The 72089-nt window shown below is 41.7% G+C and overlaps 1 protein-coding gene across 3 annotated transcripts; it reads left to right on the top strand.

Annotated features, from left to right (window-relative positions):
* Positions 1–13998: 13998 nt before the first annotated feature.
* LOC118396456 (ceramide kinase-like) lies at positions 13999–48873 on the top strand. 3 transcript variants are annotated; one of them, XM_035790689.2, is made up of 14 exons: positions 13999–14834; positions 33116–33160; positions 36429–36563; positions 36692–36814; positions 36991–37116; positions 37788–37854; positions 38417–38562; positions 40015–40089; positions 40672–40824; positions 40909–41014; positions 41170–41255; positions 41360–41565; positions 41719–41930; positions 43055–48873. In XM_035790689.2, the coding sequence occupies exons 1-14, from the start codon at positions 14684–14686 to the stop codon at positions 43140–43142; spliced, it is 1719 nt and encodes a 572-aa protein (XP_035646582.1). In that variant the 5' UTR covers positions 13999–14683; the 3' UTR covers positions 43143–48873. The 3 variants fall into 3 exon arrangements, with proteins under 3 accessions (XP_035646582.1, XP_035646583.1, XP_052321459.1); XM_035790690.2 differs by lacking the exon at positions 33116–33160 and having other exon boundaries at positions 14002–14834; XM_052465499.1 differs by lacking the exons at positions 13999–14834; positions 33116–33160 and adding an exon at positions 35136–35156.
* Positions 48874–72089: the final 23216 nt, after the last annotated feature.

The following is a 72089-nucleotide window of genomic DNA, read 5'->3' as shown; positions in this document are numbered from 1 at the left end:
AATTCGTAAAAATCCAAATAACTTCACAGATCTTAATTGTAAAGGGTGCACCTGTGGAACAGTCGCTAAGACACTAGCAGCTTACAGACGGTAGTCAATTAAGGTCACAGTTATGAAAACATAGGTCAGTAAAGAGGCCTTTCTACTGACTCTGAAAAACACAAAAAGAAAGATGCCCTGCTCATCTGCGTGAACGTGCCTTAGACATGCTGCAAGGAGGCATGAGGACTGCAGATGTGGCCAGGGCAATAAATTGCAAATACAAATATTTACACATATTAAGTTTGCTGGAAATAAACGCAGTTGACTGTGAGAGGACGTTTCTTTTTTTGGTGAGTTTATATACACTACCGTTCAAAAGTTTGGAGTCACTTAGAAATGTCCTTGTTTTTGAAAGAAAATCACATTTTTTGTCCATTAAAATAACATTAAATTGATCAGAAATACAGTGTAGACATTGTTAATGTTGTAACTGACTATTGCAGCTTTAAACAACAGATTTGTTATGGAATATCTACATAGGCGTACAGAGGCCCATTATCAGCAACCATCACTCCTATGTTCCAATGGCATGTTGTGTTAGATAATCCAAGTTAATTCTTTTAAAAGGCTAATTGATCATTGGAAAACCCTTTTACAATTATGTTAGCACAGCTGAAAACTTTTGTCCTGATTAAAGAAGCAATAAAACTGGCCTTCTTTAGACTTGTTGAGTATCTGGAGCATCAGCATTTGTGGGTTTGATTACAGGCTCAAAGTGGCCAGGAACAAAGACATTTCTTCTGAAACTTGTCAATCTATTTTTGTTCTGAGATATTAAGGCTAACTGAAGATCTCGTACAACGCTGTATCTTGCTCTTTAAGATCTTGCTCACTCAGATGCTTTCTCCTGTGAGATAAATTCTGCCTCTTGTGAATTGAAGGAAAATTATGAAACACAGACAGATGATTGGTACATTTTTTGGGGGAAGCCTGGCTCCCCTTTGCATCCATGAATACACACCCTGCCTAACAACTTGTTTTTTAAAATTATATTAGCAAAAATATTCAATTTTATTTGGAATGGCAAGCCAGTCAAAAATAAACGGTACAATTTATATAATGATTATGAATTCGGAGGGCAGACATTTTTTCCACGGGGTGGGCCATTCTTCCAAAGTTGTGGCAAAATGGCTTGGAGTGGCCATCACAAAGCCCTGACCTCAATCCTACAGAAAATCTGTGGGCAGAACTGAAAAAGCTTGTGAGAGCAAGGAGGCCTAAAAACCTGACTCAGTTACACCAGCTCTGTCAGGAGGAATGGGCCAAAATTCACCCAAATTATTGTGGGAAGCTTGTGGAAGGCTACCCGAAATGTTTGACCCAAGTTAAACAATTTAAAGGCAATGCTACCAAATACTAATTGAGTGTATGTAAACTTCTGACCCACTGGGAATGTGATGAATGAAAGCTGAAATAAATCATTCTCTCTACTATTATTCTGACATTTCACATTCTTAAGATAAAGTGGTGATCCTAACTGACCTAAAACAGGGAACTGGGATTAAATATCAAGATCTGTGAAAAACAGTTTAAATGTATTTGGCTAAGGTGTATGTAAACTTCCGACTTCAACTGTATGTGGGATACAGCTCTGTAGATTTTGCTACGAAGAGACAGAATCAATAGATAATTTGTTTTGGTACTGTCCATACAGTATGTATGTAGCTTGTTTTTGGTCGCAGATTCAGGAATGGCTGAAGAATTGCAACATTTACCTGGAGTTAACTCTGCAAATAACACTTCTGGGTGATCTGAAAAGTAATCGTCAATCAATAAAATAATAATACTCTGAGCTAAAATGTTTCTTTAATTTACAATCTGTAGAATCTTGGAGAATAGAAAGGTTCAGAACTTTTGTGAATCATCACAGCACAGTTGATCAATGTATGGTAAATATAAAAGAAGATGAGTGAGAAAGTGTTCTTGATTTACTAGAATTATAACTTATTGGTGACAATTTTCACATGCTGTCAAACAAGTTCAGCACTCCTCATTCCAACTGACTGAGTTACCTTAGCACGTTGCTGGTTGGTCTGTTTCCTCATCAATCTCAATATCACCTATATTTTCCTCAATCTGACCAGTCCATATCAATGCCCAGGTCATTTCCCTTTGACATTTGCTGCCTGGTCTGTCTAAGTGTCCTGGGTCTTTCCTTCAGCCAGCAAAAACAGAGAAATTTGACAAGAGAAGGGTTTCCTGCAGCGTTCAAATGTAATTCGTTTTTGTTGGCCTTAATATTATCACGACTATTTAATCCTACATCTTTGATAACAAATTGTTAATTGCAGCCTTCCATGCCTTTACTTTTGCTAAATAGCTAACATTAGCTACGTACTTTAATAGGACTTGAAGCTGGATAGTTAGCTAGCTAGCTCATTGCTGGTCTGATGAAAATACTCAGCATTTGATTGAGTTGTTGACACTAGGCCCTCCGTGTAATGAGTTAGATGGATTCCTATCTGGAGGGGAAGGTGACACCCCAATGGGGGAAGACAACATTTGAGAATAAACAAGAAAAAAACACATGGAACGCTATGTTATCTCAATATTTATTGCTGTACATGGCTTATAAAGTTCCCCTTTTCTTTAAGATCAACAACATTTTGTTTATTTCCTTTTTATTGATTTATTTATTTTATTTCACCTTTATTTAACCAGGTAGGCTAGTTGAGAACAAGTTCTCATTTGCAACTGCGACCTGGCCAAGATAAAGCGTAGCAATTCGACACATACAACACAGAGTTACACATGGAATAAACAAAACATACAGTCAATAATACAGTAGAACAAAAGAAAACAAAAAATATATATACAGTGAGTGCAAATGAGGTAAGTTAAGGAAATAAATAGGCCATGGTGGCAAAGTAATTACAATATAGCAAATAAACACTGGAATGGTAGATCGGCAGAAGATGAATGTGCAAGTAGAGATACTGGGGTGCAAAGGAGCAAAATAAAAAATAAAAAAATCAAGGATCGGTAGGATTGTCAGTTTCACAGGGGTATTTTTGGCAGCATGAGTGAAGGAGGCTTTGTTGTGAAATAGGAAGCTGATTCTAGATTTAATTTTGGATTGGAGATGCTTAATGTGAGTCTGGAAGGAGAGTGTATAGTCTAACAAGACACCTAGGTATTTGAAGTTGTACACTAAGTCAGAACCGTCCAGAGCAGTGATGCTAGGCGGGCGGGCAGGTGTGGGCAGCAATCGGTTGAAGAGCATGCATTTAGTTTTACTAGCATTTAAGATCAGTTGGATGGCATGGAAGGAGTGTTGTATGGCATTGGAGCTCGTTTGGAGGTATGTTAACACAACCTCTCTAGGATAGGCGCCAGCGGGACACCTGTCGACAACTTCCGGTGAAATTGGAGGGCGCACAATTCAAATAAATAATCACAAAAATTATGGATATTAAACATCTAGGTACATACATGTGTCTAACTTCATTGTCTGGTTTACAATAGGCTTTACAGCGAAAGCCTGCCATGCGATTGTTTGAGGAAGGCGCCCCACATCAAAATATTTTTCAACCAGCACAGGCTTCGTAAAATCACAAATAGCGATTAAATATTCACTTACTTTTTCAAAATCTTCCTCTGACTTGCAATCCCAAGGGTCCCTGCTACAACATGCATGGTCGTTTTGTTAGATAAAATCCTTCTTTATATCCTAAAATGTCAGTTTAGTTGGTACCATTGATTTGAGTAATCCACTATTTCAACTTTGTTAAAACAAGTCAAAATACATTTCTATTTAATCATCAGGTACCCTAAAATGTAAATAAACTATAATATATAATATAAATAATTATGTTCAATAGCAAAGCAAAATTAGCAAGTTCGCGTTCTCTTCGTCGCACGCGCACATACTGATTTCCAACTCTGACTCTCAGTACCAAAACTCAAAATTCTTCCTCGTTTGGAAAGAAACAAGCCTGAAACCTTGAACAAAGACTGTTGACATCTAGTGGAAGCCCTAGGAATTGCAATCTGGGAGCTGGAATTGCATATGACCCATAGCTTTCCATTGAAAGAGCATGGGCTCTCAAAAATACATTTCAGGTTGGTTTTTCTTTGGATTTTCTCCTACCATATCAATTGTGTTATAGTCTCACACATTATTTAAAAATTTCTACAAACTTCAAAGTGTTTTCTATCTAATGGTACCATTTATATGCAAATCCTGGCTTCTGGGCTTGAGTAACAAGCTTTGGGCACGTCAGTCAGACAGGAAGTGGAGAAAAATAGACTCTAGCCCGAAGAAGTTTTAATTAACACATTGTCCAAAGAACGGTCAGATGTATACAGAATGGTGTCGTCTGCGTAGAGGTGGATCAGAGAATCACCAGCAGCAAGAGCGACATCATTGATATGTACATAGAAAAGAGTCGGCCCGAGAATTGAACCCTGTGGCATCCCCATAGAGACTGCCAGAGGTCCGGACAACAGGCCCTCTGATTTTACACACTGTTCTCTATCTGAAAAGTAGTTGGTGAACCAGGCGACACACTCATTTGAGAAACCAAGGCTATTGAGTCTGCCGGTAAAAATACGGTGATTGACAGACTCGAAAGCCTTGGCCAGGTCGATGAAGATGACTGCACAGTCTTTTATTGATGGCGGTTATGATATCGTTTAGTACCTTGAGGTTGGCTGATGTGCACCCATGACCAGCTCGGAATCCAGATTGCATAGTGGAGAAGGTACGGTGCGATTCAAAATGGTCGGTGATCTGTTTGTTAACTTGGATTTCGAAGACTTTTGAAAGGCCGGGAAGGATGGATATAGGTCTATAACAGTTTGGGTCTAGAGTGTCTCCCCCTTTGAAGAGGGGGATGATGTCGGCAGCTTTCCAATCTTTAGGGATCTCAGGCGATAGGAAAGAAAGTTTGAACAGACTAGTAATAGGGGTTGCAATCATTTCGGCAGATAATTTTAGAAAGAGAGGGTCCAGATTGTCTAGCCCAGCTGATTTGAAGTGATCCAGATTTTGCAGCTCTTTCAGAACATCAGCTATCTGAATTTTGGTGAAAGAGAAGTGTTGGGGGATTGGGCAAGTTGCTGCAGGGGGTGCAGAGCTGTTGGCCGGGGTAGGGGTAGCCAGGTGGAAAGAATGGCCAGCCCTAGAAAAATGTTTATTGAAATCCGTGGTTATTGTAGATTTATCGGTGGTGACAATGTTTCCTAGCCTCAGTGCAGTGGGCAGCTGGGAGGAGGTGCTCTTACTCTCCATGGACTTTATACTGTCCCAACACCTTTTGGAATTAGTGCTACAGGATGCAAATGTCTATTTGAAAAATCTGGCCTTTGCTCTCCTAACTGACTGTGTATATTGGTTCCTGACTTCCCTGAAAAGTTGCATATCGCAGGGCTATTCGATGCTAATGCAGTCTGCCACAGGATGTTTTTGTGCTGATCAGAGGCAGTCAAGTCTGGAGTGAAGCAAGGGCTATATCTGTTCTACATTTTTTGAATGGAGTATGCTTATTTAAGATGGTGAGGGAAGCACTTTTAAAGAACAATGGCAGAACTGAAGTTATTTAGATGAGAAACAGCCACCTCACTTGGTAAAATGCAAACCTCTATTGATGGCATGAAGGCTACTCTAGAGAAAAATTATAAGCGGACGACTTCTTGGGGATGTCATTCGAAAACATAATTTGAAGTTTCACTGCTATGCGGATGACACACAGCTGTACATTTCAATGAAACACGGTGAAGCCCCAAAATTGCACTCGCTGGAAGCCTGTGTTTCAGACATAAGGAAGGGGATGGCTACAAAGGTTCTACTTTTAAACTCGGACAAAACAGAGATGCTTGTTCTAGGTCGCAAGAAACAAAGAGATCTTCTGTTGAATCTGACAATTAATCTTGATGGTTGTACAGTCGTCTCAAATAAAACTGTGAAGGACCACGGCGTTACTCTGGACCCTGATCTCTCTTTTGACGAACATATCAAGACTGTTTCAAGGTCAGCTTTTTTCCATTTATGTAACATTGCAAAAATTATGCAGAAAAATTAATCCATGCTTTTGTTACTTCTAGGTTAGACTACTGCAATGCTCTACTTTCCGGCTACCCGGATAAAGCTCTAAATAAACTTCAGTTGCTGCTAAATACAGCTACTAGAGTCCTGACTAGAACCAAAACATTTGATCATTGCCTCCCTACACTGGCTTCCTATTAAGGCAAGGGATGATTTCAAGGTTTTACTGCCAACCTGCAAAGCATTACATGGGCTTGCTCCTACCTATCTTTCCGATTTGGTCCTGCCGTACATACCTACACGTACGCTACAGTCACAAGAGGCAGGCCTCCTAATTGTCCTTAGAATTTCTAAGCAAACAGTTGGAGACAGGGCTTTCTCCTACAGAGCTCCATTTTTATGGAATTGAAAAGAAAAATGAGGAACATGACGAAAAGCTAACACAACAAGACCAGGCTGTTAACTACCTGATGGGCTAGGTAGAGGAATTGCAAAACAAGGGAGACTTATTGGAAAACTTTTCACATCGTAATAATTTTAAAATGTTTGGGTCAAAACCAATGGAGAAAGGGGGCAGAACATGTCTACATTTGTGGACAAGATGCTGAGGGAGGTTTTGAAAATCGATGCTGCTACAACTTTGGTCATGGAGAGGGCCCACATAACGGCACCTGCAGCCCAGAACAGGCCCAGAGCAAAGGACACAGAGGCGCAGCGCTATCATTGTGCACCTTCTCAACTTCGAAACTAAACAGGAGATAATGCAGCTGTTGAGAGGCAAGGGAGAACTATTCTACAAGGACAAGCGCATATCTACCTTCAATGACTATTCTGCAGAGCTGTTGCTGAAGAGAAAAGATTACAATGGGATCAAGAGAGAATTGGCATTCAAAAGCATCACATACTCTCTGATGTTCCCTGCGACGCTGCGAGTTACCCATGAGAGCAAGACCCACATCTTTGATTCTGTACCTGATGCCGAGTCCTTCCTGAGCTCCATTGGGATTATACCACCTTCCAGACGAGGACAGGATCCGGAAAAATATGCTGACCATGTGACAAATTGTTGGGCCCAGAAGGAGTGAGAGACAAGGACCCAAGGCCCAAGAAGTAGCCTAAATCTATGGCTGAACATTGTCTAGTCCACATGGACTACTGAAGCGACCCCTTCTTCTTAAGAACTTGAAACTACCTGGATTTAAGCTCATAATTTGGACATTATTGCTGGACAAATACATTTGTTTTTCACAAACAGTTTTTTGAGATGATAAGGTTATTTAATCTTTCCTTATTCCCACTTTCTCTTTTGTATTTGTATTTATTTTTTACCTTGTTTCATGGACATTATATAGGCTACTGAAGTGTAGGTTACTTAAAATATTAGCCGAACATGTGCTGATCTTTTATTGAATTAGACAATGCTTTTGGATTACATTTCATTTCCAGAATTTAAACCTTACTGTTTAGGACAACCTTCTATGGAACGAGATACATTTACTATGCCTGCCCGCAAATGCTTGTATTTTTTTATATTTTTTTGCGTTCTATTTTCTTATAGCCTAATATCATTTGAGATGGGAAAACATTGAATAGGCTATGGGGCTATATTTCATAGTTTATAACAGAGTGCAGGGAATGTCTCATCCATGCGGCTTTGTCTCATCCATGTGGATTTGTTTATTTTTGCATCCATGTTACTCTTTAAATGATAGGTCGCTGAATATACTATAATATTGGCCGAAATATAACTTTGTTTCCACAATTGGACAGTTTACTGGGTCTTATGAGGAACCCCCTCGTTTAAAGAACAACACACCACCAAGATATATCACCCAGGAATGTGGCAGTCTTATGTGTTCTACTTTTAATTTCACTGTTCGGGCTCCCTTCGTTCTAGTGGCGACACTCGTTTTTGTGTTGATGTTCTTGTTGTTTCTGTGTGTGTGTTTGTATTGAAATGAAAAACAAAGGAGCATTTCTATCTGCAGTTATGGCTACAAGGAAAAGGTCAAATCAAATCAAGGTCTGTCGTGTTTTATATTGACACATTTTGATGTATAACGTGAAGGGCTTAAACCATGTGATTAAACAGAAGAAAAATATTCCTCCAGGACACCCACTCCAGGAGACGAGGAGCACAAAAAGCTTAAATGGGAATGGGTAAGTCAGACCTACTTCTCCTCTCACTCCTCCTCAAAACTGAAATAGTGTTACAATACTGGTTAATAAGAGGTTGTCTTTTACATTGAAAAATAAGGTAACTGATTCAGAGGGACAGTTTGTTATCATTCAGTGTCTATTATTTGGCATACATATTAGTTTAGCTAATTTGTGTGCACCAAATGATGATTCCCCGCAATTTATTAATATATGTTTCTTAGAGATTGCTAAGTATTCATACACATTGTGTAGTTGGAGGTGACTTTAATTGCACATTATCTCCACATTTGGTGGTCATGACCAGGTGGTCCCATATTAAAAATGTCTAGAGCAGTTCAGTTTCACTGGGAAGAACAGGGGTTTATTGATGTTTGGAGAAAGTTAAACCCAACAACAACTCTAGGATATACTTCTTTTTACTATCACTCAGACCTTAGCTCATCAGGCAGAACACGGTATTATTAATAATATCACCATCTCAGATCATAGTCGGGTATCCCTAAAACTTAAGTTAAAAGATTGGCAACCTGATACATACAGGTGGAGGCTAAACGTTTCTCTTCTTGGAGAAACTGGTTTTCAAAGGGTTGCTCAAGCTGAACTTAAGTTTTTGGAATTTAACTCAACAGAAGTTATCAGCCCAACCCTTTTATGGCAGAGTGCTAAGGCTTATTCATCTCTGCTCAAGAAAGTACGTATACAAAAACAAGAGGAGATTTAGAGAGACATTTCCAATTAGAAGAAAGACATAGGAAACAAGGGGACATTAATTCAGTTGACTGCAGAGAAATTGGAGCTAATTACGCTTCTTACTCACAAAGCTGAGGGTTCTTTCTATAACATTTGCCCGAAATGAATACTATACTGATGGAGACAAACCAGGGAAAATTCTTGCACTGTAACTATAAAAGGATGCAGCTGAACGATGTATTCCCAATATCAGAACTGTGCAGGGCGGTTACTTCTTGTACACATGAAACAAATAAGACATTTGCTGAGTACTACGAGACCCTACATAAGAAACCCATAGATGTTTCCTCTCCTGAGGACTTTCTCACACATTTGAAGCTGCCAGAGCTATCGCATGAAGATAAGGAAATTATAGACGCCCCCATTACTGACACAGAACATGCAAAGTGGCCATCAGAAGCATGAAACATGGGAAGTGTCCAGGTCCTGATTGGTTCCCCTGTGAGTTCTATAAAAATGTAATTAAAGAGCTAATACTGCTGATCAGAGGGGTTCTTCATGAGGTTATAGAGCACAATAAATACCCAGATATTTGGTGTGAAGCAACCATCACCCTGTTAAAGAAGCCAGGTAAGGACCCACTACTAGACAGTAATGTTAAGTTTACTAAATTGTGACTCCAAAATCCTTTCTAAGATAAACAAAAAGAATTGAGTAGGCAGTGACAAAATTGATCAATCCAGATCAAACCGGGTACATTAAAGAATGTCACTCAACGTCGAATATAAGACGACGTCTGAATATTATCAATTACTCTTAAGACCCAACTCAAACAAACAGTTATACTATCTCTTGATGCTGAAAAGGCATTTGACCACGTCGACTGGGTCTTTCTTTTAGCAACGTTATAGAAGTTTGGTTTTGGAGAGTGCTTTTTGAAATGGATAGAGTTGAGATATTCAAGTCCAAAATCATCTGTTAGAACGAATGGGAATATGCATTCCTTTTCACTACAACAAGGAAATTGTTAAGGAGACTGGCTCTCGCCACTATTATTTACCCTTAGTATAGTACCTCTGGCGGGTGCTATTCGAAGTGCCATAAACATTCATGGTCTGCAGGTGGGTCCAAAGGAACACAAGATATATACAGTATGCAGACAACGATTCCAAATATATTCCAATTAATATGTGAATATGGTGCTAAATCAGGCTATAAAATTTATGTTGGGAAAACTATTTCAATGATGACATTTGGTGATGCACCCTCAATTATCAAAGACAACTATGCATTTAAGTGGACTGATACAAGCCTGTGTTACGTGGTATAAGGGCACATGGTGAGATCCAAATGCAGACACACGAGGCAGATGGTAGAGCTCAGATATTTATTATAACAAAAGGGGTATGCAAAAGGCAGGCCGGGTACAGGTGAGAGTTCATAAACCAGCTCATTCCAAACAGTGCCAGGCGACAGGCAGGCGAGAGGTCAGGACAGGCAAGGGTTCAGAAACCAGGTCAGAGTCCAAACTGTACAAGACGTTAGGCAAGCTTGAGGTCAAGGGCAGGCAGAGTGGTCAGGGAGTCAGGATAGGAAAGGGTCAAAACTAAGAAGGCGACAAAAGAGAGACTGGGAAAAGCAGGCACTGAGACACAAATGCTGATTGACTAGACAAACAAGGCGAACTGGCACAGAGAGACAGGAAACACATGGGTAAATACACCCGGGATAATAAGTGACACCTGGAGGGGGTGGAGACAAGCACAAGGACAGGTGAAACAGATCATGGCGTGACACTTGGGTGTTAATTTTTCATCAGACTATAAGAAACTACAGTTGAAGTCGGAAGTTTACATACACCTTAGCCAAATACATTTAAACTCAGTTTTTCCCAATTCCTGACATTTAATCCTAGTAAAACTTCCCTGTTTTAGGTCAATTAGGATCACCACTTTATTTTAAGAATGTGAAATGTCAGAATAATAGTAGAGAGAATTATTTATTTCAGCTTTTATTTCTTTCATCACATTCCCAGTGGGTCAGAAGTTTACATACACTCAATTAGTATTTGGTAGCATTGCATTTAAACCTACACAAGCTTACCACAATAAGTTGGGTGAATTTTGGCACATTCCTCCTGACAGAGCTGGTGTAACTGAGTCAGGTTTCTAGGCCTCTTTGCTTGCACAAGCTTTTTCAGTTCTGCCCACAAATGTTCTGTAGAATTGAGGTCAGGCCTATGTGATGACCACTCCAATACCTTGACTTTGTTGTCTTTGTTAAGCTACTTTGCCACAACTTTGGAAGTATGCTTGGGGTCATTGTCCATTTGGAAGACCCAAGCTTTATCTTCCTGACTGATGTCTTGAGATGTTGCTTCAATATATCCACATAATTTTCCTACCTCATGATGCCATTTATTTTGTGAAGTGTACCAGTCCCTCCTGCAGCAAAGCACCCCCACAACATGATGCTGCCACTTCCACAACATGATGCTGCCACTCCCGTGCTTCACGATTGGGATGGTGTTCTTCAGCTGGCAAGCCTCCCCCTTTTTCCTCCAAAAATACCGATGGTCATTATGGCCAAACAGTTATATTTTTGTTTCATCAGACCAGAGGACATTTCTCCAAAAAGTACCATCTTTGTCCCCATGTGCAGTTGCAAACCGTGGCTTATTTATGGCAGATTTGTAGCAGTGGCTTCTTGCTTGTTGAACGGCCTTTCAGGTTATCTCGATATAGGACTCGTTTTACTGTGGATATAGATCATGTTGTACGTGTTTGCTACAGCATCTTCACATGGTCCTTTGCTGTTGTTCTGGGATTGATTTTAACTTTTTGCACCAAAGTACGTTCATCTCTAGGAGACAGAACACGTCTCCTTCCTGAGCGGTATGGCGGCTGCGTGTTCCCATGGTTTTTATACTTGCGTACTATTGTTTGTACAGATGAATGTGGTACCTTCAGGCATTTGGAAATTGCTCCTAAGGATGAACCAGACTCGTGGAGGTCTACAATTTTTTGGTGCTGATATCTTTTGATTTTCCCATGATGTCAAGCAAAGAAGCACTGAGTTTGAAGGTCAGCCTTGAAATACATCCACAGGTATGCCTCTAATAGACTCAAATGATGTCAATTAGCCAATCAGAAACTTCTAAAACCATGACATAATTTTCCAAGCTGTTTAAAACTTCTGACCCACTGGAATTGTGATACAGTGAATTATAAATGAAATAATCTGTCTATAAACAATTGTTGGGAAAATTACTTGAGCTCATCCATTGTTTTATCCAAATATTGCACGTTGGCTAATAGGATTGATGGTAGAGGGGGATTACTCACTCGCCATCAGATTCTTACATGTCCCCGACCTATGTTCCTGATATCTCCATCTCTTCTTCATGTGAGTGACAGGGATTTGGGCCTTGTCGGAAGTAAATCCTGTCGCATCCAACTCGTTAAAGAAAAATAATCTTTATCCAGTACAAGGTGATTAATTGAAGTCCTGCTATACAGAAGCTCTTTTCGGTAATAAGAGATGGATGCAGAAACATTATGTACAAAATAAGTTACAAATAATGTGAAAAAACACACATTAGCACAATAGGTTAGGAGCCCATAAAACGGCAGCCATCTCCTCCGGCGTCATCCTATTTCCAGGATATTCATTACATTTCGAATGATTAGCATGACAGGAACATTGTCGAATTCACGCACTTATCAAGAGAACATCCCTGATCATCCTACTGCCTCTGACCTGGTGGACTCACTTAAACACAAATGCTGTTATATTGTCGTCTGGTTTGCTTAACAACCTTTCGACTGGAATGTGCTAAATCAGGATCACAAATCTACTTTGAAACCAACGTATACACCTCACACACATGGGCTTAAAAAATAAGATCTTGTACCATGTCAGATATAGAGTTCAAATGTATTGAATTTTGAGTTAGAATCCCAATATTACACTTTCTATACATCACAGAAGACTGAAATATACAGTGCCTTGCGAAAGTATTCGGCCCCCTTGAACTTTGCGACCTTTTGCCACATTTCAGGCTTCAAACATAAAGATATAAAATTGTATTTTTTTTTGTGAAGAATCAACAACAAGTTGGACACAATCATGAAGTGGAACGACATTTATTGGATATTTAAAACTTTTTTAACAAATCAAAAACTGAAAAATTGGCCGTGCAAAATTATTCAGCCCCCTTAAGTTATACTTTGTAGCGCCACCTTTTGCTGCGATTCCAGCTGTAAGTCGCTTGGGCTATGTCTCTATCAGTTTTGCACATCGAGAGACTGACATTTTTTCCCATTCCTCCTGCAAAACAGCTCGAGCTCAGTGAGGTTGGATGGAGAGCATTTGTGAACAGCAGTTTTCAGTTCTTTCCACAGATTCTCGATTGGATTCAGGTCTGGACTTTGACTTGGCCATTCTAACACCTGGATATGTTTATTTTTGAACCATTCCATTGTAGATTTTGCTTTATGTTTTGGATCATTGTCTTGTTGGAAGACAAATCTCCGTCCCAGTCTCAGGTCTTTTGCAGACTCCATCAGGTTTTCTTCCAGAATGGTCCTGTATTTGGCTCCATCCATCTTCCCATCAATTTTAACCATCTTCCCTGTCCCTGCTGAAGAAAAGCAGGCCCAAACCATGATGCTGCCACCACCATGTTTGACAGTGGGGATGGTGTGTTCAGGGTGATGAGCTGTGTTGCTTTTGGGATATCTCTTTGTATCCAAATCCGGCTTTAAACTTCTTCACAACAGTATCTCGGACCTGCCTGGTGTGTTCCTTGTTCTTCATGATGCTCTCTGCACTTTTAACGGACCTCTGAGACTATCACAGTGCAGGTGCATTTATACGGAGACTTGATTACACACAGGTGGATTGTATTTATCATCATTTGTCATTTAGGTCAACATTGGATCATTCAGAGATCCTCACTGAACTTCTGGAGAGAGTTTGCTGCACTGAAAGTAATTTTGCACGCCCAATTTTTCAGTTTTTGATTTGTTAAAAATGTTTGAAATATCCAATAAATGTTGTTCCACTTCATGATTGTGTCCCACTTGTTGTTGATTCTTCACAAAAAAAGACAGTTTTATATCTTTATGTTTGAAGCCTGAAATGTGGCAAAAGGTCGCAAAGTTCAAGGGGGCCGAATACTTTCGCAAGGCACTGTAGCAAAACCGTTTGACATATAAAAACAGGATTTTCAGCGGGGTTGAAATAATGTTAATTAATTATGAAGTTGTGAAAAATACTAATAACATTCCACCAATGAGGCAACTAGAGGATGATTTTGTCATTTGACTGCAGGAAAGTACTATAAGGAATTTGAAATTAATTATAATTATACTTTTGATACTCAAATATATTTGAGCAATTACATTAACCTTTGATACAATCAAATACTTAACAAAATGTACTCAAGTAGTATTTTTTTACTGGGTGACGTTCACATTAATTTGATTCATTTTCTATTAAGGTATCTTTACTTTTACTCAAGAATGACAATTGTGTACTTTTTCCACCACGTAATATTTGCTCTCAGAGCAAGCTGTCTGTCCGTCATTTCAAAATGTCTCTCCAGCACCAAAATTAGAATACGTCGTGACGCTGTGCGTAATGTTTAGTTCGTCCCCTATGGTGAATGAAGAATCCGCTATCCAATTGTGGCACTGCCGTTGTCGAAAACAGCAAAATTGTTTTCTTCTGTAGACAAAGGTGTCTCGACAACCCGATAAATTACTGAATAGTCATCCAGTTCTGTGGCTTCTTGGTGAAGACATGGAAAAACAACCGCGGTTGTTGACATCCCAACTCCTACTGAAAAACAGCTTATTCGAAGTGTCGTTAAACCGTGTGCTTCTGACATGGAAAGAGATTGCGACCAAGAAAAAACGCGTTTCTGGGGGAATACATCACCCATGTAAAGTCGGTAAGTGTAAAAAGATAAACTGGTTATGAAGTGCAAAGATGTTATTAAAATATTCCGCGGTGCACGATGAAGGACGTTGAGAGGTCGAGGGACTGGTGATTTAGCCTGTTTTCTTTGTTGGGTATATCCGCTATCCACATTTGCGTAAACACATGACGTGGGCATGCACATAATCCTCTGAATGTTTTTATATAGGCAATATAAATTAGTCGTTGCATGCTCTTAACATTTGTTATTGTCAACGAATGACATGGAATGATATAGCCTAAATTTGCCCTATAAGTATAAGGTCGATTTAGTTAATTGCCCCATAGCCTATCCGACACCGACAACTAACGTTAGGACATTAACAGTATATATAAGCTTGAGTATTATAACAGCAAGACAATCCATTGACTAGTGGACTAAACTCCACTCCACGGTGAAGGAAGTTTCTGAAGAACTTCAACAGCGTGGAGCCGAGACCAGGTTTGTGGAATCTAGCTCCGACTACATCGATTCGCACAAGGTCAATACTTCAAAACATTTCAATTATGAAATCTCCACATTGTACCTATGTAATAAACATTAATCAAATACCACCACCTACTGTTTCCTTGTTGATATACAATGGGCACATGCGCATTTGTGCTTAGTTGCCATCTTGGAGCAACAGCAATGATTAAACAGTCAGTGGTTGTATTTGATTAACGTTTATTGAAAAAATAGGTATGCAACTACAGAGGACAAACATATATGCACAAGGTGGGTGTTTCATAATTGACATTTTTGGAAGAATTGAGAATGAGCGAATAATGTAATCGGAGCTAGATTCCTCACAGCTTCACTGAAGTTCATAATTCCAGTGAAGTTCATCATAAACTTCCTTCAACATGGAGTGGAGTTTATTCCTCTATCCATTGCCCAGAGCTTCATTTTAAATGAAAGCAAGCCGATTCTGAGCTGTTTGTTGTTTGACAGCTGGTCCGCGGAGTGCGGCTGCGGCCCTGGCTTGGATAGCCTCACTATGTCGGGTCAATTGGATGGCACACAATTTGGCCTCGGAGTTCTTCTTTATGAGCTGGCTGACATTTTTCATCACCTCACACGGTAATAACCACCATAGCCCTTGCAAATTAGCCTTAATGCTTTAGGCTACTGCGCTGCTGTTGTTAGTCTAAAGATGTTATTTATGTATTACCCGGCAGCGCAGCCTAGTGGTTAGAGCGTTGGACTAGTAACCGAAAGGTTGCAAGATCGAATCCCCGAGCTGACAAGGTGCCCCCTCTGCCCCTGAGCCAGGCAGTTAACCCACTGTTCCTAGGACGTCATTGAAAATAAGAATTTGTTCTTAACTGAGTTGCCTAGTTAAAGGTAATAAAATAATAAATAAAAAAATATTTAAAGTTATTTATTTATAATCATCAATGACAGGCCCACATGTCTGAACAATCAGCTACATAGCAAATCTCTTGTCACTTGAGATTCAGATGAGGGGCAAAGCATATAGAGTACCACAGTATGAGTCATAATACCCATAAAACCTAGCGGTCAAACAAGGAAATGGTTCCTTGCCTTAAGTTGGGCATCATTCACAAGTGATCATATGTCATCAAATCAACATTTTATTGGTCACGTGCAGAGGTTATTGTGGATATAGCGAAATGCATTCACAAGCGATAGGCTAATCTTGTCACCCATTTTTATTTTATTTATTTAACTAGGCAAGTCAGTTAAGAACAAATTCATATACTAAATAGTATATGTGTGAAATGTGTTTTGATTTAGAATGGACCATTATCATGCACCTGTCTCGAAACAGGGGCAGAGAAAAGAATGTCATCATTGCACTTAAATAGCGAATGGGGGACACTTTTCCAATGGTTCATTTTCATGCCAGCCAGGTAGGCTATATAATCCTATTGTAAAGATAAGCTATGTGCTTAATATTAAGAAAAGTCGAGAAATAAATATAGTAGCTGATGGGATCATCTTTTTAATAAAGGACATCACTCTTGTTTTCTCACACAATTTACATAGCCTATAGAAACTTTGCACAACATGAGCTCATGGTCTCTAACGAAGTGTTTGATTAGATTTTTGATGACATTTGCATTGATGTCAGAGGGACAATAGAGTGCTGAGTGCCAGACAGTTAGCAAGTTTGGCTAATAATGACTATCAGCAGCGTCAGAGCTTGGAGAAGCCTAATTACCGTGACTAAACGGTCACGTGGAATTTGACTGCCGTCATGACTCGTGACCGCCGATGTGGCGGTAATGCTGTCACCCTAACAGCCCTAGTCCAGACCTGCTTTAATTTCAACTTCCACAGATGTAGATTTTTTTGTCTGGTCCGTACCAGCCTTGTCTTGGCCAAAACATAGATGTCCATGATTGGTTCAGTTTTTTTGTAAATAGCACAACAGGTGAAAGCGTGAGCTGGTGAGTCCAGCTGCGTGTTGTGATTGCTTCAATAGAGGGATCAGGGACGTGCGAATATAGTTTTCTTTCACAGAAAAGGCATTAGTAAATTAGTCTGAAAATAGCTTCATTTTCATCGGATGACAAATGCAACGCTATTTGGCTGGCAGACACAGTAAATGACGTTGCAAGGTTTTTTTTGCAAAACAAATGATGCATGGCCATCATATTTCTAATGTTAATCATAGAAAGAATGTAGCCAGCTAGTTAATCTTGAACTTTACCGGAGAAAAGTAGGCTTGCTGTCTACACTTAGAGCTGTCTGCTGATGGAATGCCCATTAGTGAATTCTCATCTAAAAGGAGAAGTGCTACTGAAGCACAAACTTTGTCTGACGCCGAGCAGAAATGACAAAAATAAGCATTTTTAGATCTGTTTCAGAGCATACAAGCTTGTCAACATCTTTTATTTTGTTCAATATCTCTCGTTCACATTCACTTTTAAATTTAAAAAATTATCCAAAAATGACATTCTGTAGACCCATACCTATACATGTATAACTTTATTAGCTGGATTGCCTGTAATTGGAATTTGTTTATTTTCATTTGCGCTCGTTAGCATATTTAGCTAGTAGCCTCATGGAAATTTGCTATTACTTGAGCTAATTTTGTTAGTATTCTGGTAAGATGCCCAATGGTATTTTTCAATTTTTTTGTATAATGTTATAAAAATCTGTAAACCGCCTGACTCTACTTCAGAACAGTACACAGTAGAGCACACAAGAGTTGAGAACACAATAATGTACTTTATTGTACTAGGGATGGGCTGTTCGAGTACTCACACTTTTATTTTTGGAGTGCTCAAATGGGACTCACTGCCCGTACCGGGACAAAAATAGGGCATTTCTCTATATGCCAACAGTGCGCAATAAATGCCTAATTTATCATAGCTATTACAGATAACAAAACAAATTGCTAAATTGCCTCATATACAAGTGTACAAAACATTACCACCTTGCTAATATTGAGTTGCACCCCCCTTTGCCCTCAGAACAGCCTCAGTTTGTCGGGGCATGGACTCTTCAAGGTGTAAAATTTTCTCAAGGCCTAAAAACCCTTATTTTACGTGTATCCTCCCCTTCATCACTGATTTCAAGTGGATTTAACAAGTGACATCAATAAGGGATCATAACTTTCACCTGGTCAATGTATGTCGTGGAAAGAGCAGGTGTTCTTAATGTTTGACTACTCTGTGTATAGTCAGTCAATAAAAAAACAAGTGCCATTTAAGATTAAGTTATCAAAACTGTAGTATCAGCTGGTTATGTTATCGTGAAACACAATCTTCAAAAAGGTGGTAACCTCAGCAGTGGTGCTTGCTTGTACAATGGCATAGCCTTGTTTTGTTAATTTAGCAGACAAGGAGCTTATATTTCCTCAGCCCTTATCAGTCAAGACTAATGTTCCCTCTAAGCTGCGCCCCCGGGACTGCAGTGCGGAAGAAATGTCATCCCACTGAGAGAAGCATGAGATTGAACTTCACTCAACGAGTTTAGCCTGTTAACACTGGCAACGTTTCCCTTTATTGTGGGAATTGTGATCGAATAAAAGCAATATTAGCCACTTTCAGTGTGACATACCGAAACAAAATGAACTATGCAATAGATTTTGTTGTATGCAAACTATTGCCATATATGGATCTGTGCCATTTACTTTGAACTGGACTGTGTTTACAGCTGTGGTTGTGAGTAGATGCGCTTGGTTTGAGATCAAAGCAAGAGCTGCATGTAGCCACATGAGCACATTTTCTTCATATCCTTTGCTAGTTAGTGAGTTATTAGCCCAGTTATGGATACTTTGTAGTCAGCAATGGAGTGATTGCTTCCTATAAGAGCACAAACGTGTACATTTCTAGGTAAGAGCTTTTCTTTTGTCTTAAAGAGTCAGTGTTGTATTTTGAGACGGGCTTGAATAAGGTACGTAGCCAATAGGCAGAGGGTAGCATAATTTATCTGATTATCTGTAATAATGGGTATGGGATTATTTTGTAAAGTGGTTTCTTGCATCAATCAACACAACAACATTTTCAGTCACCGCCTTGTCTGGTAGAGAAGTGGATAAACAGGTCTCCCCACAGGTGTGATTACTACCTCTGAGGGTTTAAAGCTTGAGGTAGTCACCTCATACAAGTACATGGGAGTATGGCTGGACGGTACACTGTCCTTCTCTCAGCACATGTCAAAGCTGCAGGCTAAGGTTAAATCTAGACATGGTTTCCTCTATCGTAATTGCTCCTCTTTCACCCCAGCTGCCAAACTAAACCTGTTGCTGCCATGTTGTGCTGATACCATGCTGTGTTGTCATGTGTTGCTGCCATGCTATGTTGTCGTCTTAGGTCTCCCTTTATGTAGTGTTGTCTCTTGTTGTGATGTGTGTTTTGTCCTATATTTTTAATCCCATCCCCGCAGGAAGCCTTTTGCCTTTTGGTAGGCCGTCATTGTAAATAAGAATTTGTTCTTAACTAACTTGCCTTAAATTAGTTTTTTGTTGTTGTTGGAAAAATACGGTTTATAGGCATTTATTTCTGTAGGCCCAACATACAGTCGTGGCCAAAAGTTTTGAGAATGACACAAATATTAATTTTCTCAAAGTCTACTGCCTCAGTGTCTTTAGATATTTTTATCAGATTTTACTATGGAATACTGAAGTATAATTACAAGCATTTCATAAGTGTCAAAGGCTTTTATTGACAATTGCATGAAGTTGATGCAAAGAGTCAATATTTCCTTCTTTTTCAAGACCTCTGCAATCTGCCCTGGCATGCTGTCAATTAACTTCTGGGCCACATCCTGACTGATGGCAGCCCATTCTTGCATAATCAATGCTTGGAGTTTGTCAGAATTTGTGGGGTTTTGTTTGTCCACCCACCTCTTGAGGATTGACCACAAGTTCTCAATGGGATTAAGGTCTGGGGAGTGTCCTGGCCATGGACCCAAAATTTTGATGTTTTGTTCCCCGAGCCACTTAGTTATCACTTTTGACTTATGGCAAGGTGCTCCATCATGCTGGAAAATGAATTGTTCACCACCAAACTGTTCCTGGATGATTGGGAGAAATTCCTCTCGGAGGATGTGTTAGTACCATTCTTTATTCATGGCTGTGTTCTTAGGCAAAATTGTGAGTGAGCCCACTCCCTTGGCTGAGAAGCAACCCCACACATGAATGGTCTCAGGATGCTTTACTGTTGGCATGACACAGGACTGATGGTAGCGCTAATCTTGTCTTCTCCAGACAAGCTTTTTTCCGGATGCACCAAACAATTGGAAAGGGGATTCATCAGAGAAAATGTCCTCAGCAGTCCAATCTCTGTAACTTTCGCAGAATATCAGTCTGTCCCTGATGTTTTTCCTGGAGAGAAGTGGCTTCTTTGCTGCCCATCTTGACACCAGGTCATCCTCAAAGTCTTCGCCTCACTGTGTGTGCAGATGCACTCACACCTGCCTGCTGCCATTCCTGAGCAAACTCTGTACTGGTGGTGCCCCGATCCCGCAGCTGAATGAACTTTAGAAGACAGTCCTGGTGCTTGGTGTGTTAACGAGATAATCACTGACATGATGTGAGCTGGTCCTTTTGTGGCAGGGCTGAAATGCACTGGAAATGTGTTTGGGGGATTCAGTTCATTTGCATTGCAAAGAGGGACTTTGCAATTAATTGCAATTAATCTGATCACTCTTCATAACATTCTGGAGTATATGTAAATTGCCATGACACAAACTGAGGCAGCAGACTTTGTGAAAATGTATATTTGTGTCATTCTGTACAGTTATGGCCACGACTGTACAGTTCAATTTGAAACATGTTACATTTTAATAGAATCCATCAAACCTATGAACAAAGTGGACAGGCTAACATGCTTTTCAAAAAGTTGGGAGACTGACAGAAGGGTCTGTTCATAACAATTCAACTGTTCAACCGTTCAAATATAAAGATTAGCTGGCTAATCACAAGCACTGGGCTTGAGCGATTGTTGATGAGACCTGTGTTATTTTTCTATAGCCTAACGCCTGCTACAAGAAGTCAGTCATTATTTGTGAATGTGCATTATGCATGGTTCTAGTTAAATGTGTAACAAAAAAAAGCATTTTCATAGACTTCAAAGCCAGGTCAGTGAATATTGCAACAAAAAAAGCTGGTTAAACTATTTTGATAAAATCATTAAATTATTGGTGTGTCTAATGGTTGGGGAAGGCTATTATTTATCCTAGGTATAACCTCACAAGCCCTAAATTCATTAGATTTCTGCTAACTGTTTGTAATGCAGTGTATTTGACCTTTTAATTGTACAACATTTATTTAGAGAAAACGTTTTGAAAAATTGAGATATATCGAGAATCACCCATACGTTTAAAAAAAATTGAGATATGATTTTTAGGCCATATTAGCCAGACCTAACTGTACCGTACTGAACTCTACTGTAATGTACTCTACTGAGCTGTACTTTCATGTGAAACAGACTTCTATGATTGGTTCAGATTTGGTCCTGACTAGAGGTCGACCGATTAATCGGAATGGCCGATTTAATTAGGGCCGATCTCAAGTATTCATAACAATCGGAAATCGGACATCTTTATTTAACTAGGCAAGTCAGTTAAGAACACATTCTTACTTTCAATGACGGCCTAGGAACGGTGGGTTTAACTGCCTTGTTCAGGGGCAGAACGACAGATTTTCACCTTGTCAGCTCAGGGATTCAATCCTGCAACCATACGGTTAACTAGTCCAATGCTCTAACCACCTGCCTCACGAGGAACCCGCCTGTTACGCGAATGCAGTAAGAAGCCAAGGTAAGTTGCTAGCTAGCATTAAACTTAATCAATCGTACTCGCTAGTTATAGCTACACATGGGTGATGATATTACTAGTTTATCTAGCGTGTCCTGCGTTGCATATAATCGATGCAGTGCGCATTCTCGAAAAAGGACTGTTGTTGCTCCAACGTGTACCTCACCATAAACATCATTGCCTTTCTTAAAATCAATACACAGAAGTATATATTTTTAAACCTGCATATTTAGCTAAAATAAATCCAGGTTAGCAGGCCATATTAACCAGGTGAAATTGTGTCACTTCTCCTGGGTTCATTGCAATCAGAGTCAGGGTATGTGCAACAGTTTGGGCCGCCTGGCTCATTGTGAACTAATTTTCCAGAATTTTACGTAATTATGACATAACATTGAATGTTGTGCAATGTAACAGGAATATTTAGACTGACGGATGCCACCCATTAGATAAAATACGGAGCTGTTCCTTATTTCACTGAAAGAATAAACGTCTTGTTTTCAAGATGATAGTTTCCAGATTCGACCATATTAATGACCTAAGGCTCGCATTTCTGTATGTTATTATGTTATAATTAAGTCTATGATTTGATAGAGCAGTCTGACTGAGCGATGGTAGGCACCAGCAGGCTCATAACCATTCATTCATACAGCACTTTTGTGCGTTTTGCCAGCAGCTCTGCTGTTTATGACTTCAAGCCTATCAACTCCCGAGATTAGGCTGGTGTAACGAAGGGATGTGAAATGGCTAGCTAGTTAGCAGGGTGCGCGCTAATAGCGTTTCAAACGTCACTCGCTCTGAGACTTGGAGTAGTTGTTCCCCTTGTTGTCTTCCTGGTTTGAGCCCAGATAGGAGCAAGGAGAGGTACGGAAGCTATACTGTTACACTGGCAATACTAAAGTGCCTATAAGAACATACAATTGTCAAAGGTTAATGAAATACAAATGGTATAGAGATAAATAGTCCTATAATTCCTATAATAACTACAACCAAAAACTTCTTACCTGGGAATATTGAAGACTCATGTTAAAAGGAACCACCAGCTTTCATATGTTCTCATGTTCTGAGCAAGGAACTTAAACGTTAGCTTTCTTACATGGCACAAATTTCACTTTTACTTTCTTCTCCAACACTTTGTTTTTGCATTATTTAAACCAAATTTAACATGTTTCATTGTTTATTTGAGGCTAAATTGATTTTATTGATGTATTATATTAAGTTAAAATAGGTGTTCATTCAGTATTGTTGTAATTGTCATTATTACAAATACATTTTAAAAATCGGCATCAGCTTTTTTTGTCCTCCAATAATCAGTATCGGCGCTGAAAAATCATAATCGGTCAACCTCTAGTCCTGACCAACCAAATTTGGTCTTGTTTGGCAGCGTATGTAAATAATAGCCTGTGTGTAGAATAATACCCAAATAGGCAGAGGAGGAATATTTGAAAATCAATGTTTTTTGTTTGGCATTCATTTGAAAGTGGAATTGACTAGCAACATCCTTTACCATTTATTAATGCCCTTGAATAACTCCTCAGTAGCACGAACAGTATCACCTTTGCAGTTAAGCCGATCGGTATCACATACTGAGTCGCACACTTGTCTGCAGCTTAATTCTGAAGTAGGCCTACTATCCTCATTCTAACATTGGACCCTTAACAAAAGCAAACATTCCCATCACTTTCTCTGTCAAGAGATGGGAGGAAGGCCTAGCACGTTACTTTAATAATGTTGTAATGTTCAAAAGCAGTCCAATGCAAACATGGGAGCCCATCCCTATTAGTATAGTGATGAAAAGGGAACACTAAGTCAGAGCTGAGAAGTCCTGCATGGCATGCCTATGACCTACCAAGGGTATGGATTAGAGGTCGACCGAATATGATTTTTCAACACTGATACCGATTTATTGGAAGACCAAAAAAAGCAGATGCCGATTATTATTTATATATATATATATATATGTATGTGTAATGATGACAATTACAACAATACTGAATACTCAATTACAACAATATTTTTTAGATACAAAACTCAAATCTATTTAGTCTCAAATAAATAATGAAACATGTTCAATTTGGTTTACGTAAATAATGCAAAAACACAGTGTTGGAGAAGAAATTACAAGTGCAAAATGTGCCATGTAAAACAAAAAGCTAACGTTTAAGTTCCTTGCTCAGAACATGAGAACCTATGAAAGCTGGTGATTCAATATTCCCAGTTCTTAAATATTCCCAGTTAATAATTTTTAGGTTGTAGTTATTATAGGAATTATGTGTTAACTATTTCTCTCTGTACCTTTTGACTATTGGATGTTCTTATAGGCACTTTAGTATTTCCAGCCTAATCTCGGGAGTCGATAGGCTTGAAGTCATAAAGAGCGCTGTACTAAGAGCTGCTCGCAAAACAAGTAAAGTGCTGTTTCAATGAATGCTTACAAGCCTGCTGCTGCCTACCACCACTTAGTCAGACTGCTCTATCAAATATCAAATCATAGACCTAATTATGATAAACGCACAGAAATATGAGCCTTTGGTCATTAATATGGTCAAATCCGTAAACTATCATAATCGAAACAAAGCGTTCTTTCAGTGAAATTTGGAATGGGTTTTTGTCGAACGGGTGGCAACCCTAAGTCTAAATATTGCTGTTACATTGCACAACCTTCAATGTTATGTCATAATTATGTAAAATTCTGGTAAATTAATTACGGTCTTTGTTAGGAAAAAACACAGTTCGCAACGAGCTAGGCGGCCCAAATTAATGCATATACCCTGACTCTGCTTGCATAGACACGAGAAATGACACAATTTCCCTAGTTAATATTTCCCGCTAACATTAATTTATTTTACCTAAATATGCAGGTTAAAAAAAAGACAAATGTGTATTGATTTTAAGAAAGGCGTTTGATGTTTATGGTTAGGGACATTTGTGCAACGAATGTGCTTCTTTTGCGAATGCACTTTTGTTAAATAAAAATAATTTGGCGAAGTTGAGGTAGGCTGTAATTCGATGATAAATTAACAGGCACCACATTGATTATATGCAACGCAGAACAAGCTAGTTAACCTAGTAATACCACCAGTTAACTAGTGATTATGTGAAGATGGATTGTTTTTTATAAGATAAGTTTAATGTTAGCTAGCAACTTACCTTTGCTCATTGCAGCCACAAGGTCCTTTTGACGCTGCACTTGTGTAACAGGTGGTCAGCCTGCCACGCAGTTTTCTCATGGATTGCAATGTATTCGGCCATAATCTGCGTCCAAAAAGGTTGATTACCGATTGTTATGGAAACTTGAAATTTGGCCTAATTAATTGGCCATGCTGATTAATCGGTCGACCTCTAGTTTGAATTTCTCCCACTCCTTATCCCACCTCACTTTCTGTGGAATAGAATAAGGCTGTAACGTAACAAAATGTGGAAAAAGTTAATGGGGTATGAATACTTTCCGAATGCACTGTAGAAATGTGATATTTTTATGCTTCCTGTGCTTTAGTTTAGTTTTTGTGTCTTTTACTTTTGGTTTCGTAGACCAGCGGAAAATATATTTCTCAGCGGTTTACATAGTACAGTGATTCTCTACACTGTATTCTGCTTGTTTTGCCACAAACTGCAAACTATTCAAATTTTTTGCAACCAGGAAATGGGGGAGCAATTTTTGCCTATTGGACCTTTTTTAAAAAACTGTAATGTGTACAAGCATGATTGGGATGTCGCCTTAATTACATTATGTTCATTGATGACTGAGATGAGCTGACACACTGACAAAGAGCACAAGAGCAAAGGCCCTTCACTTCTCCACCAACAACATATGTTGGCTTATTTTGTGATGATTTAAGATATGTATCAACCAAAAATGGTTGTGCATAAGAATATAACTATGACCCCCAAAAAGTTGATGACCGAACTTACCAATAGTGCAGTACTTTCCATTCCCAACCTTCTCCTTGGGGACCACCAGAAATGTAACTTTTTTGGATCAGGTGTGCCAGTTTAGGGCTAAAACAAAATCTGGTGGTCCACAAAGAGACAGTTGGGAAATACTACAATACTGTCTTTTCAGCTGGGCAATGTTAATAACCTCTTATGGATCCCTTAGGCACGAATCCCGTTTTCGGGATTGATTTGACAACATCCAGTGAAATTGTAGCGTGCCAAATTCAAACTACAGAAATATCAATATTCAACCTTCAAAAAAATATAAGTGTAATACATCAAAATAAATACATTCATCCAGCCACGGTGTCAGATTTCAAAAAGGCTTTACGGCGAACGCAAACCATGCGATTATCTGAGGACAGCGCCCCGCATACTATCACATGAAAAACATATTTCAACCAGGCAGGTGCGACACAAAAGTCAGAAATAGCCATATAATAAATACCTTACCTTTTGAAGAGCTTCTTTTTGCAATCTTAAATGTCTGTGACACAATGAATGGTCGTTTTGTTCGATAAATTCCTTCTTTATATCCCCAAAATGTCAATTTATTTGGCGCGTTTGATTCCGAAATATACCGGTTCCAACTCGCCCAACATGACTACAAAGTATCTAATAAGTTACCTGTAAACTTGGTCCAAACATTTCAAACAACGTTCCTAATCCAACCTCAGGTATCCTAAAATGTATATAAACGATAACATTTAAGATGGAATAAACTGTTTCTAATACCGGATAAAAACAACGTGAAGCGCGCTCCAGTTCACACGCAACAAAATACTAAAGCCCTTCAGAGTGACATCTACAAAGAACAGCCCTACTTCTTCATTTCTCAAAAGAAAAACATTGAATAATTTCTAAAGACTTGAAATCTAGTGGAAGCCATAGGAACTGCAATCTGGGCCCTATTAAATCAGGTCCCCCATAGAAAACACAGTGACCTCAAAAAATAATTCCCTGGATGGATTGTGCTCGGGGTTTTGCCTGCCAAATCAATTCTGTTGTACTCAGACATTATTCGAACAGTTTTAGAAACTTCAGTGTTTTCTATCCAAATCTACTAATTATATGCATATCCTAGCTTCGGGGCCTGAGTAGCACGCGGTTTACTTTTCATCCGGACGTGAAAATACTTAGGGACATTATTCAAAATCAAATCAAACGTTGTTACATGCACCGAATACAAGTGTAGACCTTACCATGAAATGCTTACTTACAAGCCCTTAACCAACTGTACAGTTCAAGAAGAGTCAAGAAAACATTTACCAAATAAACTAAAGTAAAAAAAATAATAAAGTGACACAATAACATAACGAGGCTATATACAGGGGGTACAGGTACCGAGTCAGTGTGCGGGGGTACAGGTTAGTTGAGGTAATTTGTACATGTAGGTAGGGGTGAAGTGACTATGCATAGATAATGAACAGCGAGTAGCAGCAGTGTACAAAACAAATTGGGGGGAGGGGTCAGTGTAATAGTCCGGTGGCCATTTGGTTAATTGTTCAGCAGTCTTATGGCTTGGGGTGTTAAGCTGTTAAGGACCCTTTTGGTCCTAGATTTGGCATTCTGGTACCGCTTGCTGTGCGGTAGCAGAGAAAAGTCTATGACTTGGGTGACTGGAGTGTGACAGTTTTATGTGTTTTCCTCTGACACCGCCTGGTATATAGGGCCTGTATTGCAGGAAGCTTGGCCCCAGTGATATACTGGGCTGTACGCTCTACCCTCTGCAACCGGGCAGGATGCTCTCGCTGGTGCAGATGTATAACTTTTTGAGAATCTGGGGACCAATGCTAAATCTTTTCAGTCTCCTGACGGGGAAAAAGTTTTGTTGTGCCCTCTTCATGACTGTCTTGATATGTTTAGACCATGATAGTTCGTTGGTGATGTGGACACCAAGGAACTTGAAACTCTCGACCCGTTCCACTACAGCCCCGTCAATGTTAATGGGGGCCTGTTGGGCTCGCCTTTTCCTGTAGTCCACGATCAGCTCCTTTGTCTTGCTCACATTGAGGGAGAGGTTGTTGTCCTGGCACCACACTGCCAGTTCTCTGTCCTCCTCCCTATAGGCTGTCTGATGTTGCCAACCCTTACCACTGTTGTGTTGTCAGCAAACTTGATGATGGTGTCGGAGTCGTGTTTGGCCACGCAGTTGTGGGTGAACAGAGAGTACAGGAGGGGACTAAGTACACAACCCCTGAGGGACCCCAGTATTGAGAATTAGCTTGGCAGATGTGTTGTTGCCAACCTTTAACACCTGGGTGTGGCCCGTCAGGAAGTTCAGGATCCAGTTACAGAGGGAGGTGTTTAGTCCCAGGTCCTTAGCTTAGTGATGAGCTTTGAGGGCACTATGGTGTTAAACGCTGAGCTGTAGTCAATGAACAGCATTCTCACATAGGTGTTACTTTTGTCCAAGTGGGAAAGGGTAGTGTGGAGTACGATTGAGATTGCTTCATCTGTGGATCTGTTGGGGCGGTATGTGAATTGGAGTGGGTCTAGGGTATCCGGGAGGATGGTGTTGATGTCAGCCATTACCTGCCTTTCAAAGCACTTCATGGCTACAGACGTGGGTGCTACGGGGCAGTATTCATTTAGGCAGGTTACCTTTGCTTCCTTGGGCACAGAGACGATGGTGTCTACTTGAAACATGTAGGTATTACAGATTCAGTCAGGGAGAGGTTGAACATGTCAGTGAAGATAATTGCCAGTTGGTCCTCGCATGCTTTGAGTACATGTCCTGGTAATCCATCTGGCCCCTTGGCTTTGTGAATGTTGACCTGTTATAAGGTCTTGCTCACATCGGCTACCGAGAGCGTTATCACACAGTCATCCAGAACAGCTGGTGCTCTCGTACATGCTTCAGTGTTGCTTGCCTCGAAGCGAGCATCAAAGGCATTTAGCTCATTTAGTCTGGGTTTCCCTTTGTAGTCTGTAATAGTTTTCAAGCCCAGCCACATTCGTCGAGCATCAGAGCCGGTATAGTAGGATTCAATCTTAATCCTGTATTGACACTTTGCTTGTTTGATGGTTCGTCTGATGGCATAGAAGGATTTCTTATAAGCATCCAGATTAGTTTCCTGCTCCTTGAAAGTGGCAGCTCTAGCCTTTAGATCGATGCAGACGTTGCCTAGAGCAGTATATCCTTCTCGTCGGACTCGTTAACTTCTTCGAGATAGGGGGCGCTCTTTTCATTTTTGGATAAAAAACGTTCCTGTTTTAAACAAGATATTTAGTCACGAAACGATGCTTGACTATGCATGTAATTGACAGCTTTGCAAAGAAAAAACTCTGACGTTTCCAAAACTGCAAAGATATTATCTGTGAGTGCCCCAGAACTAATGCTACAGGCGAAACCAAGATTAAGTTTCATACAGGAAATGCCCCAGATTCTGAAGGCTCTGTGTTCCAATGTCTCCTTATATGGCTGTGAATGCGCCAGGAATGAGCCTGCCCTTTGTGTCGTTTCTCCAAGGTGTCTGCAGCATTGTGACGTATTTGTAGGCATATCATTGGAAGATTGACCATAAGAGACTACATTTGCCAGGTGTCCGCCCGGTGTCCTGTGTCGAAATTATTGCGTAATCTTTAGGTCCATGCGCATTCCATTTCTTCAGAAGAGAAAGTCAACTGCCACGATGGATTTATCGTCGATAGATATGTGAAAAACACCTTGAGGATTGATTCTAAACATCGGTTTGCCATGTTTCTGTCGATATTATGGAGTTAATTTGGAAAAAAGTTTGCGTTTTAATTACTTAATTTTCAGTTTTTTTTCTTACCCAAACGTGATTTAGAAAACGGAGCGATTTGTCAACACAAATAATATTTTTGTAAAAACTGAAGATTTGCTATCTAACTGAGAGTCTCCTCATTGAAAACATCTGAAGTTCTTCAAAAGGTAAATTATTTTATTTGAATGCTTTTCTGGTTTTTGTGAAAATGTTGCATGCTGAATGTCAGGCATTCAGGCTATCAATACTGTTAGACAAATGCTTGTTTTGCTATGGTTGAGAAGCATATTTTTGAAAATCTGAGATGACAGTGTTGTTAACAAAAGGCTAAGCTTGAGAGCAAATAGATTTATTTCATTTGCGATTTTCATGAATAGTTAACGTTGCGTTATGCTAATGAGCTTGCGGATAGATCTACACAATCCTGGATACAGGTTTTTTTCGTAGCTAAACGTGATGCAGAAAACGGAGCGATTTGTCCTAAACAAATAATCTTTCAGGAAAAACTGAACATTTTCTATCTAACTGAGTCTCCTCATTGAAAACATCTGAAGTTCTTCAAACGTAAATTATTTTATTTGAATGCTTTTCTGGTTTTTGTGAAAATGTTGCCTGCTGAATGCTAACGCTAAATGCTACACTAAATGCTACGCTAGCTATCAATACTGTTACACAAATGCTTGTTTTGCTATGGTTGAGAAGCATATTTTGAAAATCTGATGACAGTGTTGTTAACAAAAGGCTAAGCTTGAGAGCTAGCATATTGATTTCATTTCATTTGCGATTTTCATGAATAGTTAACGTTGCGTTATGGTAATGAGCTTGAGGCTGTAGTCACGATCCCGGATCCGGGAAGGCTCGACGCAAAAAGTTAAAGGAAAAGGTTTCTTCCAGTTCGTGGTGAGTAATCGCTGTTCTGATTTCCAGAAGTTATTTTGATCATAAGAGACAGTAGCAGCAACATTATGTACAAAATAAGTAAAACAATGAGTTACAAACAACACAAAAACGAAACAAAATAGCACAATTGGTTAGGTGCATGTAAAACGTCAGCCATCCTCTTTGGTGCCATCTTAACTTACAGCTATTGCTTTAACAGATATCATAGTTACACACTTTATCCTGTAATACTTATGTAATGGCTTCTTATGTGGAAGATATACAGTGCCTTCAGAAAGTATTCATACATACTTAGTCCACATTAAGTTGTTCAGCCTGAATTCAACATTTATTGCATATTTATTTTGTCTCACCCATCTACTCTGAATGGCCCATAATGACAATGTGAAATTAGAAATTGTTACACATTTATTGACAATCTAAACAGATATCTAATTTCCATAAGTATTCACACCTTTGAGTCAATCACTTTTGGCATTGATTACACCTGTGACTCTTTCTGGGTAAGTATCTTATTAAGAGCTTTGCACACCTAGATTGTATAATATTAGCATATTATTGTTTTTTAAATTATTTAAGCTCTGTCAAATTAGTTGTTGATCATTGCTAGACAGACATTTAAAGTCTTAAGTCAAAAATAGGCCACTCATGAATTTTGTTGTCTTGGTAAGGTACTCCAGTGTATATTTGGCCTAGTGTTTGATGTTATTGTCTTGCTGAAAGGTGAATTTGTCTGGAAAGCAGACTTAACCAGGTTTTCCATTAGGATACTGGCTGTGCTTAGCTTTATTTGGTTTATTTTCATCCAAGGAAACCTCCCTAATGCTTGCCAATGACAAGCATACCCATAGCATGATGCAACCACCACCATGCTTGAAAATATGAAGGGTTGTACACAGTGGTGTGATGTTGGATTTGCCCCAAACATAACACTTTGTATTTATGACATAAAGTTAATGTCTTTGCCACATTTTTTGTGGTTTTACTTTAGTGCCATGTTGCAAACAGGATGCGTGTTTTGTAATATATTTTTATTCTGTGCAGGCTTCCTTCTTTTCACTCTGTCGTGTAGGTTAGTGTTGTGGAGTAACTACAATGTTGTTGATCCATCCTCATTTTTCTCATATGACAGCCATTAAACTCTAATTGTTTTAACGTCACAATTGGCTTCATGGTGAAATCCCTGAGCGGTTTTCTTCCTCTCTGGCAACTGAGTTAGGAAGGACGCCTCCTATCTTTGTAGTGACTGGGTGTATTGATACACCATCCAAAGTGTAATTAATAACTTCACCATGCTCAAAGGGATATTCAATGTCTGCTTTTTTTAATGATCTACCAATGGGTCCCCTTCTTTGTGCGGCATTGCAAAACCATCCTGGTCTTTGTGGTTGAATCTGCTCGACTGAGGGACCTTACAGATAACTAACTGTATGTGTGGGGTATAGGATGAGGTAATCATTCAAATGTTAAACACTTATTGCACACAGAGTGAGTGCCTGCAACTTATTATGTGACTTGTTAAGCACATTTCTACTCCTGAACTTGTTTATTAGGCTTGCCATAAAGGTGTTGAATACTTATTGACTCATTTGTAGTTCATTTGTAAAAATGTATAGACATAATTCCACTTTGACATGGAGTATTGTGTGTCACTGGCCTAGGCACAATCTTCATTTAATCCCTTTTAAATGTAGCTTGAAACACAACAATGTGGAACAAGTCCAGGGGTGTGTGAATACTTTCTGAAAGCACCAGATCTGTGTAGAGATCGACTAGTAGCCTCCCTGTATCGTGTTAGTTCTTTGGATGCCTTCTATCTGCCATCTTACGTCTTGAGGCTGTCAAAGGTCTCTCCATTTATTTCACAATGGATGGGCTTTGGAGTCGAGCCTATTCATTTCAGGAGCTGTAAAAAGAGCATCCAATTCAGAGATATCTGGATGTTTCAAGGACATAAAGCCTGAAAATGAGCAATCACAAGGAGCGTTATTGAAATGATCATCTTTCCAGATTAAGGGGAATGAAGTCTTTGATAAAAATAACTTTTTTTCACAAAAGGCCTAAAGGGTAAATGCATTTCTACGCATTTCTCATAAGATTATTTTTTTCCATTCTCTAGCCGAAAGGGATCGAATGACACGACCTTATCTTGGAGTAGAGATTGCTTAATCAAATGCTGGCTCTATACCTCGAACACACTACTGACTTCAGTAACAAAATCTGCTGCATTTTGGCCTCAAATTAATTCATTGTGGTGCCATTGTTGTGGTTTACTAAGGAAAAAACGCTTACTTAACTTTGAACTCTCCTGGCTGAATTGTAAAGCAAGCCAATGGAGGATGTTCTGAAAGTTTTATTTTGCAAAAAAAACTATCCCTATCCCAGGCTTGAAATTTTTTAATATCAAGCATTTGTTCATCTTGGTGCAACCAACCACAATAACTCAATAACACGATAACACTGTTCCCCTTCCAGGTGTCTGTTTTCCTACGTTTCTGCGCAGAGACAAAGGAGAGTCAGGTAGGAGCACTTACCACAATGTGGTCAAAGAATTGGGTGACGTGTTCGCTAGAGTGAGTAGTTTGAAGTACTTTTTCCTGCTGTGTTTGATGGGGTTCCTCTAGATCAGATTAAGAAGACAGAAAAGTTGGCGAGATGAAATTTAAAAAAATTGCTATGATTATTAATTTTTTTTGCACCAACCAATCAAGTTTGCGCAGAGAGCATTTTTCAGTTGTATATTGCACAAATCTGGCCTTTATGGAAGACTGGCAAGAAGAAAGCCATTTCAAGGATATCTTATCGTTAAAGTTTGCCAAAGCCACCTGGGAGACACACCAAACATGAAGAAGGTGCTCTGGTCAGATTGAACTTTTTGGCAACAATGCAAAACGTTATGTTTGGCGTAAAAACACAGCTCATCACCCTGAACACAACATCCCCACTGTCAAACATGGTGGTGGCATCATGGTTTGGGCCTGGTTTTCTTCAACCTGATGGAGTCATTGTTGTTGATTCTTCACAAAAAATACAATTTTATATCTTTATGTTTGAAGCCTGAAATGTGGCAAAAGGTCGCAAAGTTCAAGGGGGCCGAATACTTTCGCAAGGCACTGTAACTTCAAAGTCATTGCAAAAAGGTCACTTACTTCCTATTTAGCCTATGTAGGCCTACATCAAATACAGTTAGCTGCTTGTGTTGTGGTGACTAGTGGTCCTAGCTGTAGTGGAGTGTGCTGTTATGTCTTGCCCTCAGTCAACAGTGATGTTCCCACAGGGAATCACACACCCACATCATAAATGTCTCAGTACATTCACAACCTTGATAAGTATGTACAAAACGTGTGGTCAAGGAAGTCCTAGGGAGATGTGTTGGTACAATATCTAAAGAAAAGTGGCGTGATGAACCACGTTCTCTGCAACACGTTTGTTTGAAAAAGGGGGAACCTTGTGAACATAAAATGTTCTCTGACCTAATTGCTTTGACCTGACCTGGTTTGTGAAAGGGATGGCACCCCTTCCTTCAACTTGGAGACATTGGCTCTGGGGGGGGGGGTGTAAAATCGATGTGTTTTAATGCTCATTACTTAAAAATTATCAGGTGCTTTCCGTCTTGTGTGTTTAACACCTACAATTTGCTGAGTCATCACAGTGGATGTATGGTTTTCATTTGGGCTCTCCGTACCTCCACCGGGGTAGGAGAGCCATCTGTTGTTAACAACCTGTAGCAAACAGAACAATGACACTCCTGTGTCCTGTTGCCACTTTGCTTCATCATTAAATGTGAATAGGCTGTGCATTGCAACGTGACCAATGTGATACTTAGTGTCTCTCCGGCTTTACTTTACTGGCACCCTCATGGCCCGTGAACCACAGCAGTAAAAAAATTAGAGGGAATTATCCTTTGTTCTTATTGGAGCTTTGTCTCTCTCGTGCTAATATAAACTGATATTTATCATGTCATTCCACTTTTGCATTGCTCTTGCCTCCTGCTACTGTGTAGCATTTTCATCCCATTGTGCAACAGTGTGAGATTTCACTGAGGCTTTTGCACCCTCAGTGGATAAGTTATGTAATTGAATGGGGCATCATCCCAGTGATTCATACATACATACACTGCTGTGTGTCTAGGCCCAGACAGAAATGGTTCCTATTGTTTCATTTTCATGAACACTGTTTTGGAAAACAGCTGAGGGTTGGGGCTGGAGTTATGGATGCAAAGACCGACCATCCATGAGATCAAAAGAATAGTTTAAACCATGTTTTGAAGCTATACAGTTTGTCTACAATTTGCTTACAAAAAGTTGAACTAAGCTCGTTAGTCATTTATACATTATATTCTTCAGGAAGTCCAAAAGTTGATTTACCAATCCCAGATTTCCTCATTTTTAATTTCTTTCTGGTGACTGTTTCCGAGCATGTTGTTATCGTTGGCCATCCCTCTGTGCTGTGTTTCTCAGTTAGGTCCTGGGAGACATTGTCAGGATTAGCACCATCAACCGAGTCTCTCTTTGAGGTAATCATTAACCAGATCAGTTTTATGCTCGTGACCTTGAGTTTGTGCCAAGAAAATCCCATACACATAAAAAAAAGTGACTTGAGTCATGCCCTGTCGCTTCGGTCTGTGTCTTAGCACCCTGGCCTGAATCCTAACTTGACACCTGTGCACGTATCTCTTCCATGAATGTTGTATGTCATTGGCTTCAGGATCTTTGAAGTCTCTCCATACTCATCTGTGTATTTAATTCTTCCTCATACTACAACCTCTCTAAAAAACCCCTCTCCCTCCGTGCCTCTTGTCACATAATCCGTGTCCTCAGGTTTGTGTGTAAAGGTACACGGATAGTGCCTCGCAGCCTGTTGAGCCAAGTCACTGCACCACCCCTCTCCTCTGTAGGGGCCTCTTATTTACACTACTCAGCCAATGGTTTTTTTTGTGTGTCACTTCTGGCAACGGGAGACTTTCATCAAAGACTATATGACAATGTCATCGTAGTGACATGTCATAAACCGGTCGTGATAGCTGAAAAGTGACTTCATTCAGCACACAAACGGCATTCGATTTCAGCTAGTTGGGTTGTGGTATGCAGGCATAAATGAACTGTATTTTTATTATAATGTAACTCTTATGGCCTCTGTTGTGCCACAAACAGGCCATTTTATGGTGTGCAATAATGAACATAGAAGTCACTCACAGGTCATTAATGTTTCTGGTTTCCTATAGAGCTGTTCTAGAACTGAGCTGGGCAGTGGGCACAAAGTCAAATGAATGCAGACTCGGATCATGATAATGATGATGCAGGAAAGGGCCATAAGCTGGTAATAAGAGGCACCATTAATGTAGGCATTGTGCTAACTATGGTATTGTTTGGACTATAGTGAAATATCTAATCTGCTCTTCAAATAATCTCATCTGCTGTGTTATTATCCATCAATAGTGTTTCCTATGATGGTCGTCAGACATACAAGATTAATGGCTCTTCCACTCCCTGCCTTCTCGGCCCAACACTAGCTCCACCCTAATGTTGAAATCAAACTGTTAATTGGTCCATTAAAGCTCCCATTTCAACCCATTAAACTGTATTAGAATAGAGCTATCCAAGCTGTAATTGATACAGCCTGACCAGTTTGTTTGGCTGGGATGGTAAAAAAAAAAAAGGCTTAAATAGATTATCCTGGCACACAGTTATCTGTGTGCTTTTCCCTTTCTCTAAGAATTCAATTTATAAAGGGTATATCACTGGTTCCTACCACATTGTGACGGATAGATTTGGTGTGTGTTCAACAGGTACCAGTCACAGTGTGTCAGTGTCTGAGATCCTAGCAGTCAGGGAGCTCGACGTGGACAGCGGGACGAAAGATGACGGCAGGTGGCAGAAAATGCCTCAGAAATCGACCGAGGCCTATCCATATGCATTCACAGGTAAGAATGTTGACGATCTTGAGCAATCTACAGATATTGGATTCAATATGGTAGATGACACTGCAAAGTAAATCCTATGTTCTGTTAAGCCTCTCTCCCGTCACTGCCTTTGTGTCCCCCTGCCACAGTGTCCTACGTGGAGAGGGCGTGGCAGCACCGCTGGCGGTGTAGTGACGTCACCTTTCACTGCCTAGAGGGGGCGCTGTGTCAGCAGTGGGTCCAGACAATCAGAGAGCAGCTCACAGCATTGAGTATGGCTGATTTTTATTACTGACTCTCTATTCAGTGTACACTGTTACGGTCACTGAATATGCTTTGTGAAGTCTAGTTGCGAGGCTAACTCAGAAATGAGTATGGGCCTCAGTCGGTACTGTTATGCCCTTCTCTCTGGAAAAACCAGTAACATCTTTCACTTGACTTTTTTCAGCCAGCAGACCCAAGCATTTGCTGGTGTACATCAACCCCTATGGGGGCAAGCAGCAAGGCGAGCGTATTTACGAGCAGAAAGTCGCCCCTCTCTTCACCCTTGCCTCCATCTCCACGCACGTGATTGGTGAGTTCCTGCCAACAACATTAAACATGCTTTAATAAAAGATGGAGTCTTTATGGGCCAAGTCACATTTCTCACTGTAGACAAATGGGCACAAGCTCTCTCAAGCCGCACATGATTGTGACATCATTTACGGCCGCCATCCATCAGCCATGTTCCTTAATGGATAAGATGATGGTCGATGAATACTGGATTACTTTACATTCGTTTTACTTCTCAGACTGGAGTACCACTGTGGACATCGTAATTTCATTGTCACAAATTATGACCAATTGTATTTTCAACAATATAGAAGCTTGGGTTGATATCAAGATATTAATAGTTGAGCATTTAAAAAAATATATAAATCTAAAATGGGTACGAAATCATGAAAACAAACTATTTCTTTAGCTACACATTGTTATAATGGTTAGAGAAGGTAAATTGCTGATTTGTGGCTAGAATTATTTATGGAAAATGCTTATTCAATATATTGCTCCAAGTTAGTGAAGAATTACTCCCAAAATCCAAAATATTGCAGATTATAGTGCAAATTATGAAACCGTCAAGCGATATCATCTAGTCGATTGTAAACCTGTTCAATATATTGATTTAAAATCATAACTTTTCAAGTGAATGAAAAATGTAAAGCATGCTGAGATGTCTAACACTTTCCTTGTCGTTGGTTGTCATAGTTACAGAGCATGCCAATCATGCCAGGGACCACCTGAGTACAGAGGCTGAGTTGAAGAAATATGATGGGTGAGTCATGGATGGAGACATTTCCCAGCAAACCAAAATTGGTTCTGTGAATGTTCCCAGAACATTCATTAGGTTGCCCCCAAAAGTTCTAATAACACAAAAACTGTCCAGTTGTGATGCTGATTATACAATGTTCGTATAAAAATATTTGCCTGATGTTGCAAGAACTTTCCCAGGAAACCTTTTGTTATTACGTTACCTGGAAACTTAATAAGAACATTAAGGGAACGTTCTGTGGTGGTTTTACATATGTTGTGCAAATGTTACATTTTTAAAAAAAAACTGAAATAAACTAAAACATTAGCTGAATGTTTTTGGGATGTTGTCATCCTAATGTTAAATAAAACCCTAACTAGATGTTCCCGGTTTGCGGGGTTCTCAATGTCCTTGTTTGGGAAGCCCCTCTTTGTATTCTGGTTTTCAGCCCAAACATCAGTCATATTCAGAGTTGAACTAAAAACCACCCCAGGCCCAGTATATTCTTCCTCTCAAACAGCAAACAAAAACATTAGTGCTGTTGTTTTGACCTCTGTGTGCGACCTGACCTCCGACCTCTATGCAGAGTGGTGTGTGTGGGCGGGGACGGCATGTTCAGTGAAATGGTTCACGGCCTGGTCTCCCGGACCCAGAGGGACAACGGCGTGGACCAGAACAGCCCGGAGGAGAAGCTGGTACCCTGTACTCTGCGCATTGGCATTATACCCGCAGGTTAGAGCATACACACTTGCACACATACCACTATTTTGACACTGCAATGATCAGGGCCGGCCCGCTCATTAGGCAGCATTAGACGGCTGACTATGGTGGCAGATTGACACGGGTGACATTTTCTGAGCCAAACTGACCAAGATGCACCTACAACAAGACATAAAACCTCACATAATTTTGCCCAGAAATGACAATTTCTCTCAACCAGTGGCATGTTTGCTTTTTAGGTGAGTGCTGATGCCGCCCTATGATAAGTAGTGCCCGCTTTGTCAAAGGCAGGGATGCAAGATATTTATCTTTTCCTTTCCCAGCTTGCCTCGCCAGGGTGCTGTTGGAGAGACGCATTGCTGCGGCACTCCACCAACATTCTGTCAAAAAAAGGATATAACAAACGATGTAGCGGATATAGTACGTGGCTTTTTCTGTAGCCTACAGGCTGGAGATAACAGGCTTACCACATGGATGGACATTCCATTGTGGGCTGACATGGTAGACAACGCCCCAGTAAGCACTGACTGACGCCAACTTTTTGGGGGGGTCCGGCCTTCTATTTCTTTTGGTGTTTTACAAACTGTAGGCCTACCACATAAATTGTATTTCAAGCGACACTAGGCCAGGGATGGGCAACAAATCCTCTGGGGCCTGATTGTGTCAGACTCTTGCCCCAGGTAACACAACTGACACCAATAATCAACTAATCATAATCTTCAATTTAGAATGCAATTAGTTTCACCAGCGGTATTGACTAGGGATGGGCAAAAAGTGACACTACTCCTGCCCTGAGGACTGTAGTTGCCCATCCCTGTTGTACGTTATACCTCAGTAAGCACAGAACGATGCTGACACCTTTTGGACTTATTTTGTTTTCAGTCCCGACCGTCGACGTTGATTTTTGGTTCAGATTTTGGCCTAAACATAAACGTCTATAAATTACATATTTTCAAATTTCATTCAGAAATGAATCTGTTTTCATTGTCTGTAAAATATGTCTTTTCAATGCCCGGAAAAAAAAAATGTTCACCTTTTCATTCAGAATTGAAATTATGAACCTACCTTCCATGTCTGGAAAAATACGTATTTTAGACATATTTTTTACGTCATTTTGCTTACTGGGACTATTCTTGCAGGGGCAGCAATTATTTTTGTCTCATCTAGGGCAGCAGAACAGCCAGAACCGGCCCTGGCAATGATCACGTCATAAGCTATCAATAACTGATGTTGACAAGATGTCCCATCTTATCGTGTCACAGTTTTTGACCTGACTGTGTTGTCGGTTTACAAACGAATACGTCAACGATGAGTTCCATTTCATGTACACTACAGTATCTTATCTGTGTGTTGATTTCCGCGTTCCACTTTTCTGTCCTGCATGCTCACACACTGCAGAGTTCTTTTTCTTTTTTTCTGTGTAGTCAGAAACATAAGGTTCCGTTGTTTGTGTGTGTTATCCAGGTTCAACGGACTGCATCTGCTATGCAACTGTAGGCATCAACGACCCTGTGACCTCGGCCTTACACATCATAGTGGGTGAGTGCAGTTGTCCATATTGAAATATTGGCAGCACTTCCCATTAAAATGCCTTTAAAAGTGACTCTAAAGGAAGTGGAACTAAAATGCTTACGCTGCACCGATAAGTAGCATAAGCCACCTTTTATCACCGTTCCAGGTAATTCCTCAGGACTCTATTGTGCATAGAAATGTTTGTCACATTTGTTACCTCTATGCTAACCCTACCACACACTCAGCTGACCAACAAGTGGCAGCAGGTAACCTACTTATTCAATGGTTTTGAGATGAGAGGAAACTGCTGTAGGTGTGTGTCGGCATGTATGTGAGTTTGAGCGCATGTGGATGGGTTGAGGGGAGGAGCTATAGGAGGACAGGCTCATTTACAATATGGAAACCACGTGTTTTACTTTGTTCCATTTATTCCATTCCAGCCATTACAATAAGCTGGTCCTCCTATAACTCTACCCACCAGCCTCCACTGGTGTGTATGTTTTATAGTAAAAGTACACATCCGTCACACCTGTGTAGGACACTGTACTACACACATCTGTGGAGGATTACTCATACTAGACTTGGGGGTGGGGGGTGGTCTCTTCACAGGAGATGCCCAGCCAATGGACGTGTGCTCGGTCCATCACAACAACACATTCCTGAGGTACTCTGTGTCCCTGCTTGGGTACGGTTTCTATGGCGACGTGCTGGCAGACAGCGAAAGGAAACGATGGATGGGACCAGCCAGATACGACTTTTCAGGTAGGTCAGAAGAGTAGCTTTAACACTTTTAATACTGTTTCGGTAGACTGTTGCTAATGATATTGTATGCCATTGTTTGTGCAGGTTTTAAGACGTTTCTCACACATCACTACTATGAGGGGACTGTGTCTTTTCTACCAGCAACGGACATATTGGGAACTCCACGAGACAAGACCAGGTGTAGAGCTGGGTATGTACTACTGTACAAATGCAACCTGTCCAATAATATCCACAACCAATTGTGTAGTTTAGTATTATACCCACATGTTTGTCTATGTAAATATCATCTAGATTTGGCTAGCCAACTCCATTCTCCCCTGTCCTCACTCCATCCCTGAGTTCCAGGTGCTTCATATGCCAACACAACGGACAGCTGTATTCCGAGGATGCCCCAGAGATTTGCGAGACTGATCCAGATGTTTCAGACAGTGGTAAGTATTTCTGCCTGAACACCCATATGCCAACGCACCATGGGTCTCTACATAAACCACTATGCATGTACTTCAAAAGCGCCAACCTCTATTTCTGCTCCCAGAATACAAAGGGGGGTGGCGGGTGATCAGAGGGAAGTTCCTGGCCATCAACGCGGCCAGTATGAGCTGTGCCTGTCCCCGTAGTCCCAAGGGCTTGTCCCCCGCTGCCCACCTCGCCGACGGCACCACCGACCTCATCCTCGTACGCAAGTGCTCTCGATTCAACTTCCTGCGCCACCTGCTACGCCACACCAGCAAATACGACCAGGTAACCACACTGGGTTGGGCTACTGCAGTGATGTCATGTTTTTTATGGCTACTCCAACCCAGGTCCATAGGATTGTTTGCATGAGATGTGTTAACTCTTCAATTCCCTGTTTCAGGGAGTTGATTTTCTCACTTCTGTCTCTTTTCCCTTCAGTTTGACATGACCTTTGTAGAAGTGCACCGTGTGCGGCGCTTCCGCTTCACCCCGCGCTACTGCCAGAGTGACTCCGAGTTGGACCTGAGGGAGAATGGCAAGAGGCTCTTCAGCCAGATCTGCAGAGACCACCCGGCCTGCAGCTGTAGCCCTGCCTACAGCAGCTGGAACTGTGACGGCGAGATCCTCCCTCATGCTGCCATTGAAGTCGGGTGAGTAACCACTCCCTATATAGTCCCAAGTATTCAGACCCCTTCACTTATTCCACATTTTGTTACATTACAGCGTTATTCTATATAAGGTTCCACAGTTGACATTGCATGTCAGAGCAAAAACCAAGCCATGAGGTCGAAAGAATTGTCCGTAGAAGGATACCAAAAAATGTCTGCATCATCGAAGGTCCGCAAGAACACAGTGACCTCCATCATTCTTAATAAATGGAAGAAGTTTGGAACCACCAAGACCCACCCAGCCAAACTGAGCAATCGGGGGAGAAGGGCCTTGGTCAGGGAGGTGACCAATAACCTGATGGTCACTCTGACAGAGCTCCAAAGTTCCTCTGTGGAGATGGGAGAACCTTCCAGAAGGACAACCATCTCTGCAGCACTACACCATTCATGCCTTTATGGTAGAGTGGACAGACTGAAGCCACTCCTCAGTAAAAGGCACATGACAGCCTGCTTGGAGTTTGCCAAAAGGCACCTAAAGGACTCAGACCATGAGAAACAAGATTCTCTTGTCTGATTAAACCAAGATTGAACTCTTTGGCCTGAATGCCAAGCATCAAGTCTGTAAGTAACCTGCCACCCACCCTACAGTGAAGCATGGTAGGGGCAGAATCATGTTGTGGGGATTTCTTTCAGCGGTAGGGTCTGGGAGACTAGTCAGGATCGAGGGAAAGATCCTTGATGAAAACCTGCTCTGGGGCGCTCAGACTGGAGTGAAGGTTCACCTTCCATTTGGACAACGACCCTAAGCACACAGCCAAGACAATGCAGGAGTTGCTTCAGGACAAGCGTCTGGATGTCCCTGAGTGGCCCAGCCAGAGCCCGGACTTGAACCTGATCGAACATCTCTGGAGAGACCTGAAAATAGCAATTTTTGCTTTACCATTATGGGGTAGTGTGTGTAGATTAATGAGGGGGGGAAACTATTTCATACATTTTAGAATAAGGCTGTAGCGTAACAAAATGTGGAAAAAGGGAAGGGGTCTGAATACTTTCTGAATGCACTATAACCCACTTCTGAATGTGCAGTGCAGAAAATCAACACTTGATTTGATTTCCTGCCTTTTGTTTGCTTAAAACAATCTCTTCTTTGTCTTCTGCTCTTCCAGAGTGCACTGCCAGTTGATCAAGCTGTTTGCGCGAGGGATCGAAGAGCAGCCTGTGTTTGAGGACCTTCCCAACCCGTGTGCAGTATAGACCCCCCCCTGCTGCCCTATCCTATCAAAGTCACTGGAACAGTCCTACTGCATTTCAAAGGCTACTGCTGTCATATCCTTACCCCTGTGCCCTACCCTTTTCTGATGTACTTTGAGGTCTTTCAGACATCTGTTTTCTGGGGCCATTTTTGTTTGTCTGCCAGATTTTAGAGGTCACAAGTTCACAGGTCAAAGAGTACTGTTGATGGTACACTTACAGAGAGGTTCACTATCCACATCCACTATACTGAAGAAGAAATCATGAAAATACTAAAGCGGTATTCAATGTAGCTCTTTTCCGCTCTCCTTTTTCAATCGAGCGATGTTAACCTAGCAATTAACAAATAGCAATTAACATGCTGTTCAACATTTATAGAACTCCTCTTTGCACGTTTTACAATGTATGCTGCTCCAAATTATGAATAACTGTTGCGTTTTGTTTATTTATTCATTTAGAGAAAACATTTAATTAGAGGATGTTTGAATTTTGCTAGCTGCTTGCACTTTGTTCCAAATAGGCCGTATGCGTTTTGACCTTATAAGCAATGCCTTGTTAAAAGTTATTTTACAGCACGAATTTGAATACATATGTATTGATGATCGGATATTGGGTGAACCAGAGAACTCTCTAGGGCAGTGTTTCCCAACTCCAGTCCTCATATACCCCCAGCAGTACATAATTTTTATTGTGGAACCCGAACAAGAACAACTGATTCTACTTGTCAACTAATCATCAAGCCCTTGACAATTGAACCAGTGTCCTCATTTATCAACCGTGCATACATGTCTTACTTAGTTCTGAGGTACGTGGAGATTCTAGAATTTCCGCAACAAATCTAACTGTCACACGCAACATATACATACGCATGTTGTGATTGTTAAACCATACTATATTTGTGGGCTTGTAAACAAGCACTAAAACCGGACTTGGAAAACACACCCCATTCACATTTTATGGTAACAAAAATTCCCACATTTGCTGTATGATTTGGTGATTCTGGAGCTGGGCCAGGATAGTTTCAAAAAGAAATCGCAATAGCAAATTTGATCACAATTCTGTAGATGTGCGTGAATTCTTTTTTTTGTTTAAAAAATATATATATTTTGCAGTGACCTATGCCTCCTATAGCGAGTGCCAAACACTGTCCGCACCTACTGCATGATTGATTGTCCATTCAAACAATTTAAAAGTAAATGCTACAGCCCACACTTCTATGTAAGATACTAATTGTTGTTGAATATTTTGTTTATCAATAGAAGATAGAAACACAATCTCCTGCCTTGGTATAGGCTCTGAGATGAATAGGCTATTGTGTCTCGCTCCTGTCACAAAGCAATACTGTGGCCTACCCATACTGTCATATAGGCTACCGGTCTATTTACTTTTGAATGAGTGATGGATAAATGGTAGCCTAATATTTGTTGCGTAGCGGGAATAAAGCAGTCGTCAGAAAAGGAGCGACGTCCTGCAATATGATTTAGGTGTATATATAATGAAAGTTAAAATATATTAGGCAACATGCTGCTACGCGATCTCCATACCAACGGCAAATGCATCCGTGTTGTCATTAGACCAACGTTTTGTTTTTGTTTGCCTAACATTCTTAGAATTCCTGTGCATCAAACACCTCAATTTCCCCAAAAATAACAATATTTGCTTGCAATACCACTAGAAGTTGCATGGTTTGAGATTTGTGTGGAGCTATGCACGCTTTTCCATCAAGTTCAAAATTGTGTGCTGTTGGGGGGTACTTCAGGACAGGAGTTGGGAAACACTGTTCTAGGGGTACCAGATACTAGCCAGACTCTTACCTTTAAAGGAGAAGTTAGATTATTTTTTTTTACAAACAAATCTGTATTTCGAATGTAAATGGTATGTTATAGAAGGGTCCAGACACTTTTTTTTTTTTGCGATATCATGTGCTTGTGAGAGACCCCAAACAGTGATTCACTTCCTCATCCTCGTTGTGCAATACGGGTGCTCTGAAAAAAACACGAGTAAATGCTCCAAATACGTAGTCTTTTAAACGACAATGCTCTCAGTATAGTAATGCAGGTCTTTAGATATTGTACACATGTAATTGTCATTCCGAAACTTTTCCGCAATGTTATATTCAGTTGGCTTCTAGGTACCCTCATTAAGGCCATAAGTCACTAAAGCAGGTCTTAGCAACTGGTATCTGGGCCTTTGAGCCTTTAAAATTGGCCAATGGTGTCCTTACGCGATTAAGATGTTTCAAATGTGTAGTCTAATCAACCCCTCTGGTGGTAGATTTTCTGCGAATCTCTTAGAGGAACGTGTCTGTCTCCCCTCTATCCATATGTCTGTCTAATAAATCTTTAAAAATAGAAGTTGTTCACGTCATCTTTTCCATACAGCATTTCTCCACACCTTGAACAGTTTTAAATTCTAAAGACCTCACTATAATGGGAGCTTTCCAGTGTTTTTGGAGCATTTTTGGAGCTCTCTCAGAGCTCCTGTACTGCACAACAAGGATGAGGAAGTGAATCGCTGGTTGGGGTAAAAAATTGAGACATAAAAAAAACTACAATGTCCTTTAATGTGACATTGAAACAAACCATCACCAAATGTAATGGTACACAAAATGTCCAGACTGGCAAGATTCGCATATGGGATGCTGAAAAATCAACAATGTAGCTTGTCAACACAGTGTATGCGCTAAAATGTGTAAATTGTTACCATAGAAATAGTGGCTTTAGGCACATTTTACCAAGCTATCTCTGCCATTTGCGGCATTGTCATTCCAGGTTTAGATTCCTTGATATCTGAGGTATAGCAGTTAAAGGGAACTTCCACCCAAAAACTTTTGACATTTGTTTCATTAGTCCATTGGTTGATATTGTCCATGTCAGTAATCAAGTTTTCAAGATGTATAACTTTCAAAATACAGAAATACAGCCGATATGATGCATTTTGCATCAGACGGCTGTATTTCTGTATTTTGAAAGTTAAGATATCTAACTTGATTGCTGACATGGAAATCATTTTGGGACTATATCAAACAATGTACTAATGAAGCAAATACTAAAATATTGTTTTTGAGTGGAGTTTCCCAAAAAGGATTCTGGTTTGAATCCCCGACTAGTTGAGAAATCTTTTTTTTTTTCTTGAGCAAGGAACCATAATTTCCCCTGTAAGTCACTCTGGATAAGAGCATCTGCTAAAATGACATTTAAAAAAAAAAAGCTGTCCAAAAACAGTATTTGGTGCTTGGTGCCCTGCATATCATATAATCCCGTGCTGCACATACTATGCTGGGTGTCACTGCCCTCCGCACTGTCACGCTAGTCTTGCTGCTGCAGACTAGGACAATTGTAGCAGTTGCTGAACATGAATGTGCTGTGACAACAGTGACTAGCAAACACCACAAGGCTGTTATCCCCCATCTGGCCAAAATACGAGTCTCTACTGTATGGTTTAGACTCATTGTGCAGTGATTTTTACTTTGGCATCCTCCTTGGCTGCACAATTCCTTTCTGACCATGCACTCTCCTCTCTGAATTGTACACCAGGCAGCCATCAGGCAGATGCTCGTCCATCCATCCAAGTTCCTTTTAGCTTTAGCTCGGCAGAACAGAATTACGCTGATTCATCATCCACTGTGACATCCACCCCTCCACCAGCACTAGGCACCCATTCAGTTTGGTTCACTTCCAGGCCCATTAGAAACTCTCTGTATCAGCGGGGCCACTCTTAATGCTGCATTCTTAATCTTGGAGGTGCCCCCCTCATTTATGCCGACCCACTTTACATTATAGGAGTGCTGACTGTAGCAGAGTGTAGCTCCCCTATGGAGGGGAGAGCAGTGTGCGTGTGTCTGAGAGGCCATTACTCCACTAGAAATTGTGGGGCCCTGGTCGTCATCCCTAAGGAGTGTGTGTGGTGTCAATACAGCGCTGTGGGAAGTGCAGTGTAAACGCAGCCACAGCAAGGCAGAGGAGGCTTCATGAGGCTCAGCACTGCGTAGCACCTATCAACTCTGTCTTGTAAGGGTTCTCAGTGCATGAATAATGGCACCACACACACACAGCACACTCTTGTTAGGTTACAACTGATATCCTGATTTATTGGTATGTTTTTACCAATAAAACCCTAAACAAGCGCACAACAGAAACCCCCTCTGTGATCTTGCAGGTTTCAAGATGTTAAAGATATGTAAACTCAGCAAAAAAATAAGCAATTTTCAAACTTAACATGTGTAAATATTTGAATGAACATACGATTCAACAACTGAGACAAACTGAACAAGTTCCACAGACATGTGACTAAGGGAAATGGAATAATGTGTCCCTGAACAAAGGGGGGGTAAAAATCTAAAGTAACAGTCAGTATCTGGTGTGGCCACCAGCTGCATTAAGTACTGCAGTGCATCTCCTCCTCATGGACTGCACCAGGTTTGCCAGTTCTTGCTGTGAGATGTTACCCCACTCTTCCACCAAGGCACCTGCAAGTTCCAGGACATTTCTGGGGGGGAATGGCCCTAGCCCTCACCCTCCGATCCAACAGGTCCCAGACGTGCTCAATGGGATTGAGATCCGGGCTCTTCGCTGGCCATGGCAGAACATTGACATTCCTGTCTTGAAGGAAATCACGCACTGAACGAGCAGTATGGCTGGTGGCATTGTCATGCTGGAGGGTCATGACAGGAGGAGCCTGCAGGAAGGGTACCACATGAGGGAGGAGGATGTCTCCCCTGTAACGCACAGCGTTGAGATTGCCTGCAATGACAACAAGCTCAGTTCGATGATGCTGTGACACACCGCCCCAGACCATGGACCCTCCACCTCCTAATCGATCCCACTCCAGAGTACAGGCCTCGGTGTAACGCTCATTCCTTTGACGATAAACGTGAATCCGACCATCACCCCTGGTGAGACAAAACCACGACTTCTCAGTGAAGAGCACTTTTTGGCAGTCCTGTCTGGTCCAGCAACAGTGGGTTTGTGCCCATAGGTGACTTTGTTGCCGGTGATGTCTGGTGAGGACCTGCCTTACAACAGGCCTACAAGCCCTCAGTCCAGCCTCTCTCAGCCTATTGCGGAGAGTCTGAGCACCGATGGAGGGATTGTGCCTTCCTGGTGTAACTTGGGCAGTTGTTGTTGCCATCCTGTACCTGTCCCGCAGGTGTGATGTTTGGATGTACCGATCCTGTGCAGATGTTGTTATACATGGTCTAGCACTGCGAGGATGATCAGCTGTCCGTCCTGTCTCCCTGTAGCACTGTCTTAGGCGTCTCACAGTACGGACATTGAAATGTATTGCCCTGGCCACATCTGCAGTCCTCTTGCCTCCTTGCAGCATGCCTAAGGCACATTCACGCAGATGAGCAGGGACCCTGGGTATCTTTCTTTTGGTGTTTTTCAGAGTCAGTAGAAATGCCTCTTTAGTGTCCTAAGTTTTCATAACTATGACCTTAATTGCCTACTGTCTGTAAGCTGTTAGTGTCTTAACGACCGTTCCACAGGTACATGTTCATTAATTGTTTATGGTTCATTGAACAAGCATGGGAAACAGTGTTTAAACCCTTTACGATGAAGATCTGTGAAGTTATTTGGATTTTTACAAATTATATTTGAAAGACAGGGTCCTGAAAAAGGGATGTTTCTTTTTTTGCTGAGTTTATGAAGAATGATGTGGAGGTCTGTCCTTTGGTTGAAAGTGGAACATTCTAAGAAATGACTACATAAAGAGTATTTAAACCTCTGAATAATTGTGTGGACATGTTATTGACTGTGTTATGCCTGCTGCAATCGGCCAATGGAATGATGGTTTGCAGAACATTCATTTCCAACACTGATGCAATAATACATTGTCAGAGGCTTGAGGTCATTTTGCATAGCAGAATTATAGGCTCTTTCACAAGGGGGTTGAAGGAGACTAGAAATATTAGGCATAATCAAATCCCGCTAATTCACAAACGCACACAGGAACCTATGATTATTAACATTGCACTTTGCAGATATCGCTCTGCCATTTCCTGGTTGCTAAAATTAATAGTTTGTCTGATTTCAGCTTGTGACGAAATAAGCTAGTATAGTGTAGATAATTTTACCATCTAAACCACTGAAATTTATTTTCCATAAGCAAAAATATTGTTGTATCAGCTGTTTGAAGCTGGTGAACAAAACTAAAGTAAGAGACACAAAAACAAATCTTAAAATTATTATTTTTTTTTTGTGAAAATGGTTTAAAATTATTTTTGGGGTCCTTTCCAGAATGTCGCCAATTCGGCATGTCCGGGGTCACCGTTTTTAAGAATGGCAAGGATAGAAATTGTGCATATAGAACAGATCTACCGCTTCTTAATCTATACAACTCACAAATTTGTTCGGGTTGCCCAAAAAGTTATACTGCTCCTTAATTTTAAATACATTGGAAATGAAGGTGATCACTGATGTTAAACTATATGTAATGCTGTGGGGTCGGAAGAGATTTGTCTAATCCGTGTCATTTTGACTGAACTTCATTAACTTCCAGTTGACTGACAAGGTCAGAAGGAAGTGAAGGTTAGGGAACTTTAATACACGAGAGAAAATGGAGTTAGTCAATGTAGGGGAATTTCACCGGAGAGGGTTCAGGACCTCAATGCCCTGCTGTTGACCAGGTTCTGTGGTTAGATGTACTCGGGGATTGGGAATTGAATTGAGCCTCGGCTACAAAGTCACCAGTAATGTAATGAAAAACACAAGTTATATTTGGGCCATATCTGAGAAATGTATTACAGTATGTGCCTAATTCATTTGGGGTTTACTTGCTCGTTTAGAATTAGTATCAAGTGCCATTTAATGAAGCTTCCATAACAAGGGGAAATCAATAAGCCCTTGCTATTGGAAGTGATGTAGGCTACAGTTTATATCACAACAAATATAAAGGTATTTTGTGCCACAAATTAAAAGCAATTTGTGAGTAAAATATATAAATATATTTAAAATGGCAGGTCAACACACTTAGGAGGGAAATTACCTGGATACAGGGCTTTACCAAGTCGATGAAAGCTAGCGGCCTGTCTCCGAGGCGCACAGCTCTATTATCAATACAGATATGGGACTCAAAGCCAGTGTGCTTCCTCATATCTTGGACCTTTAAGACAGCAAACGCTAGCGCTCGCCCCATTTTGTTGACGAACACACATTTGTGAGGGAGTAGACAAACGAGACGCCACTTGGTTTTATGGGCTCGTTACATAAAAATGACAGCAGGGAGAAAAAATAAAGCTACAACAGCGCTTTTATGCCACTGCCCCTGGCATGATGGGGAGATATTTCAACTCTACCCTTCCCAGCCACCGTCTTTTCTCACTGTTCTGAAACCGACCATAAATTACGCACTATCTGGACCAGCATGACAATGAAGCAGGGTCATTTTCCACTCGCTGTTGCATCTGCAAAGTGGATTCCAATCTCACACACACACACAACCTATAGACACACACGCAAGCATGTGTGTGTTTGTGTTTGTGTGTGTATAACCCTCTCCACAAACCCCACACAAAGGGCTCTTCAATATGTATTGCGAAGTTAAGCGTTACTGCATGATTGAATGTTCCGGGGTTAGCGGAGACCGCACCGCAAACACGAGAAGTGCTGCACATGTGTGCTCAATCTGAAATTACTTTTACATTTCTAGCGCGCCATCTGTAACGCTTCAACGATACAGGTTGAATAGAGCCCTCACTCACAGTAATTGACATGGCGAGATTCAGAGTGTGCCTGGTGAGAGAGCAAGATATCCCAACCAAACTGCAGTTAGTGTTTGGTGCTGTTTAGCAAGATGAAAAAGCAGCACTTCACTTCCATGGCAGCCTTGATGGGGGCCACGTGGAGAAGCTGCTGCTATCACTAACCTCTCCATACTATCAGTCAACCCACTGAGCCACTGCAATGCAGAGCTTATCTAGAAATCAACATAGGCTAACAGGAACATAAGAGTAAACAGATTAGTCTACCATTTACTGTCCTTACATAGACCCTTCAGTGAAAATATTTCCAGGATATGCTAATCGACCTTCCTGCTATGGCTGAGAAATTAGCAACTGGAATGTTTCACCACTAAATGCAGATGGACTTGCACAGCTAATGATGCTGTAAGATATATGCTGCAAGATATTCCAGTAGTGCTTGCTGTTACACACACGCACACACTTTCCTGTAAATTATACTACTAAGCATACATACTCATACGCATCTGTAATGGGTCGTGTCCCACTGCGGGTCTAATCGACTGGATCCATGATTCTTTTGGGAGCTCATCCATTGGGAACAGTGTTCATGAAAAGCCTGTGCTGCCATATACTCATTTTCTCATTGAAACTGTTAAAGGGTCTGCTTCTGCTGAAGAGATGCTTGTGAAGAAGCTATATGACACAGTGGGGTCAATTCACCTAACGGATTATCATTGGATAATTTTGTGTGAGAGAGAGAGAGCAAGAGGGAGAGTTCAGTGAACAGGGAAAATTACCATATTGATCATGGGTCGACTGCCTTTGTAGCAGGGAGAGCAGACCTTGGGTCTCTCCTCTCAAGCAATGAAAGATACATTTCCTCCATCTCCTCTCAACCCAGACCAATCCTCTGGCATGGGGTTGTTAAATGACAGAGATGTATTTGTTTGAAATCTATCACTAGATGGTTTCATTTTAGAGAGACAAATAATCAAATGTTGTAAAATGCTATATATCCACCCCACTCTCAGTAGCACTGCAAGGTTTTACACAGTCAAATGTGACAAATACATGTTTTACTAAATGGGAAACATTTAGAACTATGCAAATGAATCATATGTGACATCAATATCTATTTATTTTTTTATCAATACAGTAATATGAGATCTGTTTGTAAAATACACAGGATACGCACGTTCCATTCCAGCTAAACAATGGATATACTGTATAGTATAGTATACTGTATAATCATGTCTACAATATATCAATAAAACATCTGAGAACAATAATATTTTACAGACAGATTAAGGTACTCATAAGCATTAATTTCAGATGAAAAATGGATTGCCCAAAAAGTACATACCGTGTAAATAAATTAAATGGTCTGACAGTGAAGTGGACATAAGCATTCATTTCAGATGAAAAAAAACATACAGTAAATGTGAAAAATGTGTCTATATAGCATTTAGGAAATAAACCCTTTAAAAATATATAGAATTTGTAGCAGTGAACATTTAGCCTCAAATCTTGAAATGCAATGAAATAAAACTCCCTCAGCTACAATACTGAACCTCACGTACATCCCATTATCAGTAGAACCCTCTGTTTTCAGGAAACACCAATCTACGAGGTTGCAAACGGTATCATGACAAAAATGCAGGTAATGCCACTTCCTCATGTGTGGGTCTCAACCCACCAGCCAATCTCAGTTCTGCGGCCCCAGAGTCCGCCCCAGACTGACATGACAAAGAGTATTGCCCAGGTGTAAAATAGTAAATAATGGCTACTTCTCAAAAAGTATTAAACTGTCAAGGAGTGAAACAAGGTTGTCCACTATTGGCATATCTATTTATTATGGCCATCGAAATGTTAGCTATTCAAATTAATTCCAACAATAATATCAAGGGGCTAGAAATCCAGGGCTTAAAAACAAAGTGGTCATTGTATGCTGACGACTCATGTTTTCTTTTAAATCCACAATTTGGATGCCTGCACAGCCTCATAGAGGATCTAGATCATTTCTCTAGCCTCTCTGGATTACAAGTGTACTGTACCACATTACTGTGTAGTTCACCAATGAAATGGTCTGACAGTGAAGAGGACATACTCCGTATTCATATCCCGAAAGAAAGAAACGATCCCACTCCAAAGATTTTAAGAGAAAGTTACCAAAAATATAAGATCTTGCTGTTTGTGGATAAATCACCCTGATAAATTATTTAGTCATATCCCAGTTTACCCATTTACTTATGGCCCTGCCTACACCAAACAACTTGTTTTTTAATGATATGAGTAAAAAATATCCCACTTTATTTGGAACAGCAAGCCAGATACAATTCAACAGGCCTATTTATATATTGAATATGATTTCTAAGGGCTGAAATGATTAAATATTAAATCATTGAGCCAACCTCTAACTAAAGGTTTCAGTCATACAAAAGTTGTACTTAAATCTGAACTGGCGGTTAGAGAGTTGGACTAGTAACCGGAAGTTTGCAAGTTCAAACCCCCGAGCTGACAAGGTACAAATCTGTTGTTCTGCCCCTGAACAGGCATTTAACCCACTGTTCCTAGGCCGTCATTGAAAATAAGAATTTGTTCTTAACTGACTTGCCTAGTTAAATAAAGGTTACATATTTTTTAGTAAGAATGGCTCACCCAGTGTTCAAAAATGTCCCTTTTCCCTTTATTCAGATTGTAACCTCTCACGTTCAGTTATCTGAAAATGAAATAATCTCCAAAATATCGTTATTTTTAAAACAAGCCATAGAAAGCTGGTTGCAATTTATGTTTAATCCGCCAGTTAAGAAAGAACAAATATTATGGGTAAATTCAAAATAATGAACTAAAAACAAATATTTTAGCGGGAGATTTTTAAAAAAAAACTTTGTTAATGATATCATGAATAGGACTGGTGGAGTTATGTCACATGCAGCTAACACAAATAAATGGAAATGTCAGCTCTTTCCAAAATGACAAAAAGAAAAAATGCAGCACTACCACAAAAATGGAAGAGGCAAGTGGAAGAAGGTAAGGAACTTGTCTGTCAGCCCTACATTAAACACCAAAATTGATTAAAGAAAATTGTGCGAAATAAAAAAGTATTCCACTTTAATTCAAGGGCCCAAAAATTGACAGCTACAGGTTGCAAAATAGTTGGGAATAGATTTTGGAAGCGCTGATTCCATGGCACATTAATTACACCCTGCTTTAGGGTTTTCCTCTATAATTTGTCTTCTGTATCTAGATGTATCTGTTTACATTATATATTTTATTTCAACTATTAGTTTGGACTCTCAGAACAATTATTTTTGTATTGCAGTTGTATAGCTCTAGCTCTAAAAAAAATACGACAGTTTATAAGCAAAGATCCTTTTCAGGAAAGGAAACATTGTAAACCAACCGAATAAGGGAAAGGAGAAAAACGTGGGAAAAACAGTTCCAGTCCTTTCATGTAAGAAAACATTTCAGAGAATTGGAACATTGCCATAAAATCTAAACGTGCTCACCACACAGTGCGCCCACAGCTCAGTATTCAATACAGCGAATCGATTTCCTTCTGAACTTCAGCACAAATCTAATTTAGAAGGACAGTAAACAAAAAACAGTATTACCCTCACAGATGTTTCATCGGCCATAGCTGCAGCGGTCGACAGTGCCATTGGAGAGTGAATGGGCTGCCCACGAGACCCCATTAATGCTAGTGATAAGCCCACAAAGAAGGAGTGCTGCCGCTGGAGCATTGTGAGACCACCTCCTGGCCTTTATGGTCCAACAGCACAAGGATAGTTCTGGCTTCTGTGCCCCAATGAAACATTTTTCACTTAAGGTCTTTCTCTCCATACAATACAATTACAAAGGATCGATTGAAAGAGTGAGAGCCCTTCATAATTCAATATTTGGGGGTGGCGGGGTAGTCTAGTGGTTAGAGTGTTGGACTAGTAACCAAAAGGTTGCAAGTTCAAATCCCTGAGCTGACAAGGTACAAATCTGTTGTTCTACCCCTGAACAGGCACTGTTCCTAGGCTGTCATTGAAAATAAGAATTTGTTCTTAACTGAGTTGCCTAGTTAAATAAAGGTAAAATAAAAAATACAAATTTGTGTATTCAAACTGACTGGTACATTGTGAACGCCCCTCACAAGCCTGACTATGCACACACAATTTGCTCTTTCACTCTAACATTTTGGAATGTTCATTCATATCGTCCAACCCGAAATTGTTATTAGGGAACATGTTTCCCACAAATGGAAGCCTTGCTTAACTCAACTCAGATAAAGATTGTGGAATCTCAAATCAAGTTTGTCAGTTGGATTTCACATGGTAGAGGAGATGCCAAGGAAGGAACGATTTGTCCAATTCAATGTCAATGTCTGCTATTTCATCTTCAGAGTGTTATAAAAACCGGGAGATCGACCCTTTCTGACAGCGGAGACCTGTGCTGTTAACCCCCTCTTCCATCTCTCCTGCATGCATTCCAACCCTTGGTCTCCTCCCTGGAGCTGTGACACCTTTCCCCTCTTTTATCTTCTCCTCACATATCACTGCAGTCCTGCCTCACATCTCAGTCATACATCCTGTGTGTCTCCAGGCAGACACCGGCTCAAAATGGCTGTCTTCAATCATCTTTGTAGGTCAATCGCTGTCACTCAATCTCAAATCGACCCCCATTCCTTATCTCCCAGGGCAGGAGTGTCAAACTCATTTTGCCCCGGGGGCCGCATTCGGTCTTCAACGAGGTCTTGTGGGCTGCACTACAAATGTGTTATATTTCTTTGCTCCCACCCCCCCAAAAAATATATATTTACAGTATATATATATATATATATATTTTTTTTTTATATATATTTTTTTTTTACTCAAACCACCCGCAGGCCAGATTGGACCCCCTCTGTATGTTTGACACCCCTGTCCTAGGCACTGGATTTGAAATGATAGGATAGGTATAAGCACATTCAATCATATCTCCTTCTATGTTGCAAGTTCAAGTTCAAACCCCCGAGCTGACAAGGTACAAATCTGTCGTTCTGCCCCTGAACAGGCAGTTGACCCACTGTTCCTAGGCCGTCATTGAAAATAAGAATTTGTTCTTAACTGACTTGCCTAGTTAAATAAAGGTAAAATAAAAAATCTAATAAAAAATATGGCCAAAATGTTACGCTTTCACACAACCTTCATCAGGGAGTGATGAAGTTTAGCCACCAATTTTTTTGTCAATGTCACAAGCCTTCCCATATGAACTCTAATTGAAATCCAAGAGCACCGAGATTATTTTGACTTTCAAGGTGAAGGGTGTTGGTAGGGAAAAGTAGAGTCCCTAATGGGTGGGGAATAATATAGATAAAGAAGAAATGACTGTTTCTCTTGGCTGTATGTAGAGCAGTTGGAACGTATCAGAGGCAGTCAACAGGAATCAGCCAAAACCAAAGCAAGGAGACTTTGGGATTTCGTTCCAGATGCTGAAGAGAAGCTCCCCGATGTCGGGGGCAACCCCCAAAAAACACATCCCTACACGATTTGTCATTGACACCAGCTGTCCTGCCTATCCGGCCCTGGTGGCAGTGTCACAGAAAAGTTCTAGGCGCGTGGCCAAATGGCAGTCTGAATCACACGTCTGGGAGCCACCAGGGACATTTGCTGGGCTCATTGAAGCGACCTGACTAACCTGCCATTTTGTCCAAAACCACAGGAGGTGGTGGTCTTGCCTCTGCAACCACGGCGACGGAATGAGGAGAAAAACAACCATCAGCCCATTAGCTAACTAGCTAATTATAAAACACTCGCTAATTATGAAAGACATCAATGGCTGTCATGCTAACTGCCTCCGTTTTTAAATCACGGCCATGATTGCCTGCCATTTTGTCTCTATCTGTTGCCTGGATGGATGAGGCCCTAAGCAACAAACAACAGTGCGTAGGCCATGGTCCAGTTATCTCCATCGTCCAGCGAGTGAGTGCGTCTGAAAAGGAGGTCGCCCAGTGCTTTGTGGCAAATGGACTAACAGTTATCATTATCTTCAGGCCTCTGTGGACACAGTGGTGCAGCGTGAATGACAGATGGGGCCTTGATGAGGTGCCACACAATGTTCCAGTACCTAGTGGAGACGATCTCCCTGCAGGAGTCTGGCTGCCGTCTGGTGGGGACTCATGTGGAGGACATTTAGGATGGAGGAATAAGCTGCTTGGTGGGGTAGACCAATCCAAGCACCCCTTAGAGGATGCTGATTTGACAACAGAGAAGCACTTCATTTTAATTATAGGGCATTTTCTGATTCGGATCCTGGAGTGTTTGGTGCCCTGATCTATGCTTAATGTTTCACACCCCCAGAAGTGAATTGAGTTAGCTAGCTAGATTTGGTTGTGGGTTCCAAGATTGCAAACAAATTCTGCTCCCTGCCTGAGTGGTTGGTCCATGATTCAGAGTACCAGATATTGTGATGTGTTAATGCAGGTTCCATGGAACTACATGTGCAATACAGGAGGCTGGTGGCACCTTAATTGGGGAGGACGGGCTAGTGGTAATGGCTGGAGCGGAATAAGTGGAATAGTATCAAATACATCAAACACGTAGTTTGATGCCATTCCATTTGCTCAGTTATCATCATTATGAGTCGTCCTCCCCTCAGCAGCCAACCTACCACGCACATTACACCCACCTTAAAACCTTCACACAGATCGCTGTGTTTGAACTGTTCTAAACACCAAAGTTTAGAACAGGTATACATCAAAGGGAACAACCTCTCTTCCTCTCGTCTCCTATTTCTATCTATCCAGGTGGGACGGCCAGGTGGGCTTGCAGTACTGTAATCACCTGGGGGCCACTAAGGCAGGTTTGGGCACACCCCCCTGAGCAATAAATTCACCCATCCGCCATGCATGCCTCCTGTACACCCACATTAGTTGAGCTATTTGGGGGGGAACAAGGGGACATCCACACCTGCGGGGGTTGGGGTCGATTTATCTTGCAGGCGTTTGAGGGGAGTTCACTATATGGGTCTCTAAAGTGATACAAGGCGCCAGACATATGTCATAGTGATGGTCTAGAAATAAACACACACACATTACCAACAGCAGATGAGATGAAAGCTGGAAGATATGATGTGGCACATTGTTTGTTGTATGCAAAATCCATGTAAACACAAACACACATACACACACATATACTACCACCTTTCATGACTATATCATTTGTCTGCTTCGGTTCGAGCCAACTCACGCCATGTTGCATGCCTTGTGAACACAGCTCTGAACACAGCCAGTCCCATTCTCACGGTAAACACCCCAGCCAGGCATCTGGACTGCAATAAGCAGCTACCGTAACTCCCACCTGTGGGCCAATGTGTGAGCGGAGGAGAGAAGCGAGGGATTAATACAGGGCATTCATCCTAAATGATATACAGTGTTTACTTCCTCCAGGCCTCTCTAACTGCTCTCCTCTGTCCGGCACTTGAGATGAGCACAGCAGAGGCCAGGAGACAAAGTGTGTGTGCGTGTGTGATTACTGAACGAGATACTCTAATATCCAAAGGGATTCATCTGTCTTTTGTGGAAGCCCATATATAAGAGAGGTCTTAGTAAGAGCTCTAAGCTACCTTCCTAATCCAAGGAGCAATGAGAAGAGAGCGAGTGAGCGATTGTGTGTATGTGTGTGTGTGTGTGTGTGTGTGTGTGTGTGTGTGTGTGTGTGTGTGTGTGTGTGTGTGTGTGTGTGTGTGTGTGTGTGTGTGTGTGTGTGTGTGTGTGTGTGTGTGTGTGTGTGTGTGTGTGTGTGTGTGTGTGTGTGTGTGTGTGTGTCATACAAAATGAACAGATAGAAACTCAATAACAGAAAAAGTCCAGTAATTTACTGTGCACCATCTTTAACAGTGCAGCCAGCAACCATGGTTTATTTCATTGCTCCATGCCTCTCATTCATGTAGACACACTGCCATGTTGTGGTGAATGGAAGCATTACAGCGTACTGCCTGATAAGTTTTTCAGCTTTACCTTCTGAATCCCTGTACTGTGCAAGAAACCAATTCGATTCCTGTTCCACCTCCAGCAGTTGAATGCAGTCTGAAGAAAATGCTATCAACTATCAAAATACTATCTCAGAGAGAGAGAGAAAGAGATTGATTGAAAAAGTTAAAGAAAGAACAGTGAATTAGTGAAACGCACCTTAGCAGAGTGTTTAATGAAGTCCGTCCAGAGGGAGGTGATTAATGAGCAATGCGCTTCCCTCCAGACGGCCATCATGCATCGCCGGCGAAGACAGAAACTCGATCACAACGAACGCCACGTCCAACCCACCTCATGCCCACTCTGGAGAAACACAAACACTGACAGAAACGGTCACACAAACGTTGACATAATGTTGGTACATATCTATTGTAGAGTTCTCCACCCACTTTCACCGCCATTTCACTCCCCAGCTCCACAGAGCGTTGGCACACCTTACCCTCACATCTGTTTATCCAATTAGACAGCAGCACCAATGTCACTGCCATTCACGCAGTCTTTCCTCTCTTTATTGCGTCTATGAACAGGACAATGTGATAATGTGAGGTGATACAACGTCTGTTTTCATCAGACAACCTTGAGAGTTTCAAACGATATCGCTTTGAAGTGTCTGACTTCAACGAAGTGACCCCAAGGTTCACTGACTCACTGTTCACTCCATCTCACCAACCAATCCTTTTAGATGATTGATTCATGAGATTTCATGAAGTCACATAGAAAGGTGACACGCCAATCTCTAGGTGTCTACGAGAACAGATTGTGTCTTTCAACAGATAACCCCCCGGCTTCAACATTCCATGTCGAGGAGATGAATCTGAAATGCCCATTGTACACACATCGTCACCCTAACATTGTTCTTTTTCTAAAATGCACATCATAAGAAAATACAAAGGCATCACATTTTGAAAGAGGGAATCTTCTTGCTTAAATTGGGAGTATTTCTCTTTGACTAGTAAAAAAATAACATCATCTTGATGTTAATGATTTTTTAAAAATGTTTTAAAGATAATGTGCTTGGAAGCTTCACTCGTCTCGTTTGAAGACATGTAGCATGGAGGGATATATTAAGTGGATTCTTCATATGCCAGGCTGCAGACACTCATGTGCACGCACACACAGCTGAAATACTTTATTGAAATCACATTACAGTTGAGATGAATTAAAACATTTCAAAGAACATGAATATCTGGACACAGATACCACCTTCTTCTCCACACAGCAAATGTGCCCATGACCGCTGACACAGAAGAGTTCCTCGCCAGCTGCTTCTGCCGTTGTCTTATGCAGGCCTGCAATCTGAAGGCCACGTACTGTCCGTCTACGTACATGGCCTAGACTCCCAAATATCAGCACCACAAGCTTGCACTGATAACCGAGGCTGTTAAGACATGACACAAAGGACTGGTATTTCTGTCACTTTTCAGAAAAGGTCTGCTCCATGTGAGAGTCAAAAGAGCAACCTACTTCCAAAATGAGCACCTCCCTTTGACCTCCCCCACAACAACGTCTGGCATATTTGGCATACAAGAAAACATATCATCATCGACATTAAACCAGCCTGAGAGAGTTTGTGAACGTGTGCTGTTGGTGAGACTTACCGGTCTCACCTCAGTAGCTATCAGGTCGACAAGGCAGTGTCTAGCTATGTACTTTGTATGAGCGTCAACCATCAACAACATATACTCAAGAAAGCAAAGGTAACTGAACTAAATTATTATCGTCCGGTAGAACTCACTTCTGTCATCATGAAGAAGTGCATTGAGAGACTAGTCATGGATCATATCACATCTACCTTACCTGACACCCTAGAACCACTTCAATTTGCTTACCGCCCCAATAGATCGACAGATGATGCAATTGCCATCACACTGCCCTATCCCATCTGGACAAGAGGAATACCTATGTAAGATTGCTGTTCATTGACGATAGCTCAGCATTCAACACCATTGTACCCTCCAAGCCCATCATTAAGCTCGGGACCCTGGGTCTGAACCCCGCCATGTGCAACTGGGCTCCTGGACTTCCTGACGGGCTTGTGGTGAAGGTAGGAAACAACTCCTCCACTTCACTGATCCACACAGGGGCCCCACATGGGTGCGTGCTCAGCCCCCTCCTGTACACCCTGTTCACCCATGACTGCGTGACCACGCATGCCTCCAACTCAATCATCAAGTTTGCAGACAACACAACAGTAGTAGGCCTGATTACCAGCAATGACCAGACAGCCTACAGGGAGGAGGTGAAGGCAGGTAAGGCAACTGTACCACCCGCAACCTCAGGGCTCTCCAAAGGGTGGATCGGTCTGCCCAATGCATCACTGGGGGAAAACTACCTGCCCTTCAGGACACCAACAGCACCCGATGTCACAGGAAGGCCAAAAAGATCATCAAGGACAACAACCACCCGAACCATTGCCTGTTCGCCCCACTATCATCCAGAAGGCGAGGTCAGTACAGGGGTATCAAAGCTGGGACCGAGAGACTGACAAATAGCTTCTAACTCAAGGCCATCAGACTGTTAAATAACCATCACCAGCACCTTAGAGAATGCTGCCCAATATACATTGACTTGAAATCACTGGCCACTTTAATGATGGAACACTAGTCATTTTAATAATGTTTACATATTTTGCATTACTCATCTCATATGTACATCATGTATTCAATTCTATTTTAGTCTATGTCACTCCGACTTTGCTTGTACAAATATTCATATATTCTTAATTCCATTCCTTTCCTTTAGATTTGTGTGTGCTGTGTGTATTGTTGTGCAATTGTTAGATATTACTGCACTGTTGGAGCTAGAAACACAAGCATTTCACTACACCCACAATAACATCTGCTAAACATGTCTATGTGACCAATACAATTTGATTTGATGTGCAACAGACACCAAAGTGCCAGGTTGTATTTTGTTGGTAGGACCTGCAATCTCGCCTTAACACTAAAAGTGAGAATGTCTTCGCCAAAAGCAGCATTCTGATACATGGAGTGGGAGACAGAATGGTAAGCACAGTCCATAGCAGCGAGTTTCCCAAGCAGCCTCAAGCCAGTCCAGTGCCGTCGTAGCTGCATCTGCCTGATACCAAGGAGAAGGAGAAGTCTACAGTGTTCGGAAGCGACTTCACCATAAATGTTCTGTATTCTGGGTTCACTCAAACATCGTTTTACACCTTGATTGACTATTAACAGCTGATTTCAGGATTGTCTATCGATCTACTTAAATATAAGTCACCTGATTTATTTGTTTCAGTCTCTGAATTGTTTCATCAAATTTTTTGCCGCCAGCTCCTGATATCAGGGCATAAAAACTACAATCTGTCTCCTGAAGTAGCCTCGTGCTCATGTGCGCCCGGCGAGCTCAATCCATGTTCAGTTTTGAGATAGGGCATAGGGTTAGCTGGATGTTTCTGACTTTTTAAACTGACTATTGTATTTTGTTGAATAAATCTGAAGGCCCTGCAGGAATATAATTAACATAATACGAAAACCCCATATAAAAACCTGCCGGTTTAAGATATCTGTTCACCGCATCCGCCGTTGTGGCACTCCCACGTCTACGGTGAAAGGGTACCGAACCAGAGCGGGGTTTGTCAAACCATGAGACATCCTGAAAATCGGTCTTCTCAAAAAATAGTCTGTAGCGTCCGAACAGTTTGCAGTACACAGTATTGCTCGAGGATGTGGCCCGCAGGCCCCACAAGACTCGTCCGAAGGTCCCCTGGTACAGATTGAAAAAATGTATGGAAGTATATATGGAGACTGTTAAGTGACAGAAAATAAGGGATTAAATACATGTAAAAAACAAAGAAAAATCAAATGTTTCCTGATATTTCTTATATCGCTCAGCGATAGGACAGACACTTCCGAACAAAATTCCTTTCGATTTTTGGGGGCATTAAATTTGGTTGTGCATCAACAGTTTCTCTCTTGTTATGTCAGTCACTGATAGTCACACAATTAGCCCATCTCAGCTAACATTTCTTAGATTGATGAATTGGTCTAGTGGCCAGCTATCTAAACTTAGTAATCTTGGTCAAGTTACCGGTCAGGGGTCCCCCACCGGTAACTCTCAACAAAAATGAATCTGTGCGGGAGAGCATGTCTTTGATAACATGCTCCTCTCTGGAGGAGATTGGAACATCATCAGCATAACACAGTACTGGGTTCCATGACCTCAAAAGTGTTGAGGCACACTGGCATAGCCATTTCAGCCACTGGTTGACCGATAGGATGAAGTTAACAGCAGCCTGTTTTTATGCTAACCCTGAGTGGAATTGGTTCAGTCAGCTGCTTCCACAAATAACTTGGAAAGAAATTGTCTTTGTATACATCGGATATAATGCCCAAATAAGGCTGAGGCAGGTGTATTTCTTCAAGGGTATTATTGATCACTGCACTTTTATAAAGTACCAAAGGCATATCTAAAAGTCCAATAACACAGTGTTCAACTTTGTGGATTCATGCTTAAAGTCAGCAATTCCAGTTTTTAGGCAGAATACATATTAATTCATGCCCTGTCTGTCTACAGTGTATATATATATGCATTTTGTTTGGGAGAGAGAATGCCTGTATCTACAAGCCATGGTAGTATGGGGGCAATCAAGCATTTCATTAAGACTTTATAGACAGTGGGCAAGAGAGAGATGTCTCTCCATGTAGACGGTCATCTGGAACATTGTCTCCTTAACTTCAACACATGTTTAACCCCGTTCATTAACAAAAAACTCATCAACCTGACTCAAATAGAGAGGAATGATATGTATGCTAGCTTGCTGGCTAAGGCTATCCAACACTGCAACTTTTCCAAGTTATGGTAAGCTTTCGGTTTTATTAATTCATCGAAAAATGGGAATTGAATTCTTGACAAATATAAATGAGATTCCAGAAAACCATGAATACCTTATTTTTCCCACCAGAAAAAAGTGGATTCCTTATCTATTCTATTCATCTCACCATTAAAAATACAAATATACAAAATGGCAATTTGGTACCCTTTGAAAACACTGAAACAATGAACCAAACAAATTTACGGCTGTACTGTCCTCAGACGCTCTCATTCACAGTTGAGCAGCTTAGCAGAGGGCACTAATGATATACATTAGGAGGTGCAGGCTCCCTGTCAGAGGGAAACTGGAACATTCCTGAGAAGGTTCCCCCTTTAGGTTCGACAGAATGTATAATAACAGTACATGCACAAAAATGGTTCCAAACTCAAATATGTCCAGAGTTATCTCTGTTTGCAATTATGAGCAGAATTGTGAGCAAACCACCTCCCAAAAAATAACATTCAGTATGAGGCAGGGCCCCGCAAGGATTAGAAGGGCTGTCGCTACTCCAGTGAGGGCATGCAGATAACAAATAATGGTAAAGAGCCTAGGCAAATGAAAATACTGGTGCTTGCTGCAAACAGGGTGCCTCCCTGGCTATGATTAAATCCAGCATCTGCTGACGAGAGCAGATATCATTCTGCGGCACGATGCAGCATAGGACCGAGAAGGGAAATGTTCAAACGGAAAAGGGCCGTGATAACACAGCAGACTGAAAGATATTCAAATTCGTCCCCCCAGACAGAATAGGAGCCCATTATTGAGGAAAGTATCCCAAGAGCAACCATGAAAAACAATCACACCTCTAAGACAGGAGATGTGTTTACTTGGTGTCCAGGGAGAGGTGGTGGCAGAGAAGGCCTTTGGGCCAAATTAAAATGTTCCAAGATTTGTTCCCTTGGTGCAACGCTTAGAGACTCACCAATGGGAATTTACCAGTGAAAATGGAATGCAGATACCAAAACACTTCTTTGCCACCCGGTCTCTTTATTTGACACATATACCCTAAGGATGGCAAAGGGTCAATATTTTTTAACAGATTTGATTGCACAATGATGGCAGGCTGCTTTCCCGTTATCTACTGTATAGTCCTGGTCCCGGTGCAGCTGTAGAAGCAACCAGTGACAACAAGATAAGTTGTCTTCGTGGTCTTTGAAGCATGCGATTCAGACCTTTTCACATAGAGCGTTAGCAACATACAGTAGCAATGAAACACATTTTTCCAACCATTGATGATGCTAAGTTCATCTGGCTAAATTACAACAGAATTCAACAGAAAACATGATGTTTACTAGACAGGACCTTTAACCCCAATTATCATATAACAAGTGAGCCAAACCTTGGTATTAATGCTCCTGCATCCTCTTTACCAGGGAGTATTTGTCTGACTGACATTAACTTTAGGAATTTATTACACTGCAATTAGCAGGAACAGCTGGGTAACCAGAAGATGTTTCCGGGAATAATATGCTCTGAAATGTCAACTTTTACCCACCACTGGGACTTTCCTTAAACCACACTGGCAGAATGCTGCAGCTACACTGCACAGAGAACGGCCTGGCCACCGCATTACATAAGTGACATTAATATTTGCCTCACATGGAAAATTCAAACTGGAGCAACAATAAGTTGACATGGAGGCAAATTAGAGATTGTGAGATGAGGGTTGTCAGTAGGTGAAGCCATTATGAAAACCGGTAGTAATAATTGTCTCTTGTGTCTCCATAATATGGCGTGGTTTATGTCCCAGTGGTGGTAAAAGTTGACCCAAATTGATAACGCAAGTGGCTAATCTTGCCACTATTCTTCTCCTCCCTCACAGCATGGCCGCAGTTCACTGCCTCTTTCCTTATCAATGTGGGTCCCTCTATAGAAAAAAACATAATGTATAAAGGCTTCATAAGCACCACATAACTGCTGCACAAATCACAGAAGTCGTACTACATCAACTTTGATCCAGTTACCCCTTTTTCTCTGTCAAGCATGCCCTTCCACTGAATATGCAACCATACCTACATGGCTCTTACAAGGTGCAACCTGCTAATTTACTGCCAGTTTGATAAAGGTATAGGAAAACATCCCAGTGCTTCCCGCGAGCTGTAAGTGATTACGCTGCTCAGTACCGGCGGGAGCCAGATGGTTTATTCATACAGAGAAACATTTGCATGGCTTCCCTATGTCTTCTTAACAAGAGGACCAGCCTGGGGAATAAGCCTGATATTTCAACATACAAAGCTCATCACAACAGCTTACAAACAGCCGCAGGGACAGCAGCATTATGCCTAAAACTAGTTTTTTTATTTTTTATTGTTCACTCTCTACACAATCACCTGAATGGGTGAAAATAATAATTATTATACTGTTATTTATAAGCCTTTCACAAACTGGTTATCGGAATGAGGGCCAAATTGGAAGGGTAGCATTCTGTCGACTACACGTGACTGGGGAACATTCTTGAACATAGCTCAGAATAGCTTGTGATCTAGTGACACCAAGTGGCTTTGGTAGGAAATATACAAATTAAATGAGTAAGCAATTAAGTCCCAAACTCTGCTAACTTTGAGCAGTGATACCAAGCTACTGAGAAACTTGAAAGAAAAACATGTAGTTTTAACGAGAGCCCACAAGTGAAATCATGCACCCTCAGTTGGGGTTATTGGAAAACAGATATTCCCTGGACCGCATCAATGGAATGAAAGGGGGGAGGTTAGCCCTCCCTATCACAAGACAAATAAATTGCTCTCCCTTTCTTTTTTTTATGACTCTGAATGGCCTGGTGGGAGGTCAGAAGACAGAAAACAGATTCCTTCGGCAAGTCAGCAGACCGTGTTATAATCTGCATGTGTTACTGGTGATGACCAGCAAGGATTTTGAACAGCCAGGGATGTACAGTGTCTTCAGAAAGTATACACCACCCTTGACTTTTTCCACATGTTGTTGTGTTACAGCCTGAATTTAAAATGGATTAGAATCAAGATCTTTTTGTCACTTCTATACATAATACCCCATATTGTCAAAGTGGAATTATGTTTTTAGCGATTTTTACAAATTCATAAAAAATTTGAAGCTGAGATGTCTTAAGTATTCAACCCCTTTGTTACACTGCTCAAAAAAATAAAGCACTAAAATAACACATCCTAGATCTGAAGGAATTAAATATTTTTATTAAATACTTTTTTCTTTACATAGTTGAATGTGCTGACAACAAAATCACACAAAAATTATCAATGGAAATCAAATGTATCAACCCATGGAGGTCTGGATTTGGAGTCACACTCAAAATTAAAGTGGAAAACCACACTACAGGCTGATCCAACTTTGATGTAATGTCCTTAAAACAAGTCAAAATGAGGCTCAGTAGTGTGTGTGGCCTCCACGTGCCTGTATGACCTCCCTACAACGCCTGGGTATGTTCCTGGTGCGATGGCAGATGGTCTCCTGAGGGATCTCCTCCCAGACCTGGACTAAAGCATCCGCCAACTCCTGGACAGTCTGTGGTGCAACGTGGCGTTGGTGGATGGAGCGAGACATGATGTCCCAGATGTGCTCAATTGGATTCAGGTCTGGGGAACGGGCGGGCCAGTCCATAGCATCAATGCCTTCCTCCGGCAGGAACTGTTGACACACTCCAGCCACATGAGGTCTAGCATTGTCTTGCATTAGGAGGAACCCAGGGCCAACCGCACCAGCATATGGTCTCACAAGGGGTCTGAGGATCTCATCTCTGTACCTAATGGTAGTCAGGCTACCTCTGGCGAGCACATGGAGGGCTGTGCGCCCCCCACCCCCCAAAGAAATGCCACCCCACACCATGACTGACCCACCGCCAAACCGGTCATGCTGGAGGATGTTGCAGGCAGCAGAACGTTCTCCACAGCGTCTCCAGACTCTGTCACGTGCTCAGTGTGAACCTGCTTTCATCTGTGAAGAGCACAGGGCGCGGGGGCGAATTTGCCAATCTTGGTGTTCTCTGGCAAATGCCAAACATCCTGCAGGGTGTTGGGCTGTAAGCACAACCCCACCTGTGGACGTCGGGCCCTCATACCACCCTCATGGAGTCTGTTTCTGACCGTTTGAGCAGACACATGCACATTTGTGGCCTGCTGGAGGTAATTTTGCAGGGCTCTGGCAGTGCTCCTCGTGCTCCTCCTTGCACAAAGTTGGAGGTAGCGGTCCTGCTGCTGGGTTATTGCCCTCATACGGCCTCCTCCACGTCTCCTGATGTACTGGCCTGTCTCTTGGTAGCGCCTACATGCTCTGGACACTACATTTACATTACATTTAAGTCATTTAGCAGACGCTCTTATCCAGAGCGACTTACAAATTGGTGCATACACCTTATGACAACCAGTGGAACAGCCACTTGCATCTAAATCTTGTTGGGGGGAGAAGGATTACCTACCCTTACTTACCCTATCCTAGGTATTCCTTGAAGAGGTGGGGTTTCAGGTGTCTCCGGAAGGTGGTGATTGACTCCGCTGTCCTGGCGTCGTGAGGGAGTTTGTTCCACCATTGGGGGCCAGAGCAGCGAACAGTTTTGACTGGGCTGAGCGGGAACTGTACTTCCTCAGTGGTAGGGAGGCGAGCAGGCCAGAGGTGGATGAACGCAGTGCCCTTGTTTGGGTGTAGGGCCTGATCAGAGCCTGGAGGTACTGAGGTGCCGTTCCCTCACAGCCCGTAGGCGAGCACCATGGTCTTGTAGCGGATGCGAGCTTCAACTGGAAGCCAGTGGAGAGAGCGGAGGAGCGGGGTGACGTGAGAGAACTTGGGAAGGTTGAACACCAGACGGGCTGCGGCGTTCTGGATGAGTTGTAGGGGTTTAATGGCACAGGCAGGGAGCCCAGCCAACAGCGAGTTGCAGTAATCAAGACGGGAGATGACAAGTGCCTGGATTAGGACCTGCGCCGCTTCCTGTGTGAGGCAGGGTCGTACTCTGCGGATGTTGTAGAGCATGAACCTACAGGAACGGGACACCGCCTTGATGTTAGTTGAGAACGCCAGGGTGTTGTCCAGGATCACGCCAAGGTTCTTAGCGCTCTGGGAGGAGGACACAATGGAGTTGTCAACCGTGATGGCGAGATCATGGAACGGGCAGTCCTTCCCGGGAGGAAGAGGAGCTCCGTCTTGCTGAGGTTCAGCTTGAGGTGGTGATCCGTCATCCACACTGATATGTCTGCCAGACATGCAGAGATGCGATTCGCCACCTGGTCATCAGAAGGGGGAAAGGAGAAGATTAATTGTGTGTCGTCTGCATAGCAATGATAGGAGAGACCATGTGAGGTTATGACAGAGCCAAGTGACTTGGTGTATAGCGAGAATAAGAGAGGGCCTAGAACAGAGCCCTGGGGGACACCAGTGGTGAGAGCGCGTGGTGAGGAGACAGATTCTCGCCACGCCACCTGGTAGGAGCGACCTGTCAGGTAGGACGCAACTAGCGTGGGCCGCGCCGGAGATGCCCAACTCGGAGAGGGTGGAGAGGAGGATCTGATGGTTCACAGTATCGAAGGCAGCCGATAGGTCTAGAAGGATGAGAGCAGAGGAGAGAGAGTTAGCTTTAGCAGTGCGGAGCGCCTCCGTGATACAGAGAAGAGCAGTCTCAGTTGAATGACTAGTCTTGAAACCTGACTGATTTGGATCAAGAAGGTCATTCTGAGAGAGATAGCGGTAGAGCTGGCCAAGGACGGCACGCTCAAGAGTTTTGGAGAGAAAAGAGAGAAGGGATACTGGTCTGTAGTTGTTGACATCGGAGGGATCGAGTGTAGGTTTTTTCAGAAGGGGTGCAACTCTCGCTCTCTTGAAGACGGGAGGGACGTAGCCAGCGGTCAGGGATGAGTTGATGAGCGAGGTGAGGTAAGGGAGAAGGTCTCCGGAAATGGTCTGGAGAAGAGAGGAGGGGATAGGGTCAAGCGGGCAGGTTGTTGGGCGGCCGGCCGTCACAAGACGCGAGATTTCATCTGGAGAGAGAGGGAGAAAGAGGTCAGAGCATAGGGTAGGGCAGTGAGCAGAACCAGCGGTGTCGTTTGACTTAGCAAACGAGGATCGGATGTCATCGACCTTCTTTTCAAAATGGTTGACGAAGTCATCTGCAGAGAGGGAGGAGGGAGGGGGAGGATTCAGGAGGGAGGAGAAGGTGGCAAAGAGCTTCCTAGGGTTAGAGGCAGATGCTTGGAACTTAGAATGGTAGAAAGTGGCTTTAGCAGCAGAGACAGAGGAGGAAAATGTAGAGAGGAGGGAGTGAAAGGATGCCAGGTCCGCAGGGGAGGCGAGTTTTCCTCCATTTCCGCTCGGCTGCCCGGAGCCCTGTTCTGTGAGCTCGCAATGAGTCGTCGAGCCACGGAGCGGGAGGGGAGGACCGAGCCGGCCTGGAGGATAGGGGACATAGGGAGTCAAAGGATGCAGTAAGGGAGGAGAGGAGGGTTGAGGAGGCAGAATCAGGAGATAGGTTGGAGAAAGTTTGAGCAGAGGGAAGAGAAGATAGGATGGAAGAGGAGAGAGTAGCGGGGGAGAGAGAGCGAAGGTTGGGACGGCGCGATACCATCCGAGTAGGGGCAGTGTGGGAAGTGTTGGATGAGAGCGAGAGGGAAAAGGATACAAGGTAGTGGTCGGAGACTTGGAGGGGAGTTGCAATGAGGTTAGTGGAAGAACAGCATCTAGTAAAGATGAGGTCAAGCGTATTGCCTGCCTTGTGAGTAGGGGGGAAGGTGAGAGGGTGAGGTCAAAAGAGGAGAGGAGTGGAAAGAAGGAGGCAGAGAGGAATGAGTCAAAGGTAGACGTGGGGAGGTTAAAGTCGCCCAGAACTGTGAGAGGTGAGCCGTCCTCAGGAAAGGAGCTTATCAAGGCATCAAGCTCATTGATGAACTCTCCGAGGAACCTGGAGGGCGATAAATGATAAGGATGTTAAGCTTGAAAGGGCTGGTAACTGTGACAGCATGGAATTCAAAGGAGGCAATAGACAGATGGGTAAGGGGAGAAAGAGAGAAAGACCACTTGGGAGAGATGAGGATCCCGGTGCCACCACCCCGCTGACCAGAAGCTCTCGGGTGTGCGAGAACACGTGGGCGGACGAGGAGAGAGCAGTAGGAGTAGCAGTGTTATCTGTGGTGATCCATGTTTCCGTCAGTGCCAAGAAGTCAAGGGACTGGAGGGAGGCATAGGCTGAGATGAACTCTGCCTTGTTGGCCGCAGATCGGCAGTTCCAGAGGCTACCGGAGACCTGAACTCCACGTGGGTCGTACGCGCTGGGACCACCAGATTAGGGTGGTCGCGGCCACGCGGTGTGGAGCGTTTGTATGGTCTGTGCAGAGAGGAGAGAACAGGGATAGACAGACACATAGTTGACAGGCTACAGAAAAGGCTACGCTAATGCAAGGAAATTGAATGACAAGCGGACTACACGTCTCGAATGTTCAGAAAGTTAGGCTTACGTAGCAAGAATCTTATTGACTAAAATGATTAAAATGATACAGTACTGCTAAAGTAGGCTAGCTGGCAGTAGCTGCGTTGTTGACACTACACTAATCAAGTCGTTCCGTTGAGTGTAATAATTTCTACAGTGCTGCTATTCGGGGGGCTAGCTGGCTAGCTAGCAGTGTTGTTTACGTTACTTTGAGTTAAAAGAACGACAATAGCTGGCTAGCTAACCTAGGAAATCGCTCTAGACTACACAATTATCTTTGAAACAAAGACGGCTATGTAGCTAGCTATGTAGCTAGCTACGATCAAACAAATCAAACCGTTGTACTGTAATGAAATGAAAATGTGATACTACCTGTGAATGCGACCGGTTGAGTTCTATTCAGTAGACGTTGGCTAGCTAGCAGAGTCTCCTACGTTAAGGACGACAAATAGCTGGCTAGCGAACCTCAGTGAATTAAGATAATCACTCCAAGGCTACACACACTAAACTACACAATTATCTTGAAACAAAGACAGCTATGTAGCTAGCTAACACTGAACTAATCAAGTCGTACAGTTGAGTGAATAGCACTACAGTGATGCTAATCTGTGTGCGTTAGCTAGCGTTGCTAGCTCCTGGGCGAATAGCAGTGAAAGAGGCTACGTTAGGGCGACGAAATACGAAATACGATAATTATGCAATTATCTCTGATACAAGGACGCTATGTAGCTAGCTAAGAAGAATGGCTAAGATTATGTAGCTAGCTAACAGTAAACTAATCAAGTCGTACAGTTGAGTGAATAGCACTACAGTGATGCTAATCTGTGTGCGTTAGCTAGCGTTAGCTAGCTCCTGGGCGAATAGCAGTGAAGGCTACGTTAGGGCGACGAAATACGATAATTATGCAATTATCTCTGATACAAGGACGGCTATGTAGCTAGCTAAGAAGAATTGCTAAGATTAGACAAATCAACCGTTGTACTATAATGAAATGTAATGAAAAAGTTATACAACCTGCAGAGCGAAGTGCGAATGCGACCGCCACC

The sequence above is a fragment of the Oncorhynchus keta genome, chromosome 17 (assembly GCF_023373465.1).
Source record: "Oncorhynchus keta strain PuntledgeMale-10-30-2019 chromosome 17, Oket_V2, whole genome shotgun sequence".
Taxonomy (NCBI): Eukaryota; Metazoa; Chordata; class Actinopteri; order Salmoniformes; family Salmonidae; genus Oncorhynchus; species Oncorhynchus keta.
Note: the sequence above shows the minus strand (reverse complement) of the source record. Positions and strands in the feature narration are given on the sequence as shown.

Bases quoted from the DNA above. Each gene is read 5' to 3' on its own strand.
- LOC118396456 (XM_035790689.2), top strand. From the start codon at position 14,684: ATGGAAAAACAACCGCGGTTGTTGACATCCCAACTCCTACTGAAAAAC. The intron at 36,564-36,691 runs GTAAGAATGTTG...CCCCTGCCACAG, and splicing joins CTATCCATATGCATTCACAG to TGTCCTACGTGGAGAGGGCG. The intron at 38,563-40,014 runs GTTAGAGCATAC...TGTGTTATCCAG, and splicing joins CATTGGCATTATACCCGCAG to GTTCAACGGACTGCATCTGC.